This window comes from Hyperoodon ampullatus (genome assembly GCF_949752795.1).
Source record: "Hyperoodon ampullatus genome assembly, chromosome: X".
In the NCBI taxonomy this organism is placed as follows: Eukaryota; Metazoa; Chordata; class Mammalia; order Artiodactyla; family Ziphiidae; genus Hyperoodon; species Hyperoodon ampullatus.
In genome coordinates, this window is record NC_136913.1 from 58,004,870 (window position 1) to 58,076,583 (window position 71,714).

Here is a 71,714-nt window from a genome sequence, read left to right on the forward strand (position 1 = left end):
GGCCTGGCCTTGGCAGAAGCTGGTCTCTAAGCATCACTGTGACCCCTGCACAGACTCAAGGCAGCGTGAGGTGTGACTCACTGAAGTGTAAACAGGAAAAGAGGATATGGGCTTCTGCGGGTGCCTTGTGGAATTAGTGGGTCACTCACATTGTGCGTGTATACGACTGTGCCACAGACCTGCTCACACACCCACATTCAAAAGAGAGACTGTAGCTGAGTGTCATCAGCTGAGCACATTTGTGAGATGCTGTGGCTGTGTGTGAGAAACACTGACATCCTTGACTCCTGGAATTTCCCGGACCTCTGGAAAAACCCCAGCAGAGAAGCTTGCCAGGGGCTCCAGGGAAGCTCTGAGCGGGAGCCCAGAGGGTCAGATAGGCTCAAGCAGGGGCTTTCCTCTAGGCTGAGGTCACCTGCCCTCTTTCGGCCCCTATTAGATACAAATCCTCAGCCTCCCACGGATGCTTGGAGGACGGTGAGGCATTTCCTCTGAGCCTTACTCTACGAACGGGAGAGACGGATGGCTGAGGAAAAGCTGGTGAGGATGCACCTGAGGCGGGAACCTGGCCCACCCTGGGCTGTTGCTGTCACCACTGGTGGCCTCAGGAGCACTCGCAAAGTCTTGTTTCTCTCCCAAGTGTGTGGTGTAAAGGAAAGAGCAAGGCCTCTGCAGTCTACTGAGATCTAGGCTTTAATCCTTGCTCTAGCTTGGGGAACTTGGACCAGCTCCCTCCCATCACTGAGCCTCAGTCTCTCCATCTATAAAACAGGAATACCATCCACCCTACAGAATGGTTTTGAGGAAGAAAGGAGCTCACAGATGTAAACGCATCTGGCGAGGTCCTTGCCATGCTTGCTCTCTCTTTCCCCTTCTCTTTAGGCAGACACTGAGAGTAACCTCTCAGGTCGAGAATCTGGGGATCCAGAAGCTCTCTGTCTCAGGGCAAGGAGGACCAAGAGGGGCTCTTTCTCCCATACTTGAACCTTTGCTGGCCTTTACTTGATTTACCTATCAACAGATGAATGAGAGGCCCTGAACCCAATGGCTGAGCAACAGCCTTCCTCATTTGCACCCACCAGCTCAGATCAACCCAACATCTCTTGTCCACACACCTAGGGAGCTCTCTAGGGTAAAGGTAACCCCTCTTCTGACATTCTGGCAATATGGAGGTTTTAAAAGATATAACCAGAATTGCACACCACAGAAAGCTTAAGACATTTCATCCAGTAAGTCTAGATGCTGTATACTTGAAGGCAGGACTCCATAGAAAAGGCCAAAATGGGGACCCAGGGGCTCTCCTAGTCCCCTCCCCGTTCCTCCTCCAAGCTCACTGACACTAGGGGCCTTTAGTCCTGCAGCTTACAGGGGATTTGGTGATTTTTTGTTTAAATCAGGCTAGGGATGGGTCAGGTGGCCTGGTCAAGAACACTAGGGGGCCCTCCACGTAGCTAAGGTGGAAGTGGCTGGAGCTTCCCTAAAGGGGGGAGCGGTCTGAGGGGCAAGCCAGGAGGTGATTGAGGACCCTCACTGGAAATAGTCCCAGTGAGGCCCAGTCCTGCACCCAGCCTCTGCCATTCACCATCTGGACGACTGTGGGCCTCGATTTCTCCATCTAAAACATGAAGGGTCCGGGATGTTGTGCATATCAAATGAGCAGATGTGAGGGAAGCGTTTTGCAGACCATGAACACTACACACATGTGAGACAAAGCCAGGAAAGTGATACTGCTGAGCCCCTGCTCCAGGCCCCTTTTGTGTTGGGCGTGCAGTTACTCACATCAGCCCCCTCATTGGATTTCCTTTCCATCTTTGCGCTCCCCAGTTGCCTAGCACTGGGCGTGGCAGAACACAGGTCCTCCAGCAGTGCTTAGTGACCAAATGTGCAATCTCACTGGCCTCCTCACAGCAACCCAATGAGACAGAGATTATTACCAGCCCCATTTGACAGAGTTGTGAAGTGAGGCCCAGGGAGGTGAATGCATTCGTCTAATGTCACACAAACAGTAGTAGCCGAAAAGATATGCTGTCTGTATGACACAAGTCCTTTCTCTTTCCATTGCACCCCTCGGCCTTTTTCATAGCTCACCCTCTCTGATACTTCCTTGACCAACTCTCTGGCTGCTAGGGAGGTCACTGAATGAAACAGCAGAGCCCAGTGGGCAGAAAGTAGCAAGAGGTGCGGGTAACAAAAGTTCAGGCTGCTCCTGGCTTGAGCTAGACATCACCCATGGTTTTCACTGGATCCCAGCTGCTCCGTTGCCCACAAGTGACCTTGGATTTCTGAGCCTGCTAGTACTGAACATGAACATGAAAGATGGGGGACTCCTGGTGTGGGGGGATGTTAAGAGAGGGAGAAGTGTGGGAAAGGGTAACTGCTGAGAATATCAGAGAGAGGCCCCTTGGCTTTTCTCGTTACCCACTGTATCTAAGGATTCTTGCTCTGAGGAACTTTTTCCTGGTGTCTCTCCTAAGTTCTTGCTGCTAGCTAAGCCCATTCTTTCTAGTTTTGTTGGCCTTCCAGATTTTATACAGACAATTTCTCACTGTTCTGTAGATAACATCCCTTCAGGAGCCCCAGCCAGCATTACTCCTATACTGAAGACAAGGATGAAGAGAACTTGCCACCCCCTCTACTCAAGGAGATCAATAAGATGGGTCCAGACCTATTGCCTAAAGGGGCCTAAGTTCAAAGAGCCTGGCTCAGCTTCTGGCTCTGCCAGTTACTTCCTATAAAACTTTGGACATATTACTTATTCATTTTTTGCCAGTTTCCCCAGGTACAGTAAGAGCTATCAACCCCTCCCTCGGTGACTGACAGAGAGTTGGCGCTCCATAAACAGAATTGTAGTCTATTTGATAATGTCAGTCTGCATCTTGATGGCACTGTGCTCATTGGTTCACACCCTCCCCAGGCCAGCCCATTCGCCTTCAAGTTGCCCGGGCTCAGATTTTTCCCTCTACTTCCAGCCCTGAGCTCCAGGCCTCGGGCTGCATCTGCGCAGTCCCAGGAGGCCCACCCCGTCTGGGGAGCAGCCCCTCCCTGCTCAGTACCTCCTTGGGGCCTTCCAGCTCCACGTTTTTTCCCAGTGGCCACCCTGCCTTCCACAGCTTGCCCAGCTATTCTCAGAGCGCTATGGCCTCCCCATCCTCTGTTTCTCCGAAAGCTTCTGTGATTCCTTTTCAGCCAGGGTCCCGAGTCACCAGGACTCTAGTGTTCAGAAGCCAGGTCACTCCATCCAGCTGTGCATTGACGTTGCATTTCCAAAGCCCAATTTACATTATAATTATTCTTTCTAGCCTGGCGTGTGGGGGGAGGGGGGAAGGGTGGGGTACACTCCACACAGATTTAGGGGAGGACTTTTGGCCAGCTACAACAAGAAATGTCAATCACGTCTCCAGGGGCCTCATTCCCCTAGCACTGGGGTTTTTTCTCAGTTTCTTAGAGTGACCTCACATGAGCACAGCTTTTCGCCTGTTCATGCCCTCTCCCCAGGTAGGCAGTACATCTGGGCCCAGTCCTGACCTGCTGCTCCTCAGCCCCTCCAGTAAGTTCTCTAACCTGCGTGGCCAACCACCTCACCTCACAGCCCTTCCCGCAATCCAAAGTCTCATTCCTGACTCCAGTCAAGCGGAATATAAAGAACATAACTTTTTGTCTTCAGTTCAGCAAAACTTAAAGAAAAATAGTTATCAGTGCCAGCAAGGTTGCAGTGAGATGGGCAATATCACACACTACCAGTGGAAGTGTCAATTGGCATAGCCTTTGTGGTGGGCAATTTGGAAATATCAAGATCTGTATACACTTGGACAGGTATACACTATTCATAAACAACAGGAATAAGCTAAATGTCCAACATTAGAAAATGGAATAAACAGAATTATATACAATCTATAAGGATGTTTTTGTTTGTTTGTTTGGGTTTTTTTTTTTTTTTGCGGTACGTGGGCCTCTCACTGCCTTGGCCTCTCCCGTTGCGGAGCACAGGCTCCGGACGCACAGGCCCAGCGGCCATGGCTCACGGGCCCAGCTGCTCCGCGGCATGTGGGATCCTTCCGGACCGGGGCACAAACCCGTGTCCCCTGCATCGGCAGGCGGACTCCCAACCACTGCGCCACCAGGGAAGCCCTATAAGGATGTTTTGAAGAACATATAATAGTGTGGAAAATGCTCATGTTATAATGCTAAGCTAAAACATGCAAAATACCAATTCATATATACAATATAATCCTGATTTTTTTTATAAACTATAAATATTCAAATAAAAAGTCTAGAAGGAAATCAACCCATTGTTAGTAGCATCTGACTCAGGTAGTGGGATTGTAGTAGATTATAATAATAAAAGCCAACATTTGAATAGCACTTATGATGGGCCAGGAGCTTTTCTCTCAGTACTTTTTACATAGATTTAAGTACAGTTACTCCTTACAACTACCCTCCAAGATAAGCACTGTATAATCCCCATTTTACAGATGAGGAGACTGAGGTTCGGAGAGAGTGAGTGACTTGCCCCAGGTCACACAGTTGGTCATTTTCTGCTTTGTACTTATCATTTTCTGGATTCTCCACTCTGAGTAGTTTTAGCTTTTGTAATCAGAACAAAAATGCATAGGGATTTTAAGAAAAATTAAACTGCACTGCTGGGTCACAGAGGCTCCTAGGCTCAGCTGGAGATAGCTTTACTTCACAGTTTGTACAGACTGTGGTACTCCTGGGGGGCAGGGCTCTGGTCCTTGTGATCTTCTGTTTGTTAGCCTGTCTGGGTATAGCCCCCCCACTCAGGGCCTGTCCCTACCCCTGTTTGATGAACCTCCTGGCTAATGGCCTACCTCCACACTTTCTGGCCTTTGCCCCTTACATGGAAGGCCCACATTGCTAGCTCCTTTCTGGACACATACCTCCACAGCCTATCCCTGGAATAGCAGAGGCTGACAGTGGTCGGGCTTCCCCTGCCAGCCTGATCTCAGGGACATAGCAAAGGGTGGGAGCAGAGGAGGACCTTTGTCCTAAAGCATCTGTCTCTGGGGGTTCCACAAAGATGCTAGTTTTTCAGTTCTAACAGAGAGGTGGCCGCGTATAGGGAGAGGGTGCTGGATTTTCTGCCTCATAAAATTGTCCTCCAAGTCACTCTGGAGCCAGCATGTGGCCAGGCCCTGGCAGCCAGCTGGTCTGCTCAAAGTCCACAGAGGAAGGAGGTGGCTGGGGGAGCCTGACAAGCCCTCTTCCCCCCAGGATGAAACACTCTCAAAAGCAGCGTTTAAAGCACCCTCATACCCCAGCTACCCCCTTCTGCCGTCTCCCTAGCATGGGACAATGTCCCCATGTGAGCTCATAAACCAACTTGGAATGCTGATAGTAGCTACCTCATAGAGATGCACCGAGTGTTAAGTGAAGTGATGAACGTACAGAGCCTGGACTGTACCAAATAGCAGTTCCCTTCTTCTTTCTGTCCCTCTCCCCGGGGGCTCTCCACGTCAGTGGAAAGCAACGGGAATGGGCGTGGATTGAGTATTTACTGGCCCATGTTCTGGGCAGGTTAGATCTTGACAAGAACCCCATCAATAGGTTCGACTCGGTTTCCCAGTTCACACAGCTGGCACTGGGTAATGAGGGATTTGAACCCAGGTCTGGCTTCCTCAAGCCCACATCTTGCCTTGCATCACGCTGCTTCCCAGGGAGGGAAGATGATACCCTCCCATGTAAAGCAGCCTCTCCTTTAAGGTTCTTAAGGGTCACCATTCTGATTGTTTTGGGAAGAGAAGGAGCAAAGCGGTCATTGGATTCCAATAGCTCCCACATCCTCCCCAAGCTGTGCTTGGAGTGACTCCCCTCCCACCGCTGCCCAGCCTGCTAACAGGTGTGAGACCATTGAGGTGGACAGGAGCTGGGCCTGACTTCTGGGGCCTGCTGGGTAATGACCAGATCTGTGCATTTAGAGTAAACAAGAGGGCCCCTCTGGCTTCACCAGGAGGAACCAAATGGCCTGAGCATTCAGGTAGGCAAGACAGGCCTGTGAAAGGAAAAGTTCGTTCAGCTCAGATCAAGAGACTTACTTCTTGGGTGGCTAGGTGAGGCCTTTGGTGGCATGGGCTGAGGGCAGGAACAGGGTGGAGTACCAGATTAGCCTGGGAATGAAGGTACTGTTGAGCTGGAGTAGGGCTTGCCTGAGGCCCCTGGGCATCTGGGCTGAGTGGGAGCTGGGGCTCCTGTGCCTGGCAGGGCTGCCCTCCGAGGCACCCTCAGTCGGACTCCGCTTCCCTCGGTGCTTGCTCAGGGAAGGCATTCCTGTGTCTGAGATGGCAGAGCTGGCAGGCCGTTGCCATAGCAGCCAGGGGACTGAGAAGAGGAGCAGGAGACAAGTGGCCTGGGGGTTGTTATTGAAGGAAGGCACTTCCTGGATGCTTTGGTGCCCAGTCTGAGAGGATGTTGCAGTCCAGGGCTCATGGCTGTCAATTGAAGATAGGGCCTTCCTCAGCCCACCCAGGGCCGGTCTCCAGTGTGTGTGTGTGTGTGTGTGTGTGTGTGTGTGTGCGCGCGCGCGTGCATGCGCACACGTGTGTGTATGTGTGTATGTGTGTATATCTGTTCATCTGTCTGTGTGTGTGGGGACACAGAACCCCAGGGGACCATCTGTGTGTATGGATACGTGCGTATGTATACACTCATGTGGGTACACAGAGGCCTGGAAGGGCGGGGGCCGTGTATGTGTGTATGTCTTTGCGTATGTTTCTTAAACAGTAAGGAAAGCAGGGAGAAAGACAAAAGCCCTAAGTGACTCTGGCTTTCAGAGGAGCCAGCCTGGTGTGGCGGGTGTAGGGAGCAGCGCGGGCCGGCCAGGGGCCTGATTGGAACCAGACTTGGCAAGGAGGGGCTGTAACTGTTTTTTTGCTGCCTGTCCTGAGAAATTTATGTCACACCCACTCCATCATCCTGGCGGGGGCAGCCTCTCCTAGCTGCCTGTGGTTCTGGGCCTTCCAGCGCCACCAGCAACCACCATGGGGGTCCTCTGAGCTTCTCCAGTCCCAGACGAGAGCAGACCCCATCCTGTAATGCCTTGAGGCTGGCAGGGATAAGCTATGGGTGGCTGAGGAGAAGGAGGACAGACCTTGACCTCCAAATGCCCTTCCTTTGCACAGAGCCTGGATGAATGTGTGTGAAAGGCAGACATCAGGGTGGTGTCGAGAGGAGGGGAAGATGGGAGAGGGGTTGTGCCCTATTTACGACGTCTTCCCTGCCTTCTCCTCCTCTTAATGAGGGATAGGGACCAAGGACAGACAGAAAAGAACAAGATGACCCGGGCTTCCCTGGTGGCGCAGTGGTTGAGAGTCCGCCTGCCGATGCAGGGGATATGGGTTCGTGCCCCGGTCCAGGAAGATCCCACGTGCCGCGGAGCAGCTGGGCCCGTGAGCCATGGCCGCTGGGCCTGCGCGTCCGGAGCCTGTGCTCCGCAACGGGAGAGGCCACAGCAGTGAGAGGCCCGCGTACCACAAAAAAAAAAAAAAAAAAAAAAAGAACAAGATGACCCTTAAAGTAGGTTTCAAAGACGACTTGGGTTATAGATAGAAACTCAAGGCCAGGGAGGGGAAGGGAGTTGCCCAAGGCCACACGTTGAGGGAACCAATGGCAGTCTCCAGCCACCTTGCTGTATGTGGTCTTTCTCCCCACCTCCCATCTGGAGACCCCTCCTAACCTAGCATTAGGCCCTGTCTTTTTCTGATCATGTTACTCCTTCCTTAAAATCCTCCCCTGGTTTCCCTTTGTTCTTACAATAAAGGCAAGACCGCTGGACATGGATTACCGGTATAATCTTCTCTGGTATAACCCCTGCCTACCTCTCCATCCACATCCTTTACCAAGCTCCCTCCTGCCACTGGGCCTTTGCACGTGCTGTGCCCTCTGCTTGGGATAATTTTCTTTCCCTTTTTCTGTTTTCCTCCTACTTCTACTTCAGCACACAGCTCAAGTGTCTCTTGTTCAGGGAAACCTCTCTGTATCACCCTGGCTAGACATGATCCCCAGTGTTTCACTTTCCAGGCACTGGGGACATATCCTCCAAAGCACTTCTCACTAATGCAATTTTACTTTTGTTGTGTACTTTGTGATAATGGCCACTTCCTCACCACACTCCATGAGGACAGGGACCACAGCCGCTTTTGCTTACTGAGGCTGCCCTAGTGCTCAGGATAGGCCTGGCAAATAACCAACAGTGACAAGGACATCAGGAGCTAATACTTGAGGCTTACCATGTGCCAGGCTCTCTTCCAACTGCTTTACTTGGAATAGCACATTTAATCTTCACAAACTCCTTGAGGTAGTTACTATCATTATCCCCATTATACAGATGAGGAAAGTGGGTCACAGAGAAGTTAAAACACTAGACTAAGGTCACACAGTAAGTAATGAAGCTAAAATTTAAACCCAGGTAGCCTGTGTCCTTAACCGCTCTCACCGTAAGTACTTACTAATAAATATTTGTTGACTACATACTTTTGTTTGAGCCTCCCCCACTTCAACCCTGAGGGGAGATGCCAGCCCCTGAGCACCTTCCTGGATCTTGGGGTAGGCCCTCCCCAGGACTCCTGCCAGCTGCCCATAGTCACTCATGCCCTGCGTCCCGTCTCCCAGCCTCCCCTACCCACACCACTAGCGACTGTCTGCTCCCTTGGATGATGTGAGAAGGTTCTAGGGCTGGGCAATGCCCCTGAGTCTCAAGAGGCACTTTTTTACCCTGCAACACTCGCTCTGGTCATTCCCTCTCAGCCAGAGTCCACTGGCCTACTCTCGTCTACTCAGGCCTCCGTTTTCCCTTCTGTAAAATAGAGTTAGTTACCGTACTGCAGGGTAGTGCTGAGCATTCAGTGAGTTTGTCTGTGTGTGTTTTATAACTGCCAAGCACGAGACCCATACTAGTTATCACTTGTACTGTTATTAATAATCAGTTGCAATGTAAACTGAAACTCTCTTCACGGATTCGAGCTCCAGAGCCTAGTGGGGACCGGAGAAAGAAAGTAACGCATGGGGCTAACAGTGGGTGTGCAGTGTGCCCTCTTCCTGACCATGGCCTGCCGCCCTTCTCCTCCTGCACGCCTTCTCAGCGCCGCCACATGCAGGACAGGCTTTGGGCTGGTTAAGAACCCCCAGCCCTGTGTGGGGGAGGGAGTGGAACTCTGTCTCCCCACTGTTTTCCCTCCCTGTCAGCCCCCCATCCGCCTTGCTGTTTCTCTGCCAGGCCAAGGGCAGGGAACGCGAGGCCCCCTCCAGCCCCCCAGGGCCCACAAACCCTGCCCCCTTCCCACCATGGCGTCTTGAATAGAGCTGAGTCTATGGCTCTTGGTGGGGGGATGGCTGTGGGATGGGGGGGCCACAGAGAGAGGAGGGTTACAAAATGCTGCGCCTTGCTTTCCCAGTGGCCACCCGGGGGCCAGTGACTGCACAGAGCCACAGCCGGGGCGGGGGGGTGGGAGTGGGGGACAGCCGGTGTGTTTTCATTTTGCTCTGTTTGTTTTCTGTTTAGATCAACTGCTCAGTTCTGGTTTGGGCCTCTGAGGGCTGATGGGGTTTGGCAGGTAAGGATTTCTGGGGCCACCCATCTCTGCCTTCCACAGGGCTGTGGGCTCAGCTCCTGCCAGCCCCCTGCAGAAGTAGGAAGCCCCGCCCACTCTACTTGCTTGCCAGCCCCATTCTTTCCACTTTCTCTCTTTTCTCCTTTTCTCTCTCTTTCCCTCTTTCCTTCTTTTGTTCTTTCTCTTTCTGTATCTCTGTTGCCTCCCTCCCTCCCTCCTCCTCCCTTTCTCTCATCTGGCTCTTGGAGTTTGTCCCTGTCCCTTTTCTGCCTCCCCGTGCCTCTTTTTTTTTTTTTTTTTTTTTTTTTTTTTGCAGTACGCGGGCCTCTCACCGTTGTGGCCTCTCCCGTTGAGGAGCACAGGCTCCGGACGCGCAGGCTCAGCGGCCATGGCTCACGGGCCCAGCCGCTCCACGGCACGTGGGGTCTTCCTGGACCGGGGCACGAACCCGTGTCCCCTGCATCGGCAGGCGGGCTCTCAACCACTGAGCCACCAGGGAAGCCCCCCGTGCCTCTTTAATTCAGTAGTTCTTTCTTTCTTGCCACTTTTCTCCTTTTTCTCTATTTCTATTTCTCCTTTTTTCTCTTTCTCAGAAGAAGAGAAGGAAATCAAGGCCTAGGCATTAGGAGGCCTAAGTTCTGGCCAGTTTCCCCCTATTTGTTCTCTCTGAGAACCTTCAACAAGTCCTTTCCTATCCCTGGGCCTCAGTTTACCCATCTGCCGACTGAAGGCCCTAACTTATGTGCCCTCCAAGAGCTAAGCTAGAAGATCTCGTATTTACTCTGTGAACGGGATGGGAGGGAGGGGATGGGTCAGATTCTCTCTTCAGGGAGCAGGGCCTCAAAACACAGTCTGGATTGGAGGGGGGCAGTCAGTGGAGAGCCTCCTTGAGCAGTGAGGGATTATGGGAAAGGGCAGAGAGAGAGGAGACACCCATCACTGGTACCAAAAGCCAATCCAGAGAATCCAAGGAACAGAGCTGGGGCCTGGGGTCTGGAAATGTAAAGGCGCTGCTCCAGTGATGGCAGACCATAGGACTACAGAAGAGAGCACTTGGTCTTGCTTCTTGGACAGCCACCTGCCTTCCATGTGGCCCTGGATCAGGCCAAAGGCCACTTGGTCCCCATCTTCGAGCCCACCTCTCCTCTCATTAGGACAATTGCCCACTACCTTCTAGTGACTTAAGGGTAAAGGAGTCGGAGCTAGGGAATGCCACACACCTCTGCATTGCCTCTTCTCCTGGTTCCGCAGGCACCTTGGCCTTCGAGCTGACCAAACCAAGCTCCTCCTCCACACCCACCCCACACCTCTTCCTCCTCCGGGGTTTCTTTCCACAGTGAATGGACGGCCATCCTCTTGGAAGCCTTGATTTGAGGGCCTTGACCTGGGCTCTCGCTTCCCCATCACCCCCCAGATCCCACCCATCTCCAGGTCATGTGGGCCCTGTCTCCGTGTGGTGCTCCTGCCCTCCCCACTGCCACTGCCACTCGATGCTGCCACCACCATTTCCTGCCTGGACTCCTGCCACAGCCTCCTCCTGCTCTCTCAGTCTTCTGTCGCTCCATCTCCAATTTGGCCTCCACACAGCTGCCCAGGTAACCACAATGTTTAGACTTCAGGATAACTTCAAGTTTTTGGCTATTAGCAATAAGACCATTATAAACATTCACACACGTGTCCTTTGGTAACTGAATTGCTGGGTTGTAGGATAAGCCTATGTTCAGCTTTGGTAGATATGTCTCAGTTTTCCAGAGTATTTGTACCAATTTATACTCCCCGCCAGCAATGCAGGATAGTTTTGGCTGTTCTTCATCTTCACAAAGAGTTGGCCATTTCCGTTTTCTTTCATTTTACCCATTCTGGTAGGTGTACAGTAGCATCTCATGATGATCTTATTTTGTATTTTCCTTTTGACTCATTAAATTGAACACCTTTTCGTATGTTTATTGGCCACCTTAATATTCTTTATTTTCTGAAGTGTCTGTCAAGGTCCTTGGCACATTTTTCTATTGGGTTGCCTAATCTATTCTAGATCGTGAGTCCTTTGTCAGATATACCTGTTGTAAACACTTTCTCCTGTTCTGTGGGTGTTCTTTTCACCCTCTGAAAACAGTCTTTGAATGGACAGAAATTCTTTATTCTTATATAGTCCAAATTATCAACTCTTTCCTAATGGATAGTATTTTTTCCATCTTATTTAAGAAATCTTTGTCTACTCCAAGTGCACAGAGTTGTCCCCCTATATTTTCCTCTGAAAGCTTTATTGTTTTGAATTTCACATTTATAGCTACAATCCATCTGGAACTGATTTCTGTGTGTGACGTGAGGTAGGGGTCAAGATAAATTTTTTTTCCACATGGCTATCCAACTGACCCAGCACCATTTTTTTTTAAAGTTTCCAATGTACTACAGTGTCATTTTTGTCATAAATTAGGTGACTGTGTATGTGTGGGTCTGGTTTGGAATTTTCTATTCTTCCCATATGTCGGTTTCTATATCCTTATGCCAATACCACAATGTCTTAATTACTATAAATTTCTAGGTCTTGGTATCTGTTAGAATCCTCCAGCTATGTTCTTCTCCTTCAAGATTACCTGGGTTATTCTTGGCTCTTTGCATTCCCATCTGAATTGTAGGACTAATTTGTCAATTTCCATCACCAAAAAAAAAAAAAACTTGCTGGGATTTTTTAGTGAGATCACATTGACTCTGTAGATTAATTTGGGAAGAACTGACATCTTTATAATATAGACTTTTCTAATACATGAATATGGTTTATCCCTTAATTTATTTGTCTTCTTTAATTTCTTTCCATAATATTCCTGTTAGTTTTCTGTGTAGAGGCTTTCCACATCATTTATTTGATTTCTTCCTAAATATTTGATGTTTATGCTATGGTAGGGTTTTTAAAACTTTCTTTTTCTATTTTTTTTTTTTTTTGCTGGCTTAAAGAAATATAATAGATTTTGGCATATTGACTTTATACCCAGTGATGCTTCTAAATTCACTTATCAATTCTAATCGTTTGTCTATAGATTCTTCTGGACTTTCTATATACACTACCATATCAAGTACAAATCATGGCAATTTTACTTCTTCCTTTCAAATCTTTGATTTCTTCTGCTTGCCTTACTGCACTAAGATCTCCAGTACAACATGGAATAGAAATGGTGAGAGGGAGCATTCTTGTCTCACACCTGGTCTCAGTGTATGAAAACGTTCAATATTTCACCATTAAGTATGTTGTTTGCTGAAGGTTTTGATAGATGCCCTTTATCAGGCTGAGGAATCTCCTTCTTCCTAGTGTGCTGAGAGTTTTATCATGAATGGGTGTTGAATTCTGTAAACCACTTGTTAGGCATCCATCATAATTTTAATCCTTTTTCCTCCTAGGTGAACTACAAGGATTCATTTTTGATTGGTAAACCACTCTTTTTTTAACATCTTTATTGGAGTATAATTGCTTTACAATGGTGTGTTAGTTTCTGCTTTATTTGATTGGTAAACCACTCTTGAATTCCCGGATTAAAACACATTTGGTCATGATGAATTATTTTTTAATATATCGCTGAATTCCATTTGTTAATTTCTTAAAGTAAACTTGTTTATTTTGTGATCACTGTAGATTTACCTGCAGTTGTAAGAAATAATATAGGGAGGTCCTATGTACACATTAACCAGTTTCTCCCAATGGAAATATCTTGCAAAAATATAGTATTATCACCAACAGGATAGTGACATTGATACAGTCCATCACCACAGGGATCCCTCGTGCTGCCCATTCACAGCTATACCCACTTCCCTCCTGCTCCGACTCCTTTTTAACCCCTGGCAACCACTCATCGCCATTTCCATAATTTTGTCTTTCCAAGAACATTATATAATGAAGTCATTAAGTATGTAACCATATGGGATTGGCTTTTCACTCAGCAAAATCCTCTGGAGATTTATCCAAGCTGTTGCGTGTGTCAGTCGTGTATTCCTTTTTGTTGCTGAGTAGTGTTCCATGGTGTGGATGTACCAGAGTTTGTTTATCCACTCACCCATTGAAGGACATCTGGGCCATTCCCAGTTTGGAGCTATTAGAAAGAAAGCTGCCATAAGCATTCATGTACAAATTTTTGTGTGAACCTTAGTTTTAAATTCTCTCATATAAATGTCCAAGTGTGCAATTGCTAGGTCATATGGTACTTGAATGTTTAGTTTTATAAGAAACTGCCAAACTGTTTTGCAGAGTGGCTGTGCCACTTTACAGTCCCACCAGCAATGTATGAATGATCTGGTTTCTCTATATCCTCACTAGTGTCTGGTATTGTCACTTTGTAAAGAAATTTTAGCAATTGGATAGCTATGTAGTTATAGCTCGCTGTGGTTTTAATTTGCATTAATGATGTTGACTAACCTTTCATGTGCTTATTTGCCAACTGTATATCCTCTTTGGTGAAATGCCTCTTCATGTCTTTTGTCCATTTTCTAATTGGATTATTTGTTTTGTCTTGTTCTGTTCTGTTTTCATAAATTTATTCATGTATTTTATTTTTGGCTGTGTTGGTTCTTCGTTGCTGAGCGCGGGCTTTCTCTAGTTGAGGTGAGAGGGGGTTACTCTTCGTTGCAGTGTTCGGGCTTCTCATTGTGGTGGCTTCTCTTGTTGCGAAGCATGGGCTCTAGGCATGCAGGCTTCAGTAGTTGTGGCACACGGGCTCAGTAGTTGTGGCTCGTGGGCTCTAGAGCGCAGGCTCGGTAGTTATGGCTCACGGGCCTAGTTGCTCCATGGCATGTGAGATCTTTCTGGACCAGGGCTAGAACCCATGTCCCCTGCATTGGCAGGCAAATTCTTAACCACCGCGCCACCAGGGAAGCCCTTGTTTTACTGTTGAGTCTTAAGAGTTCTTTATATATTCTACATACAAGTCCCATGTCAAATGCATGGTTTACAAATATTTTCTCGCAGTTTGTAGGTTGTCCTTTCATCAATTTCTTTACAGAACAAAAGTATTTGATTTGATGAAATCCAATTTATCCATTTTTTTCTTTTATGGATCATGCTTTTGGTTCATATCTAAGAATTCTTCACCAATAATTAAGTTCTGAAGATTTTCTCCCGTGTTTTCTTCCAAGCAATCTATAGTGTTATGTTTTATATTTAACTCTGTGATTCACTTGGTTAATTTTTGTGTAATGTGTGAAATTTAGGCTAAGGTTCATCTTTTTGCCTATGAATGCCCAATGCTCCAACATCATTTGTTGAAAAGGTGATCTTTCCTCCACTGAGATGCTTTTACACCTTTGTCAAAAAATCAGTTGGGCATATTTGGTGCAGATCTGTTTCTGGGTTCTATTTTTCTATCTATTCTGGGATCCATTTTTCTTCCACAGCTCTGTATATCTCTTCTTCTGCCAATACTGCATAGTCTTGATTATAGTAGCTATATTATAAGTCTGAAAATCAGGTAGAGTTATTCCTCACACTGTATCTAGTTCTTTGGCCTTTCCATATACATTTTAGAATAATCTTGTCTATATCTATTTTAAAAGCTTGCTGGAATTTTGATAGGAAGAGCATTAAACTTATATATCAATTTGGAGAGAATTGACATCTTTACTGTGTCATTCTTCAGATCCATGAACACCTGGGTGTCTATTTATTTACATCTTCTTTGATCTCTTTTATCAGCATTTGAAAATGTTCAGCATACAAGTCCTACACATGTTTTTTACATTCATACCTAATTATTGTTTTTTATTTAGAGAGACTATAAATGGAATTGCATTTAAAATTTTGGTGTTCACATGTTCATTGTTAGTATAAAGAAATACAAGTGATTTTTTTGTATGTTTATCTTGTATCTTGTGACTTTGATGAACTTACTTATTAGTTCTAGGAGATTTTTTTGTAGATTCCTTGGGATTTTCTATGTAGGCAATCATATCATCTGCAAATGAGAACCATTTTATTTCATCCCTTCCAATCTATATGCCTTTTCTTTTTTCTTTTACTTTCTTTTCTCCTTCTACTTCTTTCCTTATTGCACTGACTAGAACTTCCATCACTATTTTGAATGAGTAGAATCCTTGCCTTGTTCTCAATCTAAGATGAAAATCATTCAGTCTTTCACCGTTAAATATAATGTAGAATTTTGTAGATGGTCTTTATCAAGTTGAAGAAATTACTATCTTCTCAATACTTGAGTGCTTTTTTTAATGAAAGGGTGTTAGATTTGGTATAATGCTTTTCTATATCAGTTGATAAGTTCACTGATCTTTCTTTCTTAGCCTGTTAACATGGTGGATTACATTGGCTGATTTCCAAGCATTGAACCAGCCTTGCATTCCTGGGATAAACCCCACTTGGTCATGGGGTATACTTCTTTTTATATATTACTGAATTCTATTTGTTGATATTTTGTTGAGAATTTTTCTGTCTATTTTCGTGAGGGATATTGGTCTTGGTTTCCGTTTTGTGTACTCTCTTCATCCAGTTTTGGTGTCATGGTAATGCTGGATTCATAAAATGAATTGGGAAGTCTCTGTTCTTCTTTCTTTTTCTGGAAGAGATTAGAATTTGTGTTCATTATTCTTTAAACCTTTGGTAGAATTCTCCAGTGAAACCATATGTCCCTAATGATTTCTTTGGGGGGATGTTTTTAATTACAAATTCAATTTCTTTGATAGTTATAGGACTATCCAAATTATCTGTCTCATATTGGATGAGTTGTGGTAGTTTGTGCTTCCTGAGGAATTAATCCATTTCATCTAAGTTGTCAAGTTTGTGTGTAGAGTTGTTCATAGTGTTCCATTATTGTCCTCTTGATGTCTGCACGGTCTGTATTGATATCCTCTGTTTCATTCCTGATATTGGTAATGTGTATCTTCTCTCTTTTTTCTGTGTCAGTCTTGCCAGAGATTTGTCAATTTTATTGATCTTTTCAAAGAATCAGCTTTTTTTTTTCATTGATTTTTCACCCTTGAAATCCTGGTATATACCTCACTTGGTCATGATGCATTATTCTTTTAATATGTTTTTTATTCCATTTCCTAATATTTTGGCTTTGGGTTTTTTTTAATCCATGTTCACAGGAGAGATTAAGCTGAAATATTCCTTTCTTACTATGTTTTTACCTAGTTTTGGTATCAAGAGTTGTCTAGTTATTTGGCTAGCCTCATAGAAAACGTTGGGAAGATTTCCTTCTTTTTGTATTCTCTGGGAGGATTTGTGTAATACTGATGTTATAAGACACATAGAGTTTTGTGCATTTATGTATGTTTGGGGGCAAATAGTTTCATCTCTGTGCATGGAGCTAGGTGGAGCAGGGTAACGTATTTTTGATCTTTTACCATCTGCCAGACACCATGCTAGGAATTTTACATTCATTATCTCATTGTTTCCTTATAAAAATCTCACTGGACAAGAATTTTTATACTTGCCTCTGAGCTCAGAAAACTGAGATTCATTGACCTGCCTAAGATCATACAGATGTGGGATTCAAAGCTAAGTCTCATTTGTTGACCTCGTACTACTGCAGTCTAGGCACTGTGCCCTGAGATGGTCATCTGCTGTAACACTGAATCTTTCCAACAACTCAGTGAGAGAGTCATTCTGTTTTTCACTGTAGAGATGAGGAAGCAGAAGCTCAGAGAAGTTGAGGAACTTGACCGAGCTAAACATCTAGGATGTGACCAAGCTGAGCTCCAGGGTGATATTTTGCCATTTTCCAGCCAGACTGTGTTCTTTGTGCTGCTGTGCCCAGAACGTTCTTCTCACAGCAATAAGCACATTCTTATGTGTTAGCGACTCTGCCAGCATTGTTAGCAGCTCAGGGCAAGAAAGGGGTCACGCTGGCCAGGGCAGCTGCTGGCCCCAGGTTCCAGGTGCAACAATGAATCAAAGCTGAAGACAGAGCTGGGGAGATAGGCTGCTGCACAGCTGGAAGAAAAGGGCTTGGGAAACTGGGCCCTGAGGTTCTGAGACTGGAAAGTGGCTTGGCAGACCCTCACATGGACCAGGAGACAGGGTGACAGGTAAGGAGGTGGTTGGGGGCTAGAAGGTCTGGACCCTGGTGGGTCACAGTGCCACCCTTCTCTCATTTCCTAGGCTAGGGCTGGCTGGACTAAATTTCCTTTGTTTCTGCAAAGCCCGGGCTTGAGCCACTACTAACTCCTAGGGAAGGAGAGAGGGTGGAGGAGAGAAGAGAAGTGCCCTGAGGCCGTAGCCCCAGCCAGAGGCATGGGGATCAAGTCTAGGCTCAATAATATGGCAGAGTAGAGGAGGTGCTTACAGATCACTTGGTCCAATCACCCCATTGTCTATGGGGAAACCAAGGCCCAGAGAGATGGGGGTGAAGTGATTTATTTGTCCTAGGCCACACAACCCTAAACAACCACCTGGGAGAGAGCAAGGGCTCAGACTGTGGGGTGTGGGTCGCATAGGGAGTGTGTGTGTGTGTGTGTATGTGTGTGTGTATACTGAGGTTCCTTCTATATAACGTTGTATAGTGTGGTGGAGAGAGCACGAATTGCGAGGCCTGATTCCTCCGTGTGTCAACTTGTGACTCTAGGAGCAAGTTACTAGAATGTTCTGGGCATCAGTGTCTTCATCTGTACCTCATCGTGGTAACTACTTCTTAGGGTTGCATACAGATAAAATAAGTTTATTTTCATATATATATATATATATATATATATATATATATATATATATATATGAAACACTTAGAAGTGTGTCTGGCACATAGGAAGCACTACATAAGTGCTATTGTTATTACTGGAAGCCCTTGGATGGGGTGGGAAGAACAGGGTCTCAAGTGTCAGCCTGCCTGTGTCCCATTCCAGACTGCCACACCGACTGTGTGGCTTTCGGCAAATTTCTTCCTTCTCTGTGCCTCAGCATCCTCATCTGCAATACATGTAATGTGGAACTGGTAAGAGTCTCGCGTTCGCAAGGTTGTTGAGGAATTCGGCGCTATGACTTGGACAGATCACAGGGCTCACAGAAGGCCTTGGAGAAAAGGTGGCTGTTATAACTGCTGCCATCCTTCAGGGTTTCTGCCCCACACCCTTCGGGCTGGTTCCTCCCCACCAGAGCTGGGCGAGAGCTCTAACCCTTCAAGTTTCAAGCCCTGCAGCCTCTTTGCTCCTGCCCTTAGGGTGGCTCGCTGACTTGACAACTTCCTTTCTCCTCCCAGGGTTGGCAGCTGGGAGAGCTTTGAGGGCGGTGCCAGCTGGAGGCCCCAAACCCCCAGTGATGGTCATAGGAAGTGGAGAGATAGGATCTGGCTGCAGAAGATCTCCCTCTAGCTTGGCAGGGACCACTTGCCTCAAAGCATCCTCTCCATCTGACCCTGTCCTGGGGCTCAGTGGAGCTGAAGCAGCCAGTTAGAAGGAGGATCAGAGATTCACAGGCCTTCTGAATAGAGACCACTCCCTGTCCCCACGCACTTTACTTTAGGGGAGGGGGACCGCAGACCTAGAAAGAAGAAGGAATGTGGCCAAGGCCACATAGCAATGATTACCATTCTACAGAGTCAGAAGCTGTGTCTCAGAAACATGAAATGCAGAGTTAAGATCACAACACAGATCTCCTGAACGCCGTCTTTTCTAGAACCAAATAGGTCAGAGCTGGAAGAAATACTAGTTAGGGGACATTTGAGCCTAATCCCATTTCGTAAGTGAGTAACACTGAGGCCCAGAGAGGGAAAGGGACTTGCCCAAGGTTCAAAAGGAGTTAGTGGCAGAAGTGGGACCCAAACCCAGGGCTCCTGATCCCTTGGCCAGGGCTCTTCCCACGCCCCACAGCTGCAGAGGGAGCGGCGGTGGCCCCAAAAGTTTGGTGTGGGGGGGCGGTGAGGGGGAGGACACCCAACTCAGTACTGGGATGCTTTTAGCTCTCACCCAGTCAGAGCTGCAGTCTCCCCACTCCCCTGGCTCTCTGAGACCCCTGTCTCACTTACCTCACTGGTCCCCTGTGGAAGGCATTCTCATGACAGAGCCCTAAAGAGGGTCAGAGACCTGAGTTCCAAGCTGTGTGTCCTGTCTCTGGGCCCCTGCTTCTCTAACTTTAAAGCGGTGTGTGTGGAGTGTGGGACGAGGAAGGACTGGTTGAGTCACAGCATTTGAATTAACTGTACAGCTGAGGAAAATCCCGATGCCTAGGCCCTTCCCCAAGCTCATGAAATCAGGATCCCGGAGGTGGGCCTCAGGCTTGAGTGGTGGGTTTAATCCGCCAGGAAATTCAAATGAGCAGCAGGATGCAGAAGATCTCCAAGGGCTCCTGCACCTGACTACTGCTGAGATTCCATGACCAACGCAGGGTGTCTCGGGTTGAGGGGACGGGGTGGCCCTGACAGCTCTGCTCGCACAGCCCGCACAATGAGCAGGCCAGCCCAAACTACAGGCCATTTTCCCAGGGTTAGAAAATTGCTTTGGGGTTTCCGGCACTGTCTGCATTCCTCCTGGGACGCTGCTCCTGTGGTAGGAGTCTGCCTGTCCACACCCCTCTGCGTCCTCTCCCCCTGACACCCCCACCCCCTCCCTGGGCTGGCTGACTTCATGTGGCAGAGAAACAATGCAGGCTCTGGAATCAGAGCAGGCTTAGGGTGAAGGCCCTGCTTCACCACGAGTAGCTTTGCAGCCTCAAAAAAATCATTTCACCTCCCTAAGCCTCAGCTTTCCCATTTCTAAAATACGGAGAGTAACAATACTTAGCTCACATCCGGTGTGCTGAGCTCAGAGTCCTGCTCTAAGGCGTGCTCTGTGAATGGTGACTCCCTTCTCCTGACACCCCAGGGGAAGCCCAGCTCCTGGCTCCCTCAGGGTCACCCAGGGCAAACTGTCCTGCTCTCATTTCCAAGACTCAACATCCAGGGAGTGAAAAATCTGCCTTCTGCGTTTGACAGAATGCAATTTTTAGTTCACAAGGCATGTCCACTTCTGCTTGCTTGTAAGGCCATCCCAGCGAGCCCACGAGAAAGGAATTATAATCCCTACCATACAGGGGATAAAGCTGGAACTCATAAAGAGTCAGACATTTGCCCGTAGCCACTCAGTTTAGAACTGGTAGTGCTGAGATTTAAAATCAGGGTCATCTGGATCCAGAGCCCAGACTGTATCTTCACCGTCTTAACCTGGCAAGATCAGGGAAGGTGCTGCTCCACTGGGCAAGGCCTACACTGACATCAAGCCATTTCAACAGGGATGCAAATGCCCATCGAAGGTGACTGTGAGATCTAAGCGCAAGACAGCCAGTGGTCAGACACACACACACACAGAGTAGGGTGGGAGTCAATGACAATTATCATTGCATAAGTATTGCCATCAAGGTTAAAGCAGACACTCCACAACAACCACCATGGAAGGAGGTTGACAAATTGATATTTGCTGAGAAAGATGGTAATGGAAACAATAAATGAGCTTTCCACACCCTTAGCATACTGACAGCTTCTTACACACACACACACACACACACACAGACGCACGCGCGTGATAATAAAATTAGCAACTATCAGCCTTTGTTTTTGTCTAGCTTTACAACATATACAGAAGAGTTTTCTCATGTCTATCATCTCATTTCCCCCAACAATGTATTCATTCAACAAATATTTATTGAGCACCTACTACGTGCCAAGCACTGTTCTAGGTGCTTGAGATGCGTCAGTGAACAAAATTGATATATGAAGATCTCTGTCCTTAAGGAGCCCATAGTCTGGTGAGAAGGGGCAAAAGGTAAAGATAAATAAAATATATCATATGGTTGATGGTGATAAGTGCTGTGGGGAAAAAAATAAAGCAGGAGGCAAGAGGGTCAGGGTGTCCAAGGGCGAGGTTGCAAGTTTAGCTACCATAGCCAAAAAAGTCACACTGAGAAGGTAACATTTGAGAAAGCTCTGAAGGAGGTAAGGAAGTGAACCATACAGATATCTGCAGAAAAAACATTCTAGGCAGACTGAACAGTCCGTGCAAAGAATGTGAGTTGGTTGTGTGTCAGAAAGTTTTGAAGAAATGTAAAGAGGCCAGTGTGGCTGGAGTTGAGTGAGCAAAGAGCAGCATATGAAGGCAGAAAGTTAAGGAAGGACCAGATTTCAGAGAAATTTTGGCCACCGTGGTGACTTCGGCTTTACTAGTAGAGAGATGGGGAGGCTTGGGACCTGATTTGGGTGTCACAGGATCCCTCAGGCTTAGATCCTTCAGGTGTAGAGAATGGGCTGTGAAGACAAGGGCTGAAGGGTGGTCTAGAGCAGGGATCTCCAACCCCCGGGCCGCGGGGCAGTGCCGGTCCGCAGCCTGTTAGGAACTGGGCCACTCAGCAGGAGGTGAGCGGCGGGCGGACGAGCGAGCGAAGTTTCATCTGCTGCTTCCCATCGCTCCCCATCGCTCACATTACCACCTGAACCATCCTCCACCTCAGCCCCCCACTTCGTGGAAAAAGTGTCTTCTATGAAACTAGTCCCTAGTGCCAAAAATGTTGGAGACCGCTGGTCTAGAGGGCAGAGACAGTGGAGGTGGTAGAAAGTGGTTGGATTTTGGATGTATTCTGAAGATAGAGACAAAAGGCTTTACTGACAGATGGGATGTAGGGGGTTGAAAAAAGAAAAGTGTCAAGGAGTACCTCACATGGTATGAAGTCCACACGTCTCCACCTCTGCTGTCACCACCCTGGTCAGAGGCAACACACACTCTCACAGGGACCTTGACAATGGCTACCTGTATGTACCCTTTAAAATCACACACACACACACACACACACACACACACACACACACACAGTGGATGTGCTCTGGAAATACTTTTTGAAAGAATAAAGGATTGAAAATGTTAAAAAATTAGGCTTAAACTCAGGTCCATCAGACGTGAAATCTATATTCAACCTCCACTTCTTAGGCTGACATAATGGAGTGCCCCATATCATTTTTGATGTGAGATTGTGCAAAGAACATGATCTTTGGAGCCAAGCAGATCTAGGTTGAAATCCCTGTCCCACTGGATACTATGTGACCTCAAGCAAGTCACTTCACATCTGTGAACCACTGTTTGCTCATCTCTAAAATGGGAATGATAGTCACCTCCTAATTCTCAGGGTTGCTCTCAGGAGTATCACTTTGGACAAGCCTCTGAGTCTGTTTCTTCCTCCAGTATTCTTGAATTTAGTGACATTCTATGGTTAATCTCAATCTATCCTGCTGGAGTTTCCTTCACCCATTTAACATGTCCCTCTGTCCATCTATCCGTCCATCCATCCATCCATTCATTCGTCAATACTGATGGAGGCCCCTGCTGTGCACCAGGCCCTATGATAGGCCATGAGCTCCAGAAGAAAGTAAGATATTAACAAAGTCTGGATTCTAGGGTTCAAATAGCAGTTGAGGTCTCTGTCATGTCATGTGCTACCAACAGGAATGAGGGCCTAGTGCTTCCTATTGAGTGAAGGCAAGCAAGCTGGCCTGAGGGCAGTGGCATGCACCCTTTGTAAGGGCTGAAATTATGCTGGTTCCCCTCCTGATCCCAGTGCCTCACATAAGTTAAGTCCTGACTATTTTCTGACCTGCTTCTGAGCTGTGGAGGCTCCATGATGAAGGGTTTTGAATATAATTTGAACTTTAGCCTGTAGGCCACATAGTTTCAAGCAGGGGTGTGACAAGATCATATTTGCTTTATAGAATGACTTTTCTGATCCCTGGTGTCTACTGGGTCATAAGGTGCAGAATTGAAAGCAGGGAGGCCAGTGAGGAGACTATTGCACTAGTAACCATGAGAGATAATGGACCACTGGCCTCAGGTAGCAGCAGTGGAAGTAGAGACAAGTAGATGATTCATGAGGTATTTAAGAGGTAGACACATTTTGTGGTGGTAATCGAATGGATCTGGGGGTGAGGAAGAGAGAGACCTAAAGGTGGCTCCCAGGTTTCTGCTTTGGACAACTGGGGAGCTGGCTGGAAGACTCCAGATGCCTCACCGTGGAGGCCTGGGACAGGGGAGTGAGTGAGAACTCAGTGGCCTCGACCTTCCCAAAGCAGCTTGCTTGGCATTTGCCTCTATTATTAGCAAATACTTTTCTTTCTTTGGGGCTACAACCCCTCAGCTCTGTCTTGTTCAACCATAGAGGTAATGGCATGTTGACAGGTCCCATTTGCTAACACACCTTCATTTAAAGGGGCTCATTGACCCCTTGGTAACCTGGAAAATTCTCACTCTGCACTGTCTCTTCTTTCCTCTTTTCCTCTCCCTATTTTTCTCTCTGTTCTCTCTCTTCTTCTCTCTTCTTCTCTCTTCTCTCTCTTCCTCTACTTCTCACTCTGTCCCGTCTTTCTTACACGCAGAGATTCTCACATTCTCTCTTATACACACTCACATACACCACCTTGGGAGGACATCTGAATGCCTATGTATACCTGTCTGTGCGTGTACACCCAGGAATGGGGGGTGAGAGGGAATGGAAGCTTTAAGTGTAAACTTAAAAAAAATAACAACGTTGATTTCAGACAAGACTCTTAGTTAAGGGCCAAAGAAGAGGCCCATGGAAAACAAGTTGCCCGGAGCCAATGAGAAGTTAATCCATTCATCCAGCAGACACTTCCAGGGGCCTCCTCCATGCCTAGTCTAGGTTGGGCCAGTCTGTAAAGATCATAGAAGTGAGTGAGACAGACAACCACTTCCCCAAACTGCCAGCATGTGATCAGAGAGGTCACTGGGGAGGGAGTCACCAGTTGCCTGCCTGGATGACAAGTTCAGAAAGACTTTACAAAGGAGGTGCCTTTTGAAATGGGCATTGGAGAGTGAATAGAAGTTCATTGTGCTTATAAGAGAGTAAGGACATTCTAGGTAGAAGGAACAACAGCATAGGCAGGGACCTGGAAGCATAAGAGAAAATAGCAAGTAGTTCATTGAGACTGAGTGGTAGACTACAAGTGGGAGAAAGTGGTGGGAGATGGAAGCTAGAGAAGATTGGGCTCTGAATGGCACATGAACAAATTTGAATGGTAAGCAGTTAATTAGTACAGCTACCTCGCAGGGCCCACAGGCAGCTTCCATCAACATTTTAGATGCCCAGGACTTTTGACACAGCAGTTTCAGATCTCATTGTCTGCCCTGTAGAAACACTTGGCACATGATTATGCACAAGGATTACATTTTAATAATATAAAATAAAATGTATAATACTGTGAATAGCCACCAATAGGGAACTGGTCAAATAAGATATTTGTCCGTCCCCACTAAGGAATATCTTGAGGCAGTTACAATAAATAAAGTAGATCTCTTGAAGATAGAACAAGAGTAAATAACATTTTTAAAATTGCAGCAAAATGGGTTGGTATACACACACATATTTCCTAGTTCTATCAACTGACAGGGCCTAAAAGCAATGACACCTCAAGAGCAATGAGCACACCTAGTGACTAGATCTTGGTTTCTAACACTATCTTCCAATAAAAGGTGCCAGCCCTCCTTGGAGAAATGGCTGAAGTAGACCTGAGTCAGGGAAAGTCCAAGATAAGCCTGAACCATCTTGTGGTGCCAGAAAATAAGGAAGTGCTTGGAAGAGAGTGGAGGCTGGACAGAAGAACTCAGAAGCCAAGCGGAAGGAGATCCTAACAGCCAAAGTGGGAACAATTTAAGCAGAAAATAAATAATGATAGTATTGGACTTTTAATACATATATTTTAAATTTTAGAGCAGTTCTACATTTACAGAAAAGGTGCAAAGGTAATACAGAAATTTCCCATATACCCCACATCCAGTTTCTCCTATTGTTAACATCTCATATGAGTGTGATTCATTTATTACAATTAATGGAGCAACATTGAGACATGATTATTAACTAAAGTTTACACTTTTTTACTTAATGACATTTATCTGTTTCCAGTGCCCCATCTAAGACCCCACATTACATTTAGTTGTCATGTCCCCTTAGGATTCTGTTGGCTGTGACAGTTTCTCAGACTTCCCTTGCTATTGATGACTTTGACAGTTTTGAAGAGTATTGGTTGAGTATTTTGTAGAACGTCCCTCAATCTGGATTTGAAAAAACCATGATGGTTGTCTCGTGGTTAAAGTGGGGGATGGGAGTGAGGAGAACCATCACAGAGGTGGAGTACCCTTCTCAACACATATCACTGATGTACACTATCTATTTTTTTTTATTTTATTTTTTTTTTGCGGTCCGCGGGCCTCTCACTGTTGTGGCCCCTCCCATTGCGGAGCACAGGCTCCGGTCGCGCAGGCTCAGCGGCCATGGCTCACGGGCCTAGTCGCTCCGCAGCATGCGGGATCTTCCCGGACCGGGGCACGAACCCGTGTCCCCTGCCTCGGCAGGCGGACTCTCAACCACTGCGCCACCAGGGAAGCCCTACACTATCTATTGATTGCTGATGCTCACTGGGATCGCCTGGCTGAGGGAGTGTTTGTCAGGTTTCTCCACATTACTTTTTCCCCTTTTCCACACTGTTCTCTTTGGAAAGAAGTCACTATGCACAACACATAATTAAGGAGTGGGGAGTTATACTCTACCTTCTTGAGTGAGGAGAAAATATTGGATTTTAACCCACTGAATAAATGAAATATCCATTGGTCCATATTAACACTAACAAATATTTGAATGAATAAATAAATGGGGGAGGAGGGACAGCTTTTCCTTACAGTAAAATTCCAGTTCAGAGATGTAGAAAGAAAGAAGTCTACAGAACATGACTATTATTAGGATGGCATCACAGTAATAAATGTTGATGCACCAATAGATGCTACAATTAATAGACAAATGTGGAGTGTTTGAGGAGAAACGGGACTTGCATAGTCTCCAAATATCTTCCCAAGGTATTTGTCAACTACATAGCAAAGGAAATGCAGGGGACTTCTCTGGGGACACAGTGGATAAGACTTCGCGCTCCCATTGCAGGGGGCCCGGATTCGATCCCTGATCAGGGAACTAGATCCCACATGCATGCCGTAACTAAGAGTTTGCGTGCCACAACTAAGGAGCCCGTGTGCCACAACTAAGGAGCCTGACTGCCACAACTAACACCCAGCGCAACCAAATAAATAAATAAATATTTTTAATGTATATATGGCACATATATACAATGGAATATTACTCAGCCATAAAAAGAAACGAAACTGAGCTATTTGTAATGAGGTGGATGGACCTAGAGTCTGTCATACAGAGTGAAGTAAGTCAGAAAGAGAAAGACAAATACTGTATGCTGACACATATATATGGAATTTAAGAAAAAAAATGTCATGAAGAACATAGGGGTAAGACAGGAATAAAGACACAGACCTACTAGAGAATGGACTTGAGGATATGGGGAGGGGGAAGGGTGAGCTGTGACAAAGCGAAAGAGCGGCATGGACATATATACACTACCAAACGTAAAATAGATAGCTAGTGGGAAGCAGCCACATAGCACAGGGAGATCAGCTCGGTGCTCTGTGACCGCCTGGAGGGGTGGGATAGGGAGGGTGGGAGGGAGACGCAAAAGGGAGGGGATATGGGAACATATGTATATGTATAACTGATTAAATTTGTTATAAAGCAGGAAAAAAATAAAAAAAAAATTAAAAGGAAATGAAGTAACTTTATAGTGAGGAAAGCCGCAAACATCAACTTAATCAAATGATCAAGGTAAACATCACCAGTGATAAGAGATATCCACATCACAAACATCTTGGGATGATGTGCCAAGAAGGACCCAGCATCATGTCTGTGGTATATAACCTCACTCTAGTCATGAGAAAACATCAGGCAAACCCAAACTGAGGGACAGTCTATAAAACACCTGGCTAGTACACTTCACAAGTGTCAAGATCATGAAAGATGAACAGACTGAGGAGCTGTCACAGGTTTGAGGACACTAAGGAGAAACAGCAACTCAAAGAGATGTGGAGTCCTGGGCTTCCCTGGTGGCGCATGGTTGAGAGTCCGCCTGCCTACACAGGGGACACGAGTTCGTGCCCCGGTCCGGGAAGATCCCACATGCCGCAGAGCGGCTGGGCCTGTGAGCCATGGCCGCTGAGCCTGCGCGTCCGGAGCCTGTGCTCCGCAACGGGAGAGGCCACGACAGTGAGAGGCCCGCGTACCGCAAAAAAAAAAAAAAAAGAGAGATGTGGGGTCCTGGATAGGGTCCTGGAACAGAAAAAAAAGGACATTAGTGGAAAAACTGGTAAAACTCAAATAAGATCTGTAGTTTCATTAATAGTATCATACCAAGGTTCATTTCTTGGTTTTGATCATTGGACTAAGGTTATGTAAGATGTTAATATCAGGGTAAGCTAGGTGAGGGGTGTACAGGAGCTCTCTGTTCTATTTTTTTTTTAACTTTTCTCTAAGTCTAAAATTAGTTCCAAATAAAAGGTTTGAAAAGTTGGAGGATAAAAGATTGAGGGCAGATACCTGGAAGGTCTCTGGCGGCAGAAACATGAGATATTTCAGTGGATTTTTGAAGGGTGCATGTCTCAGACAGTTAAAGAAAAGAGCCAGGGAGGGCTTCCCTGGTGGCGCAGTGGTTGAGAGTCCGCCTGCCGATGCAGGGGACGCGGGTTCGTGCCCCGGTCTGGGAGGATCCCACATGCCGCGGAGCGGCTGGGCCCGTGAGCCGTGGCCGCTGAGCCTGTGCTCCGGAGCCTGTGCTCCGCAAGGGGAGAGGCCACAACAGTGAGAGGCCCGCCTACCGCAAAAAAAAAAAAGAAAAGAGCCAGGGAAGAGGCCTGGGAGTTGCACCCTTGGGTTCTCAGAGATCCTGAGAGTGTTCTGGTCCCCTTTGGATCTAGGGTTGGGATACCTCCTCTCCACAGAGCCGTCCTCCCAAAGATGTGTTCACCATAGTGGCCTAGAGTCGGCTGGGCTGTGTCTCCAGAGCAGACCCTGGGTTCTGTGTCACGAGTTGGGATGGCAAATCCCTCCTCTTTTCTCCAGCTTGGTGCTGGGAGGGGCAGCCCTATGCATGCCCCCCTCTCATCCGGGAGGACAGGGTGGCTGAGGTGATGCTGACGCAGTTGGGGGAAGTCTTGGCAAGCAGGCCAGCGGCAGAGCTCGGCCTCCAGAGGGAGGGCGGCTCAGACAGTGGTTAGCTTCGGAGTGGGGCTTAGCAGAGGGAAGGGGGAATGGGAGGGAGCTCTCCTTCTCAAGGGGCCCTTTCATGTTGAAATCAGCCAGCGTGAATGCCATCGGCCCAGGAGCCCAGCCGGGGGAAATGTGAGAGCCCCCTTATCTCCCCTCTTGTCACAGCTCCGCCTGCGGTTCCCAGCCGGCCAGCAAGGATGCATTAGGAGAAGTGTCGGTGGTGGGGGAGTGTTCCCATCAAGACCTTGTGCTGGGCCCGCTCGGCTGAGGGGGCGGGGCTGGGTGAAGCAGGTTCCAGGCCCTCCTGGCTCTGGAGATGTTGGTTGCCTGGAGCGCCCCACATCTTGGAGCGGGGAGAGGCTGCGGACTGGGCGGGAATTGGAATGAAGGCCTCGGATGCCACCTCTGTACAGCACCCCCCCACCCCGCTCAGGGTGTGCAGCCCCATTCACACACCTGCGGGAACAAGAAGCTCGCTCTCTCTTGGAAGAGCCCAGGAGTCATCTCGCTGGTTCCACCCCTGGATTCAGTTCGCATTTCTGGGCAGGAAACCAGGGGCATTTGACCAGGGAGGCTGTGACCCCACCTTCCCCAGGACACTCTCAGCCCAGGAGTGACCCCTGCTGTCCAGACAACCTTGGAGGCCTAGGGCTGAGCCTGCCAGCTTCCCGTCGCTTGAACTGGGTTGCCCTTCCGGCCCCCTTCCAACCCTACAATCTCGTCTTTTTTTCTGAGATGGGCTGTGAGGTTCTTTGTAAATCTGCAGGAGGGAGGTGGGTGAGGCCCCCGCAGCTGGAGCTGTCAGCAGCCAGTGTTTTCAGACACCATTTGCCCATGCAAGTTTCTGGCCCCCAACACATTCCCACTGCCCAGGGCTCCGAGTCTCCTCCCCACAGCCACACGGGGACCTGAGAGAACCCTGTCTGGCCAGAGAGGAGGTCTTCCCAGAAGCCTCTGCTGCCCGAAAGAGGGAAGGGTGAAGAGCTCGGGGGCCCCCGCAGAGACGCTGGCACATGGAAAGCAGGGCAAGGTAAGGGAAAGGATGTGAGGAGTCCCCCGAGACAGCTTGGTGCAGGAAGGGGCACGGGGCTGGAGGCGTTCTGCCAGCACCTGCCGGGTGACCTTGGGCCAATCTGTTCCCCCGTCTCCCCAAGTGTCAAGATGGAAGAATCCCTTAGCACCCGACTGAAAATCACCGGCCCCACCCTATCGTGCCCTTTCTTGCCTGTATTTCTTCCATGGCAGGTATCACCATCTGAGACACTCTGTCACCTCCATTAGTACACCGTCTCCATGAGCAGGGCCCTGGTCTCCACCACCATTGCACCCCGAGCTCCACAACAGGGGCAAGGTGGTCCCTGGGGCCTGCTCAGCTCTGGGCACTATGATTCCATTTTCTCCAAGTGAGATTCTGAGTTCCAGCCAGGGAGGGAGGAACCTTCAACTGGGAATGGCAGGTGCCTAACAAAGGAGGATTTTCTCCAGGAGATGTAGCAGAGTGGAGCGGGCTGGGCTTCAGGGTGGGAAAGGCTAGACTGAGGCCCTGAGGAATAGGACTCAGGCCTGAGACGGCTGCCAGGGCAAAAGACTCTGATTCAACCCAGCTTGGTGACAGGCCCTGGAGGGCAGGGACTCGGTTTGATTCCTTCAGGCATCCTCAAAACCAAGCTCAGGACATAGCAGGGCAAAGGGACTTGGGCAGCATTTGCTAGTTAGAGACAGTTGATGGTTCACCATTTTGCACCTGCCTTGGTACCTCTTGGCTTTGCTTCTGTGACTTCCTGACACCTTTCTAAGTGGACCCTGCCATTTCCCACAGGCTGGCTGTGCTTTATGTATCACCCCATTGCACCCTCACAGTAATAGGGTAGGTACTATATTATTAGCCTCACTCTACAAATGAGGAGACAGAGACTCAGAGAGGTTTAGTGACTTGCCCAAAGTCACACAGCTAGGAAATTACAGAACCAGGATTTGAGCCCAGGTCTGTCCTCTCCTCTTTACCCCGCTGCCGTCTGTAAAGGGTGTTCAGGATTCCAGTTTGAATTGCCCCAAACACGTGGGTTCCACACTCCAGAGTTTACATACGTTTTTGGTATCTCATTGCATCTTTGCCCGCAGCCTGTGTAGGAAGCAAGGCAGGTACTATTACCCATTACACCATTTCACAGACTGGAGACGGGCTTGGAATCACCCAGCCAATGCATGGCATCACTGGGACCTGAGCCCAAGTCAGCCTCATGATGGAACCTTACCCATTGCCTTCGATCAGGCTGAGCCTGTGCTCTTGGACCACACTTGCTGGCTCAGGGCTTCTGCCCTCCCAGCCTGCAATATCACTGATGCCACAAGCACCCCAGGGACCTAGCCCGGGGCAGAGCCTGCTCTTTGTACCCCGTCCACGAGGCCTTTTCAGAGGCTCCGTTGGGCCTCCAGCAGGTGACAGTGGGAGGGTGGGCAGGCTGCCATTGGATGAGCAGAGAAGGCAAATTTGGAGACCCTACAGAGTATCCATGAAGTTCTCTGACCAAAGGCTGTGTCTTGGCTTTTGTTCAGATTTAAGCCTCTACTGAATGAATATTTACTGAGTGTCCACAATATGCCTGGCATTTCCGAAAATACTTTTTTAAAGAGGCAGTCACCATTAATCGAGCAGTTGCCTTATGGCAAGCAGTGATTGTTCACTGAGTCCTGGGAGAGCTACTATGAACATCACGCTTGGGTCAGGGAAGCCAAGCTACAGGCCCAAGTTCTCCCAAATAGAAAGTGGTAGAGCTAGGAGTAGAACCCAGAAACTTCTATGTTCTCAATCCCTGTGTCATCTCTCCAAAGGGGAGTGGCCCTCTAGGGAAGCAGGATGAGAAGGAGAGCCCAACAAGGGCCCAGCTCACCCCCTGGGTACACAGGGGCCTTGGGGAGATTGTGGCAGTTCCCCGAAACACCTGCTTCAGGCTTTTTCAGCCTGGGAGCCCTGAGTTTGGCTGAGGTGGGACCTGCTGGGCAGAGTAATCCAGCCCTGAGTGCATGGGAGGCCTCTGCTGGTGCTCCTTCCACGGAGCTGATGGGCTCAAGGCATATGGATACAGCACAAAGGACCGAGAGAAATTCTGGGTAGGAAATCTCTAGAAGAGCTTTCAAAGAAAAGGATGAAGCCTTTGGCTTTGTGAGTCAGGAGTAGCGTGGAGGACACAGGAAACGAGAGGTACCAGGGCCGTGCTCAGCAGAAGGCTGGCAGACTGTGGGAGCCAGGCCTCTACCCTTTGTCAGGCAACTTTCACAGACACGATCTCCCTGCCCACCCTTCCCTCCCTGCCATCTCTTCTTCCTCAATGAGATGGTACCTAGTAGTCCCATTGTACAGAGAGTGAAACTGAGGCCCTAAAACAGGACGTTGGGGAGTTCCCTGGTGGTGCAGTGGCTAAGACTCTGCACACCCAATGCAGGGGACCCGGGTTCGATCCCTGGTCAGGGAACTAGATCCCACATGCCTCAACTAAGAGCCCGCGTGTCGCAACTAAAGATCCCACAGGCCACAACTAAAAGATCCCAAGTGCCGCAACTAAGATCTGGCGCAGCTAAATAAATAAAATAAAATAAAACAAAACAGGAACTCAGAGAGCCAAAATTGCACAGTTAGGAAGCGGGCAGATTTGGGCTGTGAGCACTGGTCCATCTGGTTTCAGAGCACATGCTCTGAAATGCCCCCAAAGGAGAAGGGAGAACAGCCCTGGGTGATGGCAGCAGAAAGATCCCCTGAGACCAGAGTTGTGTTCCTGGGGCTGGTGTACCTCAGCCCCCAGCCTCCCCTGGACAGCAGCAGACACCCTGGGCTGGAAGGGAGGTGGAGGACATCAGGTCCAAACCCCTGCCTTCATCCCTTTTACGCTTAGGTTCTCTCTGCAACATCCATGATGAGGGGGATTTCACTAGGCAGAATAGGAGTCGGCATTCCAGGCCAAGTGCATACATAGCCTGAGGCATGGGGGCTGGAGAGACCATGGCAGATGCAGGGCGGTGAGATCACTGCAGCCAGAGGAAGACCGTTGAGAGGAATGGGAAGAAAGGTGAGAGGCCATCAGAGTCTCAGGCTGAAAAAAAAAAAGACGCCCAAGATTCTCTAGTCCAGATTCTCCCCCTGCCTTGAACCCCCTGTACAGCAGCCCTGGGCCACATGATAAATGTCCACTCCCTTTCCCCCAGCCATCTTGCAGGATTTCCTGCAGGAAGCCAGAGGAGTCCTTACAGCTCATCCAGCTTAGTGCCAAGGCCCAGAGAGGGAAAGTGACTCATGCAAGGGCACACAGCCAGTCAGTGGTAACCCTGGGACAGACTTTTTGTGGACACTCAGTAAATATCCATTGACTTGAAGCTTGCTTCTGAGCAAGCGTGCAGACAGCCTTTGTTCAGAGAGCTCTGTAGATGTCCTGTAACCCTCTCTTCCCCAAAGCAAGCATCCCCAGCTCCCAGGGCCCCTCCTCAATAGTTAGAACAGTGCCTAAGTAGGGCACATAGTAGGAGCTCAATCAGCATTTGTTGAAGGAATAAAAATTTGGGTGAGCAAATAGTGGGAACTTTAGGGTGGCCATGAGGCATTCATCCAAAGGGACCCCTGGAAGCTGAAATCCAGCCCAAGTTATGCTCACCAAGCCATGTGCTCATGTGCAGGGCTGCAGACACCCAAAGGGGGTACTATTTGCTAACTTGCACTAAGATATAGGCTGGTGAGGATGCCTGGGACTTCAGAGGGCCAAAGAGTCAGTCTCTGCTGCAGCCTGCTCTCTTCCAAACAGATGTCCCTTTGGCCATAGCCCACCCAGCCCACCCCCAGAGGGATGCCAGAGCAGGAGAAATGCCTTTGCCCTCCTGGACCCCAGCCATCAGTTAATGCAGGAGCTCTCCGGGCCACAACATCCCGCTGCTGACTCACACTAAGTTTCCGGTCAGCTACCCGCAAATTCATTGCTGCTCGCTCCCTTGTTCACCGCCTTATGATACACCAAACTCTGTGGGAGCTCTTTTCCTGACACATCCTCTGATTGTGGGCGCTTAGTAGGCACTGCCTTCTTGTAATCTTGAACAGTGAGGGGGCAGGCATTTTATAGATGGGGAAACCAAGGCTTAAAGTGGTTAAGTAACTTGGCCAAGGTCAACCAGCAAGGACATCCCAACTTGGATTCAAACTGAGATCTGTCTACTCCAAAGCTCATGCCTTGCCCGTTGCTCCCCTGACAGGCTCTGCCTCCGGATGCCTGATGGCAGAGCCTTGCCCATCCTCTCTACTACAGGGTGTCTGTGTCAAGTTGACATCAGAATGTCTGGCCATGTGATGTAGATGCCACCTGTGTGACTCCAGGCATGAGCTCCCACCTGGCTTCTTAGTAGGGGACAGATGAACTTTTGCCTCACCCACTGACCCTGCCACTTAGAGCGACGGCAGGATTTCTGAGAGCAGCTCCCCAGTCTATCCACCCTCCAGCTTTCTTAGGTTGGTGGCAGAGGCTGGGGAGTGTGCTCAGGGGGCCAGGCCCTGACTGGATGGATTCCCATCTCTAACCTGAGCAGGATTTCCCTGGGAAGGAGGTATCTGCAAACCTCGACGCCTCCCCAAGAAGAAATGTCAGCTCTACTTCCGCCCTAGGCTTGGCTCAGTGAGGCAGGTGGGCAGATGGGAAGAGAGTCTGTTGATGCCCTATCTCAAGAAGGCCCCAGAGCCATGTGGGGCTGGGGTACCTGCCTGGTGTCCTGATCTGATGCTGATACCTCCTGGTGGAGGGGGTGAGAAGGAGGCTACCGAACCAAAGATGGAAACCCCAGGCACAGTCCAGCCAGCACACTGCTCATCTTTGGCAAGGGTGAGCTAGAGAGTGCTTAAAGGAGCTCCAATTACTTGGGAGTCCCAACTGGTCAGACTCTTGGAGGGAATGAAGAAGGCATTAGCCAGTGAAGGACAAAGAGAGAAAGCCAGTGGCAGGCAGACATAGGATAAAGAGAATAGAGAGAATGCGAGCCAGAAGATGAGGAAGGGAGACTATGGGTGTCAAGAGGCCCGGATGCCAGGCCTGGCTCTGTCACTGACTTGCAGTGGGCACCGGGACCAGTCACTCCCTCTCTTTAGGCCTCGAAGTCCCTTTTGTCAGGCTATGGGGGGCAGAGGTCGGACTGGCTTAGGCCCCTTCCAAGGGCCTGCCAGCACCAACCCTCTGAAGTTCTGTGAGAGAACTTGTCCTTCTCAGGATGGCTCTGGCAGTGGGCGTTTCTGAAACTCACAGTAATGAAAAATAGCACAAACCAAACTTTGGAAAGTCCAAGTGTGTCTGTGGCTGGGGGAATGAGGGAGGCAGAGCTGCAAAACTGTTTGTCTATGACTCAGAGCCTCTTGGGGGGGGAAGATCACACATTCTCAGAGGCAGGACTGCCCCCCTTCACCACCACAGCTGCCCACCCAGCTTGACCTCAGTGGGGCTCTGGCCCCTGGCCCTGCCACCACCACTTCCGCTGCTGTGGCCACCACCCACTTCCTGCTGACCCTCCTGGAAGAGTCAAGGATGAAGCCAAGGCCCCGAGAGCCTTGCTAACTTGTCCAAGGACACCCAGAGGTCTTCATGCTAATCCTAACATCCTGACCCCAAATGGGGGAAGGTGAAGGAAGAGAGGGAAGGTCAGCCTAGTGCTGTCCCTTCCCAGACACTATTTCCCTTAACCTTCAGAACCACCCTTCAGGGTAGGCCTTAGGGTGCCTGAAACCAGCACTCAGAGGGGCACCTTTGCTAGTTCAAGGTCACCCAGTTAATAGGTGGTAGGACTAAGATCTAGAATTCAGATGCCAGGTTTGTGTCCCTGCCCGAGGGTCCCATCGTGGCTGCAGCAGGGGCCCTCCCTGACAGCTGGGCGTTGTCACTCTGACTGACAGTCTCCTTGCCCCACACAGGCCTGGCCATGTGGCAGGGGCTCCAGCTGCATCCTGAACAGCTTACGGGAGTGAGGTGGCCCAGGGAAGCCTTGGGGGAACTGTGGGGTGATCTCTCATTGGGCTTGTGCCTCGCTGTGTCTGGACCCCCTCTCTTGCCCCTAAGAGGGGTACTGAGCGTCACTAAGGGCAGGCCTGAGTGACCGTGCCGGGCCCTGGAGCTCCGCCGCTGTTGGAACTGCCATCTGATCCAGTGAGGAGCGAGTGTGGGTTACTGCCCAGCTTCCAGGAGCAAAGCAGGTCTCACACGTACCAACTAAGAGGCGGAGAGGCTGCAAGAGGCAGAAAGACAGACCCAGAGACGGAGGCAGAGAAAAGTAGAGACAGACCAGAGCCCGGGAGATGGTGAGAACCAGCCAGAGAGAGACACAGAGGCAGCAAAACATACAGAAAGCTGGAGCTAGAGAAAGACTGGAGAGAGATACAGGATCAGAGAGACAGGGAGAGACGGAGGGAGAGGCCAGAGACAGAGACATGAAGACAAAAACAAAGACGAGGAGAGAGGGAGACAGGAACAGAGACTCAGAGAAAAATAGCATAAGGCAAGACCCAAAAGGGCAAAGAATAGTGGTGGGAAGAGGTGAGGAGGCAGTGAGGGGGCCGGCAGAGGGGGCGGCCTGGGCACCTCCCATATCCCTGCTCCCTCCTCCCCTCCCCCTCCCCACCCCACACGCCCCCACCCTCCGCAAGCCTTTTTCATTCCGGGTACACAGAGGAAACACATGACTATTTGTATGGCAAACTGGGGTCATGGGGGCCTGGGCCACCTCAAGCCTCACTGTGCCTCCCTGAGGGCTGAGAGGGTGACTATCTCAGCAGATCTGTAACCCATTTGACAGAACGGTTAAGAAGCTCTGTCTCCAAACAGTGCCGGGATCCCAGCATGGCACCAGAGCTGGTCCACAGCTGAGGCGGAGGTCTCCAGAGCCCTGCTTTGCCCTTCCCCTTTCTCCGTGGGTTCTCAGCTTCCCCAGTGTCTCAGGGTCTCGAAGGCTCAGTGTCCCCGGCCCTCTGGTCGGGCTGAGAAGCCATAGGGCAAAGGGCCCAGGAACCCATGGTCCGTTCCAGGTGCAGTTGGCCATCCTTTCTCCCTTCCCTCCGGACTCGTTTGTATACCCACCTCCCTCACCCTCTGAGCTCTCTCTCAGATGAGAGAGACAGGCCACCTCCTTCCAGCCACCACCTGTCCATTGGCCCCAAGTTCCAATCTCCCCCTTCCCAGCCAGGTGGGCCCCAGGAAGCCAGGCTGTTGGCCAATATTTCACAGGCTCCCTGGCTGCCACTTACTTAAACCCAGGAAGAGGGCCCCAGGGTCCCAAGGAAAGGCACTTCTTACCATCTAAGCCCTGCTGATCAGGCTAGTCTGGGTGAGATGGAACTCTCCTTGGCTGGCCTGGGTCAGGCAAGGGCCAGCGTGAGGGTGTCTGCCTCCCAGCCAGTGCACTGCACACATTTCAACCCACAACGTTGGAGCCCTTGTCATCTGCAACTTCTCCTCCAGGCTCTGCAAGGCAGGGGCAATGCCCACTCAGCCAGCAGCCAGCAGCCCTGCCCTATGCCAGCTGTCTAAGGAGATGGGACCCCAAAGCTCCACGGGGTTTATGGGATTGAGCTTTCAGGCTCCAGGCTAAGGGGTGTGTGTGTGTGTGTGTGTGTGTGTGCGTGTGTGTGTGTGTAACCTGCACCCTAGCAGTAGTACACTCCCAGAGGGCTGTGGACTTTCCATTGGTACAGGGAAAGAAGGTGACAGACTCCACTCTCAGAGGGCCTGGGGACAATACTTGACCTGGTAAAGCAGAGCAGCTGCTCCAGACCAGGAAGAAAGAATTTTCCATCTCAGCCAGAATGTCTCTGCCTGGGGTTTGTGGGAGGAGGGGAGAGGTCTGAAGCCCATTTACACACTGCCTGGGAGAACAGGCAGACCAGGACATTCTTGGGGGAGTGGGAAAAGGGACAGGTGTCTCCCTTCCCCCAGAGGCTAGGGTGGTAACCCTCCTTGTTGCTTCAGTTACTCAGGGCTGGCATGGAAGGGAGACAGGTCCCAGCGGGCACAGAAGGGCCTGCCACTGATACACACCAGCCTCTCTCCATGCCTTCTGCTCCCCTCCCAGCCCACAGTTAGGCCCTTGGTTGGCATACTTTCCCAAATTTGAGCTGTAACCCAGGAACCAAAGGAGGCCCCATGCAGTCTGGTCACCCAACCTAAGGAAAAACACCATTCCTATGTTCTCTACCCATTTCCTGCCTTGGAAAACTGAGGCTTGGTCAGTAGGAATGGCTAGATCAGATCTCCCTCAGCAGAACCAGGACACCCAGAGACCTCAAGTGACCAAAGCCTGCTCCTAAATAAACCAAAGTCTTATCCTAAATAAGCATTGGCAGCAGCAGGAAGAACCTCCCAAGCCCACCCCGAGCTCGCTCGGCATGGCTGTCTCAAGAGCTGCACTTTGTGCCCACAGGGATGCCCGGGAGGCACCTGCCAGACAGCCGGGAAACTTTTTTTCTTTTTTTTTTTTTCTATTCCATTATGGTTTATTACAGGATATTGAATATAGCTCCCTGTGCTATACAGTAGGTCCTTGTTCTTTATCTCTCTTATATAGAGTAGTGTGTATCTGCTAATCCCAAACTCCTAATTATCCCTCCCCCATATTCTTTCCCCTTTGGTAACCATAAGTTTGTTTTCTATGTCTGCAACCCACTTTATTTCTTTCAAAGAGGCAGCATAATATTGAAAAAATTAACATTCAAATTTGTCATCCCCGGTTTAAACCTAAGATCTGTCATCTCCTAGCCATAGGACATTAAACAAGTCCTTAAACTTCTCACAGTCTCCACTTTCTCATCGACCCAAATGAGGGCAATCTCTAGTGCCTGCCTGCTTCTCCTACCTCACAAGCTCCAGGGTGGGGGGCTGTCATTCATGGTCTGTTAAAAAAAAGGATTTGTCAGATACCTACCATGTGCCAGACACTGTTCTGGGGCTTAGGGGTGCTACAGTGAACTGGGGAGAAAAAGTGTCTGCCTTTGAGCAGCATCCTTTCTGGAAGCAGAACAAATAGCTCATATAACATCTAGTGGTGACAAGCCCCGAAAAGATAAAGCCAAATAAGGGGGCAGAGAATGAGGGCAGTGGGGCCCTGGCTCTGTCTGCCCCATCTCCCTGCCTTCTGGAATCCACGTGGCTCCTCGCCTGTGAGTGGCCCAGCCAGGCAGGCAAAACAGGACACTGATCTGGAAACCCAGTGGCCTGGCCTATTTCTGTCTTGGGGCCCTGGCCCCGATCCAGCCCAGATCCCAGTCTTCCTTGCTTCTGCAGCTCCATTTCGTGAGCTGGGCAGAAAGCCGTCTCTGCTTGCCCTCCCGCCAGACTTCCCAGCCGCCTGCCAACAGTCAGCCTGGGCAACCCCTCAGGCCTGACCCCCCATATGCGCTCTCCCCTCCCCACCCCCATCTCCTACTCTGGGTACAATCAGGCTACCGCTGTCCTCCACCCATGAGCTAGAAGGCAGCGTCTCAGAAGCAGCTCGGCTTCACTGGAGTGGTACTAATGCCATCTCCTATGACCTGACAGGAGAGAAGGGAGGAATGAAATCGGCTTGGCTTACGAGAGGCCCTCCAGAGCTCAGCCCCTCCCCGCCAGCCTCCTTGCCAGGGCACCAAGGACACTGTGACATGGGGCGTGGTGGAGGGGGGAACACCCCCAGGGGGCAGAGAGCCAGTGAAGGTGTCCTCAGACTGGGGGGAGGCTGAGGGGGCAGAGTAGAGGCATTTCTTCACAAGGCCCTGCACCCCTCTGGGCCTCCCCTTGGTAGATATGTTTGGGAGCTAGGGGCCTGAGAGCAGTTCTTGTTATTCTTTCTAAATGTGTTTGCTTTTGCTTTTACATTTTGTTGGCTTAACACTGATGGAGCTACTATACACATTGTAAGTTGTTGAGAAAATTTTTTTTTCCATTTGCAAAAGTTAATCAAGTTCATTATAAGAAATTTGGGAGATACAGAAAGGAATTAGGAAGACAAAAATACATTTCCCACCACCCACTATCCAGACATAATCTATGTTAACATTTTGGGTGTATTCCCTGCCGTCATTTTTCTATGCCTCCCTCTAAAGCCCTGGGTAGCTATTCCAATACCTAAACATGCACATTTTCATATATTGCTACTTGAGAACATGGATAATAACAATAGCTAACGTTTATCGTATGCCTACTCTATGCCTAGCCCTGTTCTCTGCACTTCACGTGCATTAGCAGGATTGTTCTTCCCAATAATCCTTAAAGGTAGGTGCTGCTATTAACCCCATTTCCCTTCTGAGGAATATCCAACCCAAGGTCATGCCTCTCATAAGTGGCAGAGCTGGAAAATGAACCAGATTCTCTTGACTTCCGGAATCTATGTTTTTAATAATAATATTAGACTGCTTTCACGGTTTTAAAATTATAAAATGTATTATATGTACAAAAGAGTATTTACAATGTTCATGCCCAACTTTAGGGCTAGTAATAAAACGAGGATCTGTGATATCACCACCCAACTTATAAAATAGAGCATCACTGTCCGTGCTTTGTTTCCTTTCGGTTTCACAAGCTATCAGGCACATGTCCCTATATCAGCCCCAACTCTTAGATAATACGGCTATTTATATGGTAATGAGGCTTCCTCCTCTCAGGTCTCTAAAATTCCCCTGAGAGCTATGCCTTCCAAAGACTGGTGGTAAGGCATGGGGCCCACTTGCCTGCTCCTTCTGGGCCAGCTGGGATTGATGGGTGGCCCAGGCCGCCTTGCAGTGCCTCCTTTCCCGGCATCAGATACTATCTCAGCCCTGCATGCTCGCCTTTCCTTTTGCTGATGCCCATCAGCCTGTCCTCTGTAGATGTGGGCGGGGGTGGGGGGTGGGGGGCGGGGGTGGGGGGCGGGCGGGCAGGAAGAAAGGATAAGAGGAAGAGAGGAAGAGAGGAGGTGCAAGCTCAATGAGCCCCTGAAGTGGCGCCAGGGGCCCGGACCTGGGGCCTGAAAGGTGCTGGGAGAGCACAGGTGAGCTGAAAACTCCAACTCAACTGTAGGCCCCAAGGTGGGGGGCTGTCTCCTTCAAACCTGGGAGGCAGGTACTAACTAAACAGCCCCATTCCAATGGGCCAGGAGGCACTCATTCATCCTTGCCTTCAACGCATGCTTTTGGACACCTACTACATGCTGAGCACAGAGCTCTGCTCTGGGGACATTGTAGCAGAGGACACGGATACCCTTCCTGCTCTCATGGAGGGTTTAATCTACTGGGGCACAGACAATTCGATGACTAGTACCCAAATAGTGATTTAACTACAGTTGACATGAGTAAAGGAAGGTGTGGGCTGCTAAGAGGGTATATGACAGAGGTTCCTGGCCTAGCCTGGGAGCCAGGTCTGGGGGTGGGGTGACTTCGGAACACGGCCTCTTGCACATGGTAGTGGTGGGGATGGGAAAGGCAGGCAGGGCTCCTATCCACCTAAAGTTACTTTACAGAGCCAGAATCTGCTGGCTGGTGGCCCTCCACCTGGGCCCAGCTGAATCAGTTAATTTTGCCTCTTCTTCCTTTTCTTACAGTCACTGCCAGGGGGAGGCTTGGCCCTGCTCCTTTGCTGAGTCCTAGCCCTAGTGACAGAGACTCTGAGTGAGCACACTGAGCAGCCACTCAGGCGAGAGCTGCCCCAGTCAAGCACTGCCTTGGTGATGAGGCACCAGGGTACCGGGGTTGCCCACACTCCTTCTGGCCCAGCTTACATGGCCTTGAGCATCACTGTCAGCTTCTGCCCTCCCTGGGGGCCTCTCCTCCGCATTCTGCACCCACGTAAGTGCCCAGGCCCTGGGGAGAGGAGACTAACCTTATCTCTGCTCCAGGAGACACTTGGAAAAGAAAGGGTGAAAGGCTAGGTGTCCAGAGCCAAGCCTGACTCACCTTTGGGGTTCCAGGTGGCAGAATGAGGTCTCTCCCTCCTCTTGCCCGTCCATCCTTCAAGCAAAGTGCTTGAACAGCAGAGTATACTGTGGTTAAGAACACAGGCTCCTAAAAGGGAACCCTCCTACACTGTTGGTGGGAATGTAATTTGGTGCAGCCATTGTGGCAAACAGTATGGAAGTTCCTCAAAAAACTAAAAATAGAACTACCATGTGATCCAGCAATCTTGCTCCTGGGCATATATCCAGACAAAACTGTAATTCAAAAAGATACATGCACCCCTATGTTCATAGCAGCACCGTTCACAATAGCCAAGACATGGAAACAACCTAAACGTCCATTGAAAGATGAATGGATAAAGAAGAGGTGGCACATATATATAATGGAATACTACTCAGCCATAAAAAAGAACAACATAATGCCATTTGCAGCAACATGGATGCAACTAGAGATTCTCATACTAAGTGAGAAAGACAGATACTATATGCTATCGCTTATATGTGGAATCTAAAATATGACACAAACATGACACCTATTTATGAAATGGAAATAAAATCATGGACATAGAGAACAGACTGGTAGTTACCAAGGGGGAGGGCATTGGGGGAGGGATGGAGTGGGAGTTTGGAGTTAGCAGATGTAAGCTTTTATATATAGAATGGAAAAATAACAAGGTCCTACTGTATAGCACAGAGAACTATATTCAATATCCTATGATAAACCATAATGGAAAATAATATTAAAAAAGAATGTATATATATGTATAACTGAATCACTTTGCTGTACAGCAGAAATTAATACATTGTAAATCAACTATACTTCAATAAAAACATTAAAACAAACAACAAAAAAAAGAATACAGGCTACTGTGCCAGATGGCCAGGGTTTGAAACCTGGTTGTGCCATTTACTAGCTGTATAGCCTTGGGCAAGTTACCAACCATCCTAGGCTTTATTACCCCATCTTTAAAGTGGAGTTGACAATGCTAGTACCTATATCATCAGGTGGTCACAAAGACTAAATGGATAGAATAGCATTTGACACTAAATAGTAGATATAAATGTTAGCTCTTTGTAGCTTTGCTGTTCCCCAAGGCCTGAGGCAAGATGCAAGTGTTGCTCTGAGCCCTGCCTTGGACCTCCCCAAGAAACCTATTGCCTAGAGTGTGGAGGCTGAGAATAGGTTGTTTCTTTGCTCAGAGATTCATAGAACCTACAGGTGTCACAGCTGGCAAAACCCTCAGAGACCATCCAGGTCAGCCACTGCTCCCTCCCCAGTGGATGGGAAACTAAGATCCAGGGAGGAGGCAGAGAGTGAGTGACAGAGAAGGGGCTGTGACCTTGGTCTTGTAGTCACAGCTTTAGTCTAGGTTGGTTGCTAAGCACTCAAGCTTATATTCAAATCTGGGCTTTGTCACTTGGTGGCACTTGATGGCTGTGTGACCTCAAGCAAAAGGAATTTAATTCATGGGAGCCTCAGTTTCCTGGTCTGTACAATGGGAATGATAACATCCACCTGACAGTGCTGTTGAGAGAATGAACTAGAATAATGCATGTAAAGCACTCAACATGGGACCTGGCACAGAGTAAGACATGTTAGCTGTCATTCTCAAGTCAAAGGGCTTTCGCTTCACCAGTTTGCTGGTGCTGGTGACCAGGTGGCGTTCACTGAGCAGGCCAAGCTGACCCCAGGGGCTCACCAACTGACTCTGTGCCCGTTTGGCTGGCCTATTCCTCCCCTCTAGTCTCAGGCCCTCTGTACCTGCTGTGAAGGCAGCCTGACTGGCTTAAACTGGAAATGGCCTGTCAGGGGCCTGGCTGGATTAGATGCACTCAGGCCCAAGGACAAAGGAGATGCCAAGTGACAGTGTGTAGGTATCACCCATTCTCCCTGCCCAAGGGGGCGAGCATGGCATTCTCTGTGTTCTTCCTTAGGCTGAGCCGGGCGGGAGACCCAACTGCCTTAGGTCATTTCTGGGGTCCTTTTGAACCAGTGTTGTTCCCTCGGAGGCCAGCTCACAGGCCAGGTGGAGTAGAAGCTATTTGATGGAGAGGCTGGCACGGGATGCCTGCCCCAGAAGTTTTCCCACCCGGTTGCATGCCGGAATCCTCCCATGGAGAGTTTGAGAATGGCCATGCTTGGGCTCCGCCCCTGGACTCTGCTTTATTGATCATGACTGGGTCCCGGGCATAGACATTGTGTTGAAGCTCCTCACTTGATTCTAATGAGAGCTCCTGCACCAGACACTGTGTAAGGTACAGCGGGTGATTCTGAGATGCTTCAGCTGAGGCTCGTGGCCTCAAGAGACACTCAGTTTAGTGGGGAGATAAGACAAGTAAAGGAACAAGGCAATGGGATGTGTGCTCTGACAGGGGCGTAAAAGCATGCTGGCAGCAGAAACGTCCTTTGCCTGGGCTGCTGCACAGAGGAGGTAGCATTTTAACTTGAATCAATCACCCATGTAATCCACAATCAGGGACTATTTACTGAGCATCTACTATATACCAGGGACAGTTCCAGGTGTTGGAGATGCAGCAGTGACCAAGAGGGAGTCCAAGTCCTCCTGAAGCTTGCATTCTAATAGTAAGGATGTCCTGTGAACGGTCAGTGACATGGAGGCACTTGACGGGCATGGAAGCAGGGGAGAGGTATTCCAGGGAGATGGAACGTCATGAGCAAGAAGGCGGGAAGGAAGAGGGCTCGTTTTACCAGTGATGTTTGATGTGGCCAAAGCCTTGGCATCAAAAGCAGAAGTGGTGAAAGATGAGAAACAAGACCTGGGCAGGTTCAGATAGTGGGAGCGGGTATGCAGAGGCCAAGGTGTTCAAATGTAGCCTGGGGACAACAGGGAACAGAGGAGTGACTTGCTCTGATTTGTTTTTAGGACGATGACTCTGGGGCCGTGTGGAAGAAGCTGGGCCACTTGCCCATCCTAGGTGCCTGTTTCTCCTGAGCCTACAGCAATCAGGATCCTGAAGTATTGATTTCCCTTTGAGGGAGGGCCTATATGAGGTGAGGGTTGGCTGCAAGGAGCGATGAGCATGTGGCCATCTGTTGGGTGTACTCTTCCAAGCATTGTCCAGACATTAACTTATTTATTCCCCACAACATCCTCTTAGGTAGGCCGGTTCTTATCCCCATTGTACAGATGACAAACCATTTTCCCAAGGTCACATAGCTGGTGAGTCACAGAGGCAGGATTTGATCCCAGACAGTTCACACTCTTAAGCCCTAGGCTATACTGCTCCTTGAAATACCTATTAACTTGAAGAACTCACCGTCTTAAATGGGTGCCACGGGGGCATTGCCACAATTCGTGTGCTTCCAGTAAGGCAAGGGGCATTTAACCATTTTTGAGCTTGGGTTTGTCCCCTTGCGAGGAAAGATTCCCACTGGCGCAAGGCTGGCCCTGACCCGTTGGTATTTCAGACTCTGACCACTTTGACAGCCTTGCACGGCACACTTACCCTGCATGGCTTCTCCTCAAACCCATCTGGGGCTCTTTCGAGGAATACAAGGAGGCCATATGGTCTTTCCTGGCACAAAGGGGGTTATTCAACAGACACCTGGATGTTGAATGAGTAAGGGAATAAACCCATGAATGAGCGGTGCATTGGGCTGAGCCCCCTCAGCAGCTCCCAGGAAGCAGTACAGCAGAGTGGCTAAGCATGGGCTTTTGTGCCAGGAAGGTCTGGGTTCAAATCTTGGCTTCACCAATTTCCAGCTGAGTGACCATTCTAGACCCACACCCCCATTCCCTCCCAGGGCTGTTTGACAGTTTGACATGAGAGCTAAAGCTAGGAGGGTTCCTGGGAAGCCCCTCTGAGAACCTAACACACACTCTGGAGCATCTCCCCAGAATAATCCACCAAGCTGCCAATTTTCCATATTAAGATCAAGGGGTTGGGGAACCTCTAAAGACTGGACTCCGCATTTAAGAGTCTGGCTCCAGGTGCCATCACAGGAGTGATGTTGGGGCACAGGGTGGTCTTTGCTCCCCCCTCTGCTCACCCCCCTCCGGGACCTGCATGTTGGAAGGGGGCAGTTTGGAAAGAGAAGTTCAAGGAAGCTCAGGGACATTCAGGACAAGGGGATGGGTCCCTCGCCATCTTGAGCCTGTCTGGCTCCTCCACCCTCTCCCGCTCGCTCCAAAGGCCAGAGGCCGGGTGGGTGAGGCTAGAGAGGCTACCAGATCTAGACCAGCTTGGACCAGGGGTGGCGGGGGCGAGCAGGAGTTAGGAGACAGTAAGGAACGCCAGCTGTTGAGCAGCCCCTCAGGCGCGGGCTGGGGCCTGCACAGCCATCTTCTCCTTCACTTCATACACAGGACTACGTGTATCTGTCGGTGGAGACGTTAGCCCCATTTGTAGGTGAGAAAGCAGGCTGGGGGAAGGGGTGAGCACAAGGCCCCTCAGCCCAGAAGCCATGGAGTCATGAATGGAACTCCAGTCGGCCTCACTCCGATGCCATTATTGTCTCCTCCCCACCATCTTGCCTTGAGGGAAGGCATGGCACCCAGGTCAGCTGAGCTCAGCTTTGTGGGTGGGCGGCTGGTGGGCAACCATCAGACACGCAGGCCAGAACGTCCACCTCCTGCCCCGTTCAGGTCTCAGGCGAGCCGCCTCGGGACCAGCAGCCACCCATCCGGAGGGGGTGGTGAAGCCGCAGCTGAGTTTATTAAGAGCAAAAGATGACTCCAGCTGCACAGGAAACTCAGTAACCCTGATTATGTGTTTATTCTTTCCCTTCCCTTCCTCCGCTCCCTCCCTTCCACCTCCTTCTCCTCTTTCTTCCTGCCTCCTCCCTGTCCGCCTGCCCACCTTCTATCTTCTCTAGAATCTGCCTTCTGCGAGCTGCCCTCTACCCTCATCCCCTCTTTTCCCAGCGGCAGCCGCACCCCAGCCAGCCTGCGCTAGGCTCTGAAGGCAGGGGCTGCACGAGCAGCAGGGAAAGGGGCCTAAGCCGCCTCCCTCTGGGGGGGAGCCACCAGCTAGAGGCGGCCTTAGAGATCAGCTTATCCAGCCCTACTCTCCCTTTTTTTTCTAGGTGAGGAAACCGAGGCCCAGAGAGGGGACTGGACTGTGGTCAAACAGCTGTAACAGAGCCGGAAGTAGAATTCCAGACACCCAAAGCAAGACTCCAGGGGACATCAGTGACATGATACCGTGGGGGCTGGAGGAAGCGCCAGGGACTTGAAGCCTCTGGAGCCCTGTCTCCACCAATACCATTCAGGACGAGCTGGTGTCCAGCCAACTCCTTCTGTTGGTCTAGAATTCTAGAGCTACCAGCTATCCGAGGCCACAGGACCCACTAAGGTCATCTCGCCCAATCCCTAGTGACTCAGACAGGGAAACAGAGGAACGGCGCCAGGAAGGCCTCTGACCCTGAGCCACGGAGCCCCATGGCAAGACTGGAAATGCTCCAATGGTGTGAGCAATAGAAGGGAGAGGAAAGATTCGTGCTTGACAAGAAATTACTTCCTGCCAGCAGGCTCTGCGGGCTAATGGAAATGGGTGAACAAACGTGTCTAGGCCCTCTCCTTCCCCCAGAGATCTCTCAGGAAGAGGAGAGCCTGCCAGGGCCCCTCAAGATCCTGGTCCCTTGGCGGCTGCGTTTTATGTGGCATGTGGGTGGGATGCCTCCTTGGGGGAGGAGCCTGGGGATGTAGGTGGCGGGAGGAAAGGAGCCTTTGCTCAGCTAGAAAAAAAATCTCCATTAACCCAAGCTGACACATCAGTATTAGCTTTTCCTACGCTAAATTACACAAGGATAAACTTGGGGCTGCAAGAGAAACCACACCGATTAGCGTCAGCTCCAGACCCACCGCACCATGACCAGGGGCAGGGGCAGGCATTTGTGAGGTGGTTCTTCTTATTTCTTCCTCAGAGCTTTAATTCCCCTGTCTTTCTGGAGTTCCAGGGACACAAAGCGGACTCATCACATTCTCCGCTGAGCCAACACAAACCCTCTGCAAGCTTGAAAACGGGATGGCAGGAGTGAGGAGCCTTCCTTAGGGCCTTGGGGTTGGGGAGACTAGAGGAGCAGAGAGTAAAGGAGGAAATGGTCATTCAGGACATCAGTGGAGAGTAAAATTAAATGGGAACTTTAATGAAACTGACTAGATCTCACTTTGTTGCTGGAGTCCATTCTCAGCCACGCGTCACTGGGCCTTGGGGGTCTCCCAGCGGCTCCATGCCAAGGCCAGTGGGACAAGGAGTGATGGGGAACTGGAAGGCACAGCTGGGGTTCTGCTCTGGGTATGGGGGCAGGGGACCAGCGCTCACCAGACACCGCCTGTGGGCCAGGAACTTCGCCAGGCACATTGTCCCACTTCTCTCGTGGAAACCCCACAACAACACTCTGCAGTTGGGATTATCAGCCCCATGTTGCAGATGAGGAAACTGCAGCTCAGAGAGATGGAGCAACATGCCAAAGGCCACACAGCTAAGAAATGGTAGAGCCCAACTTGAACGCAGGTCTCTTGCACCCGCTTCCTCAGTCTTCTGCCACACCCCACAGCATCTGCCAAGTGTCTTTGGAAGGGAACTGATGAGACACAAGAAACAGTGGAGGAATCCTCTGTTGTTCATGGATCATGGATCAGTTCTGGGGACCTCAGGCCTTGCCCAGCCCGAACAATTCAGTCTCTCAGTCCCTACCCCATCTGCTCATTGGCTGACCCATCTCAGTCCCTAGGAAACATAACCTCTTCCTCTTGTTGGATGTAGGGGCAGTTGAGAGCAGACCTCAATCTGTCCTTAGTCCCTTGGCCCAGGAAGAAAAAAGCCTTTGACTCAGACCCAGGAGCAAGTTCAAAGTGCAGACTCAGCTTAGCGGTTCAGAGGGTCCAATTCAGACATTAATCCTAGCTTAATGATGTATTGGTGGTGAGACCTCAGGCCAGTTGCTTAATTTCCCTGTCTATTCTTTTCCCATCTTATAAAATTGGGGTGATCATAGCACTCACGCCATAGGATAGTTATGAGGATTATGTGGGTTAATATTTCCAAAATACTTAGAACAAGGTCTGGCCCCTGGGAAGTGCTATGTAGATGTTAGCTCTCATCATCATTCAGTGCCACAGGAACTCCTGCATCACCAACAAGAAAAATTGCCAAGCAGGAAGCTTCAGGGGATCTCTTGTAATGATTCAACAAGGACTGGGATTGTCCAGTAGCAAGACTTAGGGTGCCTGCTCTAATGATTCAATATGAAGAGCTATTGCTCAGGGCGGCCCCTGCAAAATCTACTTTGCCAATTCACTCCCAACTGTTAGGTACGATCAGGTCGAACTGTATGAAATTGCCAATACTTGACCACTTTTGACCTAGAAAAATGGCAATTTCATATGGTTTAACCTAACAGCAGAGTTCATTTAGCGGTGGGTAAGGACTGGTTCAGTCCCCACTCACTTCTTGCCTCCTCAGCTGAGGGAGGTTGCTCAGCATATGTGACCCATTTCTATAAGGAGTAAATAGTTGGTTTCTGGTAGGTGCTTCCAAAGTGCTTAAAAACTGGGATTCCTTGAGAAGTTGAAACATTCCTCCTGGAACCAATTTTGCACTATTAGAGCCCTTGATATTTAGAGCCAAGAGGGATTTTAGGGGGAAAAAACCTTTATTTTTAGATGTCTGATGATGAGTGGTGAGTAATCAAGGATATTGATGGCATTGCTGGAGGTACTGGAAGGCAGGGGTCACACTGGACATGGTATCTGCGACCCTGGGACACCACCAAGCCTTGTGGAAACTGAATAGAAGGGAAGATGGCAGGGTCCCTGGCATCTCTGCTCTTTGATGGCCCCCAGATTTATGGAAAATGTCTCAAGGAAGAGGCACGTGTGCATGCGGGGCATGCTCATTCTACTGGTGTCCGTGGCATGCTACGGTCCTAACGAACCTCAGTTTCTCCTCTATGAGCTCCATGACATCAAGGACCACATCTGTCTCGTCATCACTGAATCCTCAGCACTTCACCCATCGCTGGGCACAAAGTGAGCCCTGGATAAATGTTTTCTGAAGGAATGAATTAATAAACAAATGAAGCCCGTGGGTTCTGTCTTGCCTAGCAATCATAGGTTCCAGGAGGAAACAATGAGGTCCTATGAAAATCCTTTCCAAGAACTTGAAGTGCTACACAAATGCCTGGGGGTGTCATGGGTGTTGTCCGGGGTTGCAGTCAAGCCTCCCCAAAGTAGTCAGAGCCCGAGGTCTATGAATGATAAAAGCCAAGGAAGAAGAGGAGGCCAATGTGGCAGGACGTGGCCACTTCAGAGTCCAAAAAAAAAAAAAGTTAGTATGTGTCTGTAGCTCTACTGAGGTGTGATTAAAAAAACAAAACAAAACAAACAAACCAAAAAAACGGTTTATCTGCTGCAAGAAAGATTTAGATCAGAGCTTCCATACACTGTGGGGAAGTGAGGTAGAGTGGATGTCCTTCCCTGAACACCTTTAAAAACAGAAAGCTGCCCCTCTCATCACACCATCCTCAACCACTCACAGGCAGTGGGGCCTTGGACTAATCCCTTCACCTCTTTGGGACTCAGTTTCCCCATCTGTAACTGGGGGTTGGGAGAAGTGGTAGACCCTGTGGTCTCTACAGTTCCTTCCAGCTCTTAAAGTCTGGAATTCTGTCTGGAGGCTGGGCCGTGCTGGCATAACTTCAGAAGGATGTAGACGGCCATAAAAACGGTGGGATCCCTGGAGATGGAGAATCCTGCAGGGAAGCCCCCTCCCCCGGCCCTCCATCTCCTGCCCTTTTAACTGCTGCAACCACAACCCTCCCCTGCTCTCCCTGGTTCCTCCTTCCCAAACCCCCGCAGCTCTGTCTGGAGGCCCCATTCGCTGACCAGCTTTGTTTGCTTTTAATAAAGTTAATCGCACTCCTAATTTGTATGTAATGAAAAGATAAAAGGGAGACATGGGGGCGAACCTTCCACTGGAGTGGGAGCAGTCCAGTTCCAGGGCCGCCAGCCGCCTCCCCACCCCCGCCCTCACCGTCCTTGCCTGGCCCCGGAGTCTGAGCGGGGGCTGCCGTCTGGGCCCCTACCCAGCCCGGTTGTCCCCGAAACTCTCCCGGGAAAGCCTCTCGGGGCCCTGCTTGCTCTGCCTTCCACCTTGTCAGTCAGCTCCTTGAAGGCAGGGGCTGGCTGGGGCTCGGCACACAGCAAGTAGCAGCAAAACTCAGTTCTCCGCTCCTGACCCTGTGCCCACCTAGTCTCTGGGAACGCTTTGAATTCTTTCATGGGAAAAGGGGGGAATATACATGGGGGTGATTTGATTATACTCAACTTCAGGTCTCCCCTTCAGCCAGCAATCACCCCCTGGCTCACCTTTTCCTTCAAGTCCCACTCAAACGGTGGGTCGTCTCATACTGGTTCTCAGCCCAGTCCTTCCACCAGCCTAGGATCACACCTTTTACCTCCCTAGGCCTCAGCCTCCCCATGTACCTCAAGGGCAGGTAGAGTTTGGTCTCTGTAGGTGGTAGATGGAGAGATGGCGGATGATGAGCAGGCTGGTGCCCACATCCCAGCGTGCTGGAGAAGCTTGCAGGGTTGCTCCTAGGAGGCCGCCTCCACCACCCCCAGAACAGAGTCCGCAGCCCCTAGCGCAATTCCTCCTGCACCGGCCCACCTCAGAGTCAGCTTCCATGGGAAACTGTCCCCTGCAGTAGTGGCTTGGGGGGTTGATATTCAGGAAAAGATAAGGCAGGAACCCTAGGCTCCCCATGAGATCTGCTTAGTGACAGAATTCAGTGAGGACTGTGGCAGGGGATAGGAGCAGCAGAGGTCACCTCCATCTCCAGCTCTTGTCTTAGAGGCCTATGTCCCAGGCCATTTACTGTCTCCAGTAGAGAGACAGACGTGAGGCTGACGGGGGTCGGGGATGACTTCATGCACCGGGAAGAACTGAGGCTGCAGAGCAAGCAGCCCTTCGTCTGCCCTCCCGGGGCCAGGTCAGGCGGGGCGCAGGCTGGGCTCCAGACCCAGATGGGGGTATGGAGAGAGCAGCTCCACTGGAGGGGGGCTCCCAGCATGGCACGCCTGAGCAGCAATCTGGAAGCTATTGGGCTCGTGCGTTTCTGCGATCCAACGCGAACGCCATGCCCAGTTCATTTCCTCTAAGGAAATACAACCTCAGGGAATAATTAGAGCTTCTTTGCGTACACAATTCCATATTGTTTATCCAACACAAATTAAAAAACGTGGGCCCTGAGAACAAGGAGCGAGAGATAAAGGAGACCTCCTCCTCCTCCTCCTCCTCCTCCTCCTCCTCCTCCTCCTCCTCCTCCTCCTCCTCGCCCTCCCCCTCCCCCTCCCCTCCCCCTCCCCTCCCCTCCCCCTCCTCCTCCTCCTCCTCCTCCTCCTCCTCCTCCTCCTCTTCCTCCTCCCTCTCTTCTTTCTCCCATCCAGCTGGATCTCATTACCTTGCCCGGCCAGGCCAAGCCCCAGCCCAGCCTCATCCCCACCCTTCCAGCTCGTGCTCATGCAACCTTTGTGCACCCCCAGACCCAGACCCTCAAAGTCAGGGCCTGGGATCCTTCCTGGCCTTCCCCTGTGTCTGCCTCTTGCTCTGTTGTGAAAGGTGGCTCTGGGGCAGGCTTCTCTGGCCAAAGAGTGCTGGCCAAAGAGTGACCATTTGTCCATGTGTCCCCTCAAGCACCCTCCCACTGAGGAACGTGGGAAATGCCGGCCCAAACACTACTCAGCACCCAGGAGCAGAGGCAAAGCCCGTGCCCGGGGGGTTTCTGGGAAGGGAGGGCTGGCTCTATTGGCCCCGGCCTTGGCCCTAGGTCCCTTCCACTGCCCAGATGCACTCCACCCAGACAACAGGGAGCCCAGTCAGCCTGGCCTGGGGGCCCCTTCACAAAGCCCAGCCCCTCTTTCCCCAGGCCTCACAGCCCAACAAAGGAGGATTCTCAGACGGGGCGGTTCAGGGAGGGAGGAAGGAGGGTTGCGGGTGGAAAATAGCTTCAGAACCCAAGGTTGGCCATCTCCATGAAAGCCCTATTATTGCTCGGGTTGCTAAATGTCTTGCTCAGCATGGCCAATTCAGCTCCGCTCACTTCCCTGTCTCCCCCTAGGACTAGCTCCACATTCCAGCCCTGCACAGCCAGCCTTTCTCAACCATAGGAGGTGGGACAGGAGACAGCGTGGACAGGGAGGGCTTGAGGAGGGGGGAGGGCTGCCAAGAGAGAACTCACCTTCCCCAAGACTTGCCAGCTTAGGGAGCAAAGATGGCCCAGTGGAAGTCAGTGCACTGTCAGCTCTGACCTCCTGGTTCCTCTTCTATCACTGCCTGCTTCCCTAGGGATGGGGGCCTTGTTCCGGGAGGGCTGCCTGGGCTTTCCTTGGGGGGCTGGGAAGGTGTCCCCTAGCCACCGGCTGCTAAGCAGCATGGCCCCAGGACTGGCAAGGACAGGCCTCTCTGTTCTGTGCTCCTGACCTCCCCCCCCTCCCCAGCTTCAATCACTAAGAAGCCAAAAGGGCTGGGATGCCCAGTGGACTGTGTTGGGGGCCAGGCCCTTCCTGACTCTCGCAGGCACAGAGCCGGGCGCTGGCCGGCTGGGTGAGCAGGGAGTTTGACTTGAGGTAGAATTTTCTCTGGTTGAAGAGGAAGTAGTGTGAGCTGAAAACACATTCCCCGTCTGGTCTGTCCTTTCAGCTCTCTTGGTTTTTTTTTTTTTTTGTTCTTTTGGTTTGTCTCTGAGCTGGAAGGAACATGTGCTTGGCAGATTTTTTATTAACTCTGTAGCTCTCTCTCTTTCTCTCTCTCTCTCTCTCTCTCTCTCTCTCTGTGTCTCTGTCTCTCTCCTTTTTGCTTGCTTGACAGAATTTAGATTAGACAAAACATGAGCTCATTTCTGCCTGAGAAAAAAAAAGAAAACCACTCCTCTTCCCCTCCCCCACCTTCTCCTCCTCTCTTCCTGACCTCACCCACCTCTGCTCACCAGGAATGGGAGGCAGGCCTGCAGAGACATCGCCTCTAAGTCAGGGCTTGGGGTGCCATTGCCCCCGTGTCACGCCAGCAACCAGCTCTGAAGGGCAGATGGTCCCACAGTTTTGTAGTCACAGGCCCTCTGCCTAGTGCACGGGTGTGGGCTAGGAGGCCGGGGGGCAATCTAGAAGGGATAGGACTGGGTTCCTGAGGGGTGAATTGACAAGGCAGGTGCTGCCAAGGTTGGTCAGGCTCCTGGCAGCATCTGCATCCAGCACCCAAGCCCCAGACCCTAACCCACCCAGCCCCCCCTTTTCCTTCCTGTCCACTGCTCGCTCCCACAGACGCTCCTGAACAGTTGCACCACTCGCCATCCCCAGGCCACCTAACCAGCTCATCACCTCCCAGCACTTGCTGGGTCCCCTCCCCAAGTGCCTGACCAAATCACTGAAGCCCTAGCTTCTCTCTTCAAGGATCCGGGAGAGATCCCGGGATGGGAGAGATCGCAGCTTTGTCACTCACACTGGGGCTTGGGTTAATCATTTCCCCTCACTGAAACTCAGTTTCTTGTCTGTAAGACAGGGAGAGTAAGATCTACATTATAAAATTGTCCTGAGGTTTACCTGACATTTAAATCAATTTTGGCCTCCTGAAATTGGTGAAAACAACTAGCAGAATCTCTGATACATGGTAGATGTGCCATAAATCTCCTCCTCCTTCTATTTCTCTCTCTTTCCCTGTCTCCTCCTCCCTTCCTCCCTCCCTCCCTCCCTCCCTCTCGCTCTGTCTCTCTTTCTCTTCCCCCCACCCCCGACCTCATCTCAACAACCAGATTACAAGGGTGGAAAGACAGCATGAAAGATTGTGCTCAGACATAAGAAAGAATTTCCTGCAAGTGCAGTGATTAGGACCCGAGAGAAATGTTCCCTGGAATCTGTAGATTCACCTTCCAACAAAAGACAGAGGAGAGTTGCCCACCCTGGAAGCTGAAGGACGGCTTGAGTCCCGCCCTGGAAGGTCTGGTACACTGGAATGACCCTGGGCTCTGGTGGGACAGAGCCCTGGCTTTGGTCACTAGCCTCTCTGTCCTTCAGTTCCTCATCTATGAGAAGAAGGAAGGATTCTCCTCCTCTCAAAGCTGTCGCGAGGTATCTTCACGAGATCCTACTGGCCGTCCAGATGAGTCTCCCGTACCATTCCACAGCAGCGGGGTGGAAAGCCAGAGTAGGTTTCTGGGGCTGCCCTGAGAGTGGAGGCTGCTGGGCACTCAGGGACCTTCGCGGTCATCTTGGCAGGCGGTGCTCCAGCCAAGGCTCCAGGACTGGTGGGCCCGTCTGAGCCAGTGGGCTCTCACCTTCACAACCACCCCTCCCCAGCACCCACCCGCAAGCCGCCCCTTAGCCAAGGCAGGGCAGTATTGCTCTTCTAATCTCGTTTTATAAATTAATCCCTCTCTTCCCTTAATCATTTTCATTGCCTGCCTCTGAACCCACTACAATCCATCTAACCGCTCCTGCACCTTCTCCCACTTTTCATCCCCTTCTCGTTCTCTGGCTGAGAAGGGGGCCCCCCGCATGGCCTGCTGGGGCCACCACATTCGCATCCCCAGGTGAGAGGGCGAGCCCCAGTGCCCAGTGGGTCTAGTTCCCTTTACCTTTGGCCCCAAGGAGGGAGCCAAGGGGAGCAGGAGCACGTGGGGGCTGGAATCTTTACCCTGCCACTTACACGCTCAGTAGCCCCAGGGCCATCCCTCCAGTTCTCTAGGCCTCAGTCTGCCGCCCTGGTAAAATAGAGCATCTGGCAGGCCGCCCCCGCCCCGAGACAGCAAGTGCTTTGCAAAGGGCTGGACGTGTATTAGTCAGTCTTTTCACTTCGAGGAAGGGCAGGTGTCCCGAGTCAGCTCTCCCTGAGGCCCGCTCTGCTTGTTTCCTCAGCTGGACCCTGCTTCCATGGACCCCACGCCCCGCCTCGGCCACAGACCAGGGCCCTGATCCCCAAGCTGCTGCCAGCAATGGAGATGGTAGACAGGGGCCCTGAGTGGTATGTGAGGGGGCCTTCTGGCCTGAAGCTCGCAGGGATAGCCAAGTTGCTGGAAGCTTCTCTTCACTTCATCCCCCAGATTCTTTCTGGAGAAGGCAGCCCCTCTGTTTGTCCACCTGTGCCTCGGTGGGTGGGGTGGGTAGGACAGGGTTGAGAGCACTTACTCTGGAGTACCTGCCTTGCTAGGCCTTGGGATTTTCCTAACAGCCCCATGAGGCCAGCTGAGAGGATTCTCTCCATTTTCAAAATGGGAAAACTGAGGCTCACAGGGCTGAACAAACTTGCCCGAGTGCCTACGCCATGCCAGGCGCTTGTGGACCGTGCAGCAGGGAACAGGTGTGACAGGCTTCCCACCCGCATGCAGCCTACCATCTAGACAGCGGCAGAAAGAGGTTTTGAACCCTGGTCTGTCGGATGCCAGTGCCTGTGCTTATAACAAATACATTAAGATACTCCATATTTCAGATAAAGAAAATCAAGACCATTCTAGTTGTAGGATAAAGGAGGAGGCTGACAGTGACCAAGAGGCTTCTTGGGGCCAGTCTCAGCCCTGTAGGAGCTGATGATCTAGTGAAGTAGAAAAATCCTCCGGCAACGTGGCAAAGACAGGGATGGAGCTGTTGGGGAACAACGGAGCAGGTCACATCTGCGGGGCTCGGCAAGGCTTGCTGGGCCGGGACTTTTAAACCGGCTCTTGAAGGCTACCTAGGAGTTGACCAAGCTGGCAAGGGAGGAAATGTCATCCTAGACTGAAAGACACATCTGGAGTAAGCACCAGAGCTAGTGCAAGCAGACCCTCAGCCCGCCCTCCCTGCGGAGAAGAAGCAGTTTGAAGAGCCTGGGTTCCTACCTCTGCTTTGCTCTTTACTGGATGTGTGGCCTTAGGTAAGAACTGAACCTCTCTGAGCCTCAGTCCCTTGATTTGAGTGCTGGGTACCTAGTCGGTGTGGGATGCTAAGTAGCTACTAGTATTATTGTCATCATTATCTTCACTAAAATTATCATCTCGAAATGTACTAAGCTGCAGAGTGCCTCGCCCCAAGCGGTTCCTGCCCTGTCCCCACCCTGCTCTGCCTGCCCTCCCCTCCAGGTTTGCCACCTACTCTTACTTCACCCCACTTCCTGCAGCCCATTCCGTGACAGACTGGCTGGGCTCTGGATGAAATCTACAAGGCCAGGCCCTAGCAGGCTCCTGGCAGACTTCAGGGCAACTAGCACTCTTCCTGCCCATCCACACTATTTTGAGTCTGGGGTTTGGGGAAAGGGAGGGTGATCAGGGAAAGAAAGATGGAGCAGAAAGATTCCTCTCCTATTCCAGTGTGGATGGCTCCCGCCATGCAGGCTGCATGATCTAGGCTGAGGGCTGTCTCCTTCGTCTGTTTTGTCCACCTCAGAGGCAGGGAAGAGAGGGGAGAGAGTTATTTAGAATGAGAGGGTGGGTGCAGGAATAAGGGCCCCCCCCACACACACACAGTTCACATAGACCTCTACACTGACACCCAAAGGCAGCCCGTCCTGAGCAGCATGGGGTTAACCCTCTCTGGGCTCTCTGCACGGCTGAGGCCTGGCCCCTCCCAGCCCTCTCCCCAGGCCAGGGAGACTGGGAGGGGGCAGTGAGGGAGGTTGTGGGGGGAGGTCGGGGCCAGAAGTCCAGCCTGGTTCTGATTTCCCTGGCTAGAGCTGGGAACCAGAGCCCGGTCTGTCTTCAATCCGCCACCCCCCACCCCAGCCCCCTCATGCAACACTTCTCTGCTTTCTGGAGCGGCCCATAACCGCAAACACATTTGCTAATGCAGCTAGCCTGCCCGCCCTGGGACAGCTGGCTGGGCCCTGTGCCTGGGGCCAGGGCAGGCAAAGGGCAGGGGGCCTGGCTGGGAAAGGGGCCTGAGGCTCCTCCTCCTGTGCTGAGCTGCCTGCACGGCCCTGGTCACTGCCTCTCTGGCTCCATAACCCCTCTCCCCTACTACGCCGTCGAGGGCTGAGCCGGGTGTTGGAGAAATTGACACGGCTGGCTGTCCAGCCCAAGAACCGGGCAGCTTTACGTGCTCTTTGGCCAAGAGAATACCTTGCCCTGCTGGGGTTTCTGGGCCTGAGCCCTCCCACGTAGCCTCTCCCTCTGAGATGGGACTTCTAAATGCATGGAAAACCTAGGGCCCAGGGAAGGCTGGGAGTTTACGGATTGCCCAGAAAGGCAAAAACAGAAGGAGGCTGAGACTTCTTTCTGCTACTTGTGTGACCTGGGTAATCATTTCCCTTTTCCGAGTTTCAGTTTCTCCATACTGCCCAGAACATCTCACAGAGTTTGATATGGGCGTAAACAGGCAAGTGTCTTGCAAACAGTAAAGTGCTGTGTCCATGAGAATGATCATCCCCTCAGACCCAGTGCTCTGTGAGGGCAGGCACCGCATCTGAGCTACCTCTGTATTGCCAGTGTCATCAGCCCGCTGTGGCGGATGGCCAGGGAGATGGGCCTGGGGACTGAGTGACACAAGCCAGTTCTATCTCGTCAGCCTGAGATTCTGCAGCCTCTGAGAACCAAGACGGAGTCCTGAGGTCCCTGAATTCCAGAGCTGGAGCTGTGACTGGAGCCCACCCCTAACCAGACGTCAATCCCAAGGCCCCAGCCTCACTCAGCTGCCCCCGTCTGCCCCCCACCTCCTCCCGTTGCACATAAAGCACGCGGCTCAGCTTCCCCCTGCCAAGACACCCCCACCCAGCCCCACAGCCCCTCTCCAAAGACAGGGGCCTTTCCCTGCCACGTTCCTGGAGGATTTTCCACTTAACAGGGCCTTGAAATCCATTTGCGGCAGACTGTGAACTTCCTCTTCATGCTCCTGCCTGCTGGCCCTCTTCTAGGCTGACCCCTTCCACCTCCCACTCCACCCTGGCGTCCGCCAGCCCATGGCCCGGCAGCTGTCACCCTGATCTCCCCTCCCCCAGGCCTCTGAGGCCAAGCAGGGGGCACCTGGAGGAGGTACCGGGGGGCCCAGGAAACAGCAGAGGTCTGGGCTGAGACGGGGAGCTGAGGACTTGCTCGCTAGAAGAGCCCTAAGCTCTGGCGGAGACACAAAGGGCTGCTTCCCCTTCTCCCAGCCTGCTAGAAACAGAGGTTGCCTCCTTCAGGCCTCTAAAGGCACTAGCCATTCCCTCCTAGATCACATCTCCAACCCTCATGGCCCTGGCTTCTACTGCTGGTGGAAAGGCATGACAGTGCCTGAAAACCCTGCAGACATAGCTGGGAAGGCAGGCAGTCTGACATCTAGTCCTGCCGCAGCCAGAATCCATGTCCTTGGGCCAATCTGGTCCTCCTCTGGCCTCTGACTGCCTCGGAGTTCCTTCTCACCCAACCCTGACCTCCTTTTGTTTCTTGAATTAAACTCTGTCCTCTGCTTCCCCGGGTGGTCAACTCCAAGTCTCTGTGGCCTTCCTCCTGGAGTCCAAAATGCTTTCATGTTCTGCCATAAATTAACTCCCGATTCCACAGGTCCCTCCGAAGTTGTAGAAAAGTCAGGCAGTGACAATCCACAGAGCACCTACTGTGACCAGGTATTTCATGCCTGCTACGTCCTTCTGGCATTAATATCTCCATGCTCCAGGCTGAGGAAACTGAGGCTCAGAAAGAAGAAGTGACTGATCCAAGGTCCTCAGGCCGGGAAATGGTAGAGCCATGACTTAAACCTGGGTAGTGAGACTCTTCCATCTATGTTCTTTCCTTGCCTGCCTCCCCATGGCTGTGTCTGCAAACCAACGTACCCTGTAATGGCAAAAGGATTTGTTAATCCATATTTGCTTTGCAGTAGCTATTCACAGAGCTTCAGAGCCTGGTCAGGCTTCAAACGATGAGTCCATCTGACACATGTGAGGCTTGTGACCTGAGTCTCCATCTCAGCTCTATTTCCCTAAAGTTATATTATTCTAAAGCTAAAGCCAGAATGAAAAAGAAAAGTGTGCCCTAAGGACAGAGCACCTGGGAGAAGGAAGGACTGCCTTCCGGGCCTCAAGTCACCCAATCCAGCCAAGAACCTACTACGTGTCCATCACAGGTGGGCATTTTCACACGCTCTCTGTTGTGTAAATACTCTCGACACCCCTTTTGGGCTATCGATTACCTTTGCCTTCTTATAGATGGGGAAACTGAGGCACAGACAGGGGAAGTAAATTGCCAAAGACAATGAGAAGGTGGCACAGTATTTCTCCCACCCCTATTCACATACCTCAGCCGAGCCCATCCCTGAGGGAGAAGTGATACCTTGCAGCAAGAGATCCCCTGTCCCATGGATGCAGGGCCCAGACAAGTGTGACACGAGCACAGAGACCCTGTATGATAGGGGCAGGGCTATAGTCCTCTCTGCCAAAGTTGGCTCTCACCTTGGCCACCTGGAGCTAACCTTTGCTCTGGCTCTGGAGGCAGCCTGTCTTTCTCCCCATCTGTCTTTTTCATCCTTCCCCACTCTGCTTCTCAGCAGTGAATTTCTGCGAAACCTGGACTGAATTACAGTACCCCATTACCCAACCTGCCTCATTCCAAATCCCTGGCATTCATGCAATCAGTGGAGGGGAAGCCGGCTCCCTTCAGCCAGCCGCCTGTCGCACCCGCCCTCCACAACCAGCGCTGGCTTCCCAGTGCTGAGCCACCTCAAGCCCCCCTCCACCTGGTGCAGGGATGTCCCCATACACTATTTACACATGCAACTGTTGAAACCGAGCAGGTTCTCTTACCCACACAGGAGGCCCTCCCGATAACGCAGTTGAATGAAGCACGGACGTGCATTTTCGTTCTTCAGATGAGCTTGTATGGGGCGCCAAGTAGGTGGCAGGCACTGCTTCAAGGCACTAAATGCACAGCAGTGAACAACCCAGAGTCCTTGCTTTCATAGGCCTTAGAGTCCAGCGAGAGGGGGAGAGGCTCATGACCAAGTACAGCACACATGGACAAGAGAGTCTCAGATTGGGGCAGGAGCTGTGAAGCAAATAAGGCAGGCTGATGTCATTGTGACATTAGGGGGGCTATTTTAGTTTGAGTAGTCAGGAAGGGCCTCAGTGAGGAGGTAATGCTTGGACTGAGGCCTGATTGACAAGAAGGAGCCCTGTGAGGAGCTGGGGAAAGACTATGAGGGAGAAAGAACAGAAAGCATAAAGGCGCTGAGGTGGGATTGAATGTGGTGGAGAAAAGGGCTCTAAGCCGAAGTTGGAGAGATAGAAAGGGATCAAATCATGTAAGGCCTTCTAAGTTGTGGTCAAAAGTTTGAGTTGTATTCTGAGCGGGGTGAGAAGCCATTAGAGGATTTTAAGCATATTTAAAGAACATGACTGAATTTGTGTTTAAGAATGACTGCTCTGGCTGCTACAAGGAGGATGGATCGTTGAGGGGCACAAGTAGAAGCAGGGAGCCCAACTGCACTAAAGCAGGTGAGAGATGGTGCTGGCCTCGGCTAGGCTGGTGGCCACACAGAGAAGTAGGTATCAAGTAAGTAGTTAGATATGGCAGTCTGGATTTCAGTGGAGATGGCAGGCCCTTCCTGATGATCTCAGATGGATGGTTCCTCCGTATCTCCACTTGGATGTCGAGGCAGGCATCTCAAGTATAGCATGGCTACAAAAGAATCCTTGATTTCCCCACCAAAACAGCCTGTTAGATGCCTAAGTCTAGGATTTGGGGAAGAGATCAGGGATGGAGATGCAAACTGGGAGGAGCTGTTGGCATATAGATGGTATTTAAACTCATAGGGCTCAATGAGACCATCTGCTAAGAAAGTACAGGTAGAGTAAAAGAGTGCTCTAAGACTCATTCCAAATCCCCGGCATTAAGGCAATCATCTGTGCTCCAACAGTTAGAGGAGGAGCCTGCAAAGAACCAGAGAAGAGAAAACGGTGAGATGAGAGGAGAACCAGCAACCAAGAGAGCTTGGCCCCAGGAGGGGGTGGTCAACTGTAGCAGATGCTTCTGAGAGAGAGAAGTCCAGAAAGGCAAGACAGATCATTGGGTTTGGCAATGTGGGGTCACTGGTGACCTAGACAAGAGCAACTTCAGGGGAGACGGAAGTCCACTGGGGTAGTGAGAGGTGAGAATGGGTTGTGAGGAAGCAGAAACTTTGTGTCTAGAAATCCTCTGGGGGAGGTTTTGTGGTGAAGGAAAGCAGAAGGGATAGGACAGAAGCTGGAGGAGTGTGTGGATCAGGATGAAGTAGTAGGGTCAATGGATCAGAGGCCTAAGTGAGGACAGAGCGTTGTTGGACTCAGGGAATAAGAGGAAAGAATAAGGGTGGGGTCAAAGGGTGGGTTGATTGAAATCAAGATTTTGAAAGTGCTGCAGTTAATAATGACGGCAAGGTCAAGGGTATGACCGTGGGAATGGGAGACTGAGATGGGGTGGAGGACCAGATGGTTGGAGGTAAGGTACTCCGGGAATAGAGAAACCAGGGTGGTGGGTGCGTCACCTGTGTTGATGAAGAATTTGCCAAGAACGTTGCCAGGATTAGGGAGTGGAGAAGAGGCATTGAGCCGCATACTGTCACCTCAGTGAATCGAGGACACTGACAGAGAAAGTCGAAAGACGACAACCTCAAGAAGGGATAGGGGCCGAGACGGCATTAGGAGGCTTCATTGTTTTGGAAAGAGGAAAGAAGACAAATGGTCTGGAAGCAGCCATGGGAACAGAGAAGACATCATTCCCTCCTCTCTCCCAAGAGACATGTGGGGTGTGGGAGAACAACAGAGCCTCCACTTGAGGGAGTTGCAGGACAGCTGTGATCTCCGGGCGTAGGAATGAAGGACACAATCCTAAGAGACTGAAGGTGTGGAGAGGGGAACAGTGGCTGACGGTGGACCGTGGGTACCAGAAGGCAGAGTGTCAAGGTTTTGGGAGCTTGGAAGGAATGTAAGATGAGGCCCAGATTAGGCGATGTATGCCGCAATGTAGGGATAAGAGTTGGGCAGGTGATGGAAGGCCAAGGAGGCCTAGGCTTCTGTGGTGACTGAAGTAACAGGGACGTGATTCCTGGTGGAATAGATGAGAATTTCTTACAGAAAGCGTGGTCATCAGTTCAAGCCAGAAGACCTGGGGAGCCTGAGTGAGGAACTTCCTGCTGCTGGCTGAAGTGGGGGAGGCCAAGAGTGAGCTAGGACCCGAGACCAGGAGAAGCTCTGTAGGCCTCCCATATAACCCGCAGGGGGCAGCGTCTCTGCTGAAGGAGAAGAGGTAGAACACAAAACAAGCAAAGTGCCATCCAACCTGGCACACACGACTACATACCCTCAGGCACACACCTGCACGTACACAGAGGCCCTATCCCCACACACAGCATGAGCATGTGAACTAAATTTTCCGTATATGCAAACCTGTGCCTAGGCAGACGTGCACACTTTTGCATGCGCCCACAGACACACACCATGCACACACAGTGCACGCAGGCCCAACACACCACACGTGCCCTTATTTCCCCATACCATCGTGGACGTACTCACACATGCGCACAAGCACACACACGCGCATACACACACACAACGAAGACCGGGCTTTCTTAAGTCTTGCCAAGCCACAGACAGCAGAAAATCAAGCTGAAGTCGAACAATCCAACCTAGTAAAGGGGGAGGAGACAAAGGGGCGTGAGAATGAGGTGTGTGTTGCGGGAGTCAGGGAGGGGGGAACAAGGGAGCCAAGTGCTGAGGGAAAAAAACCTAGACCTTTTGAAAAAGGGAAAGCCTTCAGACAGAGCAGGAATGCAGGCTGTAATTAGAATCGCTTCAACCGTCTCTAGATTCTAAAAGGATAGACAAACTGGTTGCACATGCAGCATGGCGATCCCTAGCCTAGATAATGTCGGAAAAGCATGTGTGCATGTGCGTGTGCACGTGTGTGCAGGCGTGCATGGGTGCCTGTGAGGGCTGTGCAAAATCCACTTGACCACATGGCATTGGGCCTTGGGGAAGCCGAAGTGAGGTGCCCCTTCCCACCTTGCCCCTGTAGCCACCTGCCTTCAGGCTGGACCCCTCACCAGGCCCAGGGTCACACCACTACTCTCTCTCTCTCTCCACACACACACACACACACACACACACACACACACACACACACACACACGGTGCTCGCACGAGCCCCAGAAGGCTTAGGACTTGCCCAAGGCCACATAGCCTAGGGGGTGACGTGGCGTCAAAGGTCCTGGATGAGGAGCCAGCATCCCTGAGTTCAAGTCCCAGGTCAGCCACTGACTGGCTGCCTGACTGGGGCCCACAGCCCTCCCTTTCTCAGGGACTCTGGAGCCTAAAGGGAAATCTTGGGGTCCTTCCAATCCGGCCCTGAGGATTCATCCAGAGCTGTTGGTTCAGAGCAGCTGGAAGAAAGCAAAGGAAAGAGATTTTTGGGGTGCCTGTAAGAGGAGGAGCTGGGCTGGGAGGGATGTGAATGTCTGGCTCCCCGGGCTCTGGCCACAGATTGCCCTCTGGGCAAATCCTCACATGCTGGCCTAGCCAGTGTGCTCCCAAGGACTAAAGCAGACCCCAGAGGAGAGGGCCATGCAGCCAGGCAGAGCCCAGCCAGCCACAAACATAATCCCTCATATTCCCTCTGGCCCTTTTCCTTCCCTTCTTTTCACTTTCCTCCTCCAGGCTCTCTGGGAGGGCCTCGGGGCCAGCTGCTGTCATCACTAAAAATAGTTCAGCCAGCTTTGGGTGTGAAGGAGCCCCCCTCACTTGCAGGGTCCCAGAGGCCTGGCAGGTGGCAGGTGGTGTCTATGCCCCCTCCAAGCCTAAGAGATCAGATTCTCCTTTTCAAGTGCAAGCCCCAGTTCCAGCCCAAATCTCAGGTTCCCCATGCACCACCTTCTTTGTTCCCCAGTATCCCAGGGACTCCTCTTTAGAGATTCACACAGTGGGTGACTTGGGTCCTGGTGCTCAGCGAATAATAATAATAATAATAATAATAATTAACACTTATAGAACATTTACTGTGTGTCTGCAAAGCCTCTGCAAAGGGCTTTGCGTAACTCATTACTCCTTACAAGAACTCTTTGAGGTAAGTACTATTATCCCCATTGTGCAGGTGAACACACTGAGGCACAGACAGCTTAACTAAATTACTCAAAATTACACAGCTAGTAAGTGGTAGAATGGGGATGTTGCTTATCCCTTTTTTTTTTTTTTTTTTTTTTGCAGTACGTGGGCCTCTCACTGTTGTGGCCTCTCCCGTTGAGGAGCACAGGCTCCGGATGCGCAGGCTCAGCGGCCATGGCTCACGGGCCCAGCCGCTCCGCGGCATGTGGGATCTTCCCGGACCAGGGCACGAACCCGTGTCCCCTGCATCGGCAGACGGACTCTCAACCACTGCGCCACCAGGGAAGCCCTGCTTATCCATTTAATTGCAGATTCCTTCAGGGAGAGAAAAATTCTGGTAACAATAAGAGTGAGAGTTAATGTTTACTCATCTTCATGTGCAGTGGGCCTTCCTGAGCGCTTCAAAACTGGCTTTATAGTACAGCCGACTGGGGTAGCTGAAAGGGCCTCGAAGCTAAAAGGGATAAAGGATTCAATCCTTGGTTTGCCCCTCACTGGCTGTGCAACTCTGATCAAGTACCTTCTCCTGTCTGAGCTTGTGTCCTCGGCTGTGAAACAAGTAATAATAGCAGCTGACTCTCAAAGTGGTGTGAGGATTCTAGGAGACGATGTGTGAGAATGGACTCGGCACAGATGAGTCAACACTGCCCTCTTCCCCCTTCCTAAAGACACCTGGGGACTTCTTGGTCTCATTCTTTCCGGTGGCTGGATGGAGACCCAGAAGTCCCGTGTCTGGGCCCTTTTCTCCACGTGGCACTGTCGGTGCAATACCCAGGGCCTGCAAGCTTTCCGGGGGCCTGTGAAAATGTGTGAGCCCCAGGAAAATCTACTGGCTCTAAAGTATGAAAAGAAAACAGCAGAATTGGAATTAATAAATGTTCTATTTTGTGTCTACAAAACGTAATATAACATCGACCTCATTAATTGTTAAATTTAGTATTCCTAAAAATTTCATTACATTTGAAAACAATTTGTTGGTTAGATTTCCTCACTTTGCAAGAATTCCCAAGTATGCACAATGATTACCAAGAAATCATAGCCAATTGGGAATGAAACGAGTTACTCATAGGCAGATAATTTCAAAAGCGGAATTATAAAAATCCTTTGAAAATTTTTATAGCAAAAATTACATTCAATATGGGATGTGGGTGCATTTTCATATATTCTATATGCTGTGGGGTAAAGCCACTAAAAATGAGAGTGCCTGGGGCCTTCGAAGGTCTAGAAAGGGGCCTGCCCCTGAGTGGAAGAGGATCGAGGGCCCCGGAGTGAGGAATAAAAGAGCCTCTGTGAGAATTGCTATTTGGGGGAAAGAGTCGATGGGCCATGGCGGGCGCCCATTCCTCTGGTTGTTCCCCTCATCTCAAACAAAACAAAACAAAACAAAAACCCGCCCGGGCCACATGCACGTAGGCGCTGGCAGAATGGCCCTCATGGAGCAGCACTTTCATGTATTGCCCTCGGCTCTTATCAAAGGCCCTTTCAAGAAACAGGCATGCCTGTGTGCCTTTCATAATCAAGAAGAGAAATAAACATTATCTGACGAAAAGCGAGAAGAAAACAGCCATGTGTAAACGGTGTCTTTTGGCTTGTCAAGCTGTTGCCCAGGACATTGTCCACTGGGCTGCTTGGTGCCCCCAGGCAAGGGCCCACACGAGGCATTTATCTCCCAATTTAGCACCAGCATCAACTCAGGGTCCCTAGAGGGCCTGTCAGTTTCCTCCCCTCTGATACCCAGAGCCTGCTTCGGGCGGGCTCACCATGGGAGGCCGCTTCTGCTCAGGCAGCGAGTGGGAGGCACACAGGCCACCACTTACTTCTACGTGACCTGAGGCAGGTCCCTCCCCACTGAGCCTTCTATGCAACACTGGCAGCGTAAGTCACAGGGTTAGCATGAGGACGCATTGAGATAATGAATGTCAAGTGGATAGAATAGGCCTCCGTGCTGCTGAGAACCTGGGATCAGGAGTGGGTTTGCTCTGGATGGCTGACATTTGATGATTCAGACCCCCCTACCCCAGGATGCCTGCCTGCTCTGCGTTGTCTCCAACACCTGGGCTCCGTGCCCAACACGTGCCAGCAACCTGACTAGGTCAAGGCTTTCCCTTGTCAAATCTCCGTGCCCGGGAATCACCGAAGAGCTCGGGGGCTGGTAGCAGAGACTCCACCATGACCCCAGCTCCCCAGCAGCTAAGATGATTCAGCTTCATGTACTCCAGACGTCGTCCCTGCTCTAGGTAGTTACCCTGGCCTGATTTCCGCCCACTCCTCCTCACCTCTTCTGTGCAGAAACCCTGTGAGTATATGCTTCTGCTAAGAGCTTTCTGTCCTATTTATTTCTGTGACCGATGCAGGGATGAAAAAGCCCAAGAAAGGCTGGTGGCATTACGCCAGCTCACCAATGGCAGACCAGCACTTGAGCTAAGCCACCATCTGCAGCTGGGCCACCCGCTCTCCAGGCCAAACACTTTGCTGCCAGCTCAGGAGCTTTTCCCACTCCTTTGAATGCTGTCTCTCCTCTGCCCCCATCCTCGCTCCCTTGGGCCCCAGGCCTCCTATCCCCCAAACGACATTAGCCTTCTCTCCTTTGTGCTCTTGCCACACTTTGTATGTGGGTCCATTGCAGTTCTTAGCAGCTCTTGGCTCCTTGGACTAACATTTCTGTGTTCTGGCGTCTGTAGTCCTTAGACACCAAAGGCAGAGGCTGTATGGTTTCACCTCTGGGTCTTTGGTACCCTGCACTGGTCTTGGCACAGGTGTATCTGCTGAACAGGAGGGAACTCAGCACAGGCAGAGGGAGTGGGAGAGAAGTAAGAGAGTCTGTCCTCTGGGATTTCTCCTTGCAGCTCTGGGTGCCGGGACTCAGAAGATCGGGGCTCAAGTCCTTGACCAATTTTAGTTGTGTGACCTTAGACAAGTCACTTCCCTTTCCTGTAAGCCTCACTTTTATTACCAGAAAAATGAGGCTCCCAATCTGTTCTCTGGTCCTGGCAAGGGCTGTCAAAGAGATCCAATGAGAAAATGGCTGGGAAAGTCTGTGAGGCCTCATGAACTGCTGGACCAGCAGCTGAGGATCCATGCACCTGCCTGTCCTGGGAGTTCCTCTGAGTTCATTTTCATGAGGAGACTGCAAACCCCAAGGAACATGTAGACAAGCCAAGTGCACGCGCTCACGCCCTGCCTGCTAGATGGCTCCATTGCATAGAAACCCAACTTGCCAATTGTCACAGGACGACTCACATCTGTGCCATGCGGTCCCCAGATCACAACATCCAGAGGGCTTTTTCTGCCCTCTCACTCCTTTAAACCCTGCTCCCACCTCACCTGCCAGGTATGCTGAGACCCATTTGACAGGTAAATAATATGATTAATCATAAGAGCAGCCAGCACTTGTCAAGAACTTACTATAGCTCTGAGTGGCTTGCATTTATTAACACAATTCTCACAACGCTAACAGATACCATTATTTCCCCCATTTTTAAAGATGGGAAAACTGAAGATCAAAGAGGTAAAGTAACTTGTCCAAGATCACAGAACTAGCACACGGCAAAGGTGTGCCTTGCCCCTAGGTATTCTAGCTCTAGAGTCTGTGAGTTTAACCATTTTGCTGCACTACCTGCTAGACAAGATACTGAGGCTGTGAGACAAAGTGACTTGCCCAAGGTCACACATACAGTGAGTTAGTGGCATTGCCCGCATCCTCTAACTCAGCACGTTAGCAATGTCTACAACCTGTTAATTTTCTGTTAAACAGTGAATGATGCGGAAATGAACCCTTAGCGGCACTATCTAGATGGAAGTGGGGAGGCCCTATGTGAAGGAAGTCAACCATAGGTCTTTCTTATGTTTATAATTCAACAAACACTTATCCTTGCATCCAGGAGACACTCATTCTAATATTCCACTGCAGGAACAGAAGTACTCTGGGAACTGACAATGGCCCTGCAGACCAAGGTAGGAGCCCTTCATTTTCCCACTTGGGCTGGACCTGGGAGGATGAAAATTGCTGGAGGGGTGGGAGTAAGTGGAGGGGCATCCCAAGCAGGGCAACTGCCTGAGCAAAAGCACTGCTGTGGGGAAAGGCCTGGTGTGTTCTGGGAAGACAGAGGAGTCCAAAGCAACTATAAGTCTTTCTGGAAGAAAAGCAGGGCCAAATGGCCAAAGGAATTGAATACCAAGATGAGGAATTGGGACTTCATTTTTGCAGGTGACGGAGAATCCACTTACCTTCTGGTTGCAGAGAGAAGGCGCATCCACAGTCATTCAAGAAGAATAGACCTGTAGAGTAATGGTTTGTCCCAGCGAGAAAGGACACTGAGACCTTGAGAGGGGCCAGTGACTTGGTCAAGGTCAACCGTGAGTTTGTAGGAATCAAACTTTATTTTGGGTCTCAGAAGATCTTGTGGATTTGTACAAGTAGAGAGGAGGGAGGAAGGGCCTGGAACAGAGGTCCCAGGGAAAAGGGAGGAAAGGGGCCTGACTTTGGGCAGCCCCACATCCCATCTCTATACCCACCCAGGCTGTCAGGTATGGCTTTGAGTAGGGGGCTCCCTGTAAGGGCAGCCATGATCCCAGAATTCTGGGCCAGGACCCATGTCCCCAGGAAGGACCCCAGAGCAGACCATTCCTTCCCTTTGGTGGAAACCCATTGGGAAAGTTCTATCAGGGGAATGGAAGGGCTAGCTGGGCCTGACTGGCCAGACAAGTGTCCTGGTTTGAGAGAAGCCAGGCCCAGCTCAGAGAGGGCAGCTATCCCCAGCTTGCCAGGAAGCCAGTTAGAGCTGGGGCGAGGTCAGGTCCTGGCGGCCTCTGCCCTGGGTCCTCCGCTCCCACCTGGCAATCATTAGGTTGGCTTGGAAGATCCCTGTCAAGAGAGCTAGACTTCTGGGATGGATCAAGGTGAAAAGGAGGCTGGCAGAGAGGACCCCTGGGCCCAGACCTCACACTGAGGGCCCCCCAAGGCTGCCGGGTTCCCTGGGCATGTCAGAAAGACATTTCAAAGACCTGGCTGGCCCCTTATCATGCCATGTGTGCTCCTTCCCGCCATGTGGCAGGACACATGCCCAACTCTCCTGGGGAACTATGGACCTATGGGTTTTGCAGGGCGGGGCTGCTTCTCAGCGCAATGGGACAATTAGTCAGACAAAAGCTGCTAGGAGAATGTTAAACTCTGGGACTGGAAATATTGGATCCAGGAGTCCTCAGGATACATTGTTCTAGGGGAGTATGTCCAGGGGCTGATATGATACCTCTTCTTCCCCCAACCTCCATACTCAACAGCCAGTTCTCCAAAACCTCATTGTCCTCATCTATAAAATGGGCATAATTCCTTCCTCACAGGGCTGCTGTGAATCTGAAACAAGAGACTGAAGATACAACTCTCAGCACAGTCCCAAGCACAAAGTATGCACCCAGTAAGTGCTAAGCCAGCTGATTCCTTTTCTTCCCTATGTTGGGGTCAGAACAAAACAGGTGAAAATCCGCCAGTCCATGAAGCTCCTACATAGTAGAATTTGGAGAGTCCATATGTTCTAGCCCCTACCACCTCCATCCTGCTGATACAGCAGTAGAGGCCCAGAGAAGTTAAGTGGCTTATCCAAGATCACACAGCCCATCAGAGGTAGAGCTGGGACTGGAACTCAGGGTGCCCGCATCATAGAACACTGGAATGCAGCTGTCTCACAGCTCTGGCTCAGGACGGCAGCAATGTCCGGTGACTTTCAGTACCCCTCCTTCTCCACAGGATGCCTCGAGGATGAGCATACTCAAGGTGTTGTCCCAGCAAGGCTGAGGCTGGAGATGGGGGATACTCTGTTTGGCTCCATGCTGCAGCAGCCCAGCCCCATGCAGGCCTTGAGGGAGAGCGAGCAAGAGCGTGAAGCGGTGGTGGTGGTGGGGGCTTTACTGAGCTACCATATCACATTGCAAGCTCCTATCTTATTTGCTGTTCATGAGTCCCTGGCCCCCCTTCCCTTGTTCTTTCGCGGGCAGATCTGCCTGGTTTGCATTATTCCCCTTCCCGCCCACTCCCTCCCCGGATATCTTGGTTCCATATTTTCCACGCTGAGGCTCAGTTTACTCCTGGCTGGGCTCCGGGCCTGCACCTGGGTTCTAAGAGAAAGGTCCCAGGGTGGGGGGTGGGGTGGGCGAGCGTGCTGGGTGGTGGCGGCTGCTGCCGGTCATCCCGCCTTTCTCTTTGTAGGGGAAGGCCACCAGAGCATCCTCCCTACCCTCTGCCTTTCTCTACCTGCCCCTGAGATGCAGCAATTCTCAAAGTCAATGCCATAGATGCCTGCCCCTGAATCCCTTGATCCTGGTTGGAAATGAAGATTCCCCGGGCCCCACCAAGACCACCTGAATCAGAATCTCTGGGGGACAGCCCAGGAATCTATATTATGACTAGCATTTCATCTGTAAATATTCCGTTTGATCCTTTGCTTTTAACTCTTCACCGGCAAAGGGTTCATTTTGATAGCTGACTTTGGTCACACCTATTCCAAGTTCATTTAACAAGTGTTCGCTGACCACCCCCGACTCTTTCCTGGTTCCCTTCCTAGCTTTCTGACTATTTTCTGTTTCCTTTGTTGGCTCCTCTCTCTCTCCCATTCCTTGGCTGCTGGAAGACCCAGGGCTCTGTTCTTCCTCCTATTTTTCCACGCCACCCAGTCTCCCCACATGAGCTCATCTCCTCTCAGCTCCAGCTCCTATCTGCGTGTTGATAATCCCCACCCCAGGCCTCCAGCCCAGCCCTCTCCCCTGAGCTTCAGCCCCATCGAAGCTTGAGCATCCAGCAGACAGACCCCTCAAATTCAACAGGACCCATACTGAGCTCATCTTCTTCACACGCCCAGTGAACTTTCTGAAGCACACATCTGATTACATCACTTCAAAGCCTTCCAGGAACTCTCCTTGGCCTACAAGATAAAGTCCACACTCTGTAACCCCAACTCAGAGCCTGGCCCCCATTTATTTCTCCAACCTGCTGTCTCCCCACTCTTCTCCTCAAGCCCTTGCCCCTGGCTTCCCTGCACCAGATCGATTGCATGACTCACAGTTCTGGAAATGCACCCGGTGCCCCTCACCTCTGGCCCCTGTATAGGTTACTCCCACTTCCTGGGACACAGGGGCATAGTGAAGGGAGAGCAGAAGGGGACATCTGCCTTCAAGCGCTGGTC